At 40.9% G+C, this 72,089-nt stretch overlaps 1 long non-coding RNA gene across 1 annotated transcript; it reads left to right on the plus strand.

Moving 5' to 3' along the window:
* The first annotated feature begins 360 nt into the window (after nucleotides 1-360).
* LOC125412887 (uncharacterized) lies at nucleotides 361-27,800 on the plus strand. Its single transcript, XR_007235740.1, has 3 exons — nucleotides 361-462; nucleotides 6,450-6,545; nucleotides 27,546-27,800. It is a non-coding gene; the product is annotated as an uncharacterized LOC125412887 (long non-coding RNA).
* Nucleotides 27,801-72,089: the final 44,289 nt, after the last annotated feature.

A 72,089-nucleotide genomic window follows, 5' to 3' on the forward strand; every position in this document is an offset into this window, starting at 1 on the left:
ACACATGCATGCATGCCAGCACATGTTCATAAACACAGCCTAATGAACACATACATACAAGATGGCCAAAAGGAGGAATGGCTGAGCACCAGAACATGCCGGATTCCTAAGGGCAAATATATCTGACTCCGATGTTCAAGCTTCAACGTGGTTGCTAGAATTGACAAACATAGCAATAAAAGCTTGCCATGTGGTGTACACTTTCATTCCTGCAGCCATGAGGCAGAGGAAGGTGGGTCTCCATTATATTGCTGTGCTTCACCATTGGTGTGACAAACGCGTGCCACTGAGTTCTTTTGTCAGGCAGGGCACTTCACAATGGCAAAGATTCTAGAACTGCTGGAGTTATCGGATAATAAACATGTTCAGCAGTGCCGACGGTGAGCCGGTCACCAAGCTCACTTCATCTCCCTGAAAATTCTTGCTGCCCATTTGAGGGGTGGCCATTATTATCTTTTTCAGGTAGGAAAAACTAAGCCTTAAATAAATGGAAACCACCTACCAAATGGTGGATCACTGGGAATCTGCTATTCCTAGATTTAATCCCAGACTTTGAAACTTAAACCTTTTTTTTTTTTTTTTTTTAGTTTTTTTTTGTTGTTTTTTTTTTTGGAAGTAATTTTATTAAATTATAAAAAGTTTCCATTTACGCCCCTCCTCCCAACGCCCTCCCACTCCCCCCCTCCCTCTCCTCCTCCCTCTTTGTCCCCAAGGGCAGTCAGGGTCTCCTGCCCTGTGGGAAGTCCATGTTCCTCCCCCCTCCCTCCAGGTCCAGGAAGGTGAGCATCCAAACAGACTGGATCCCAAAAATCCAGTATATGCAGAAGAAACCAGTCCCAGTGTCATTGTCAATGGCTTCTCAGAAAGACTGCAGGCCAGCCACATTCAGAAAATCCGGCCACATTCAGAGAATCTGGTTGGATCACATGCTCGTTCAGTCACGGTCCATCTGGCCTTGGTAAACTCTCATTAGATCCGACCCCTTGTATCAGTGGGTGATAGTATCCCTCGCAGTCCTTCGTCATTTTCTTCCTCCTTCTGCTCCTCATTTGGATCTTGGGGGGCTCAGTTCGGTGCTCCAACGCGGGCCTCCATCTGTATCGCCATCCAACGCCAGATGAAGGATCTCTCTGGGAAGAACTGCTCCGCAGGGCAACAGGGCTAGCTGGTCTTCCCAGGACTCAGGAGACAAAGGGCCCGCAGCAGCCTGAAACTTAAACCTTAACCTCTGAAATTCCATGATAACATTTTATGAAGTGCAGTACACAACTTCCCCCTGAATTAATTGCATTTTCCTACGAGATTTATCAAGTCATCTGTTCTCCCAGGCATCTCAGAGTAACAGAATCAGAATTTTCTGGAGAAGGGCTGTAGGCGTATCTGGCTGGAGGACTTTTCATGTGGAACACCGTGGTCACCATGGTTAGAACCACAACTCTGTCACTTCCCCCTACTAATTCTTCTTTTTTTTCCTTTTTTTTTTTTTTGAGTGGGGCGATGTTAGAGGAAAAATTTGGGCTTCACTTCACACCCCTAAAGTCGACTCACAACATGGAATGAAACTGTTGTTTTGTAAATTGATGCCGGGCATGCCATGTACTTAGACTACAGAATGAGCAACTCGCACCAGGATTTGTACAGAATTGGAATGCAGAGACTTTTGCTGTTTCCATTTTCGTTTCTTAAAATTTTTTATTGATTTTATTGAGCTATATATTCTTCTCTGCTCTCCTCTCTTCTTCTCCCCTCCCCTTCTACCCTCTCCAATGGTCCTCACACTCCCAATTTACTCAGAAGATCTCGTCTTTTTCTACTTCCCATGTAGATTAGATCCATGTATGTTTCTCTTAGGGTCTTTATTACTGTCTAGGTTCTCTGGGATTGTAAATTATAGGCTTATTTTCTTTGCTTTATGTAAAAAAGCCAATTATGAGTGAGTACATGTTGTATTTGTCTTTCTGAGTATGGGGTACCTCACTCAATATGGTGTTTTCTAGATCCATCCATTTGCCTGCAAATTTCAAGATGTCATTATTTTTTTCTGCTGTGTAGTACTCCATTGTGTAAATGTACCACATTTTTCTTATCTATTCTTTGGTCAAGGGGCATTTAGGTTGTTTCCAGGTTCTGGCTATGACAAACAATGCTGTTATGAACATAGTTGAGCACATGTTCTTGTGGTACGATTGAGCATACTTTGGGTATATATCCAAAAGTGGTATTGCTGGGTCTTGATGAAGGCTGTTTCCTAATTTTCTGAGAAATCACCAAACTGATATTCAAAGGGGCTGTACCAGCTTTCATTCCCACCAGCAATGGAGGAGCGTTCCTTTAACCCCACAACCTCTCCAGCATAAGTTGTCAACAGTGTTTTTGATCTTGGCCATTCTTACGGGTGTCAGATGGAATCTCAGAGTTGTTTGATTTGCATTTCTCTGATGACTAAGGATGTTGAGCATTTCCTTAAGTGTCTTTCATTCATTTTAGATTCCTCTATTGAGAGTTCTCTGTTCTTTTAAATATTAGAAAAATTGCTGACAGGGGAAAATAGCAAGACTGAGAACTTTGTCCTGGAGAATCAGCTCAGAGGTAGAGCATTTCCTTTGCCCTGTGTTTGCCCTTCTACTGTTCAGCAACCTAAGTAAGATGAAACCTCCAAAAGCCAGAGTTTGTCGAGAGGCTGAATAGATTGATCAATAGTTCTTCTTTCCCTATTTCAGGACCCCTACTTGTAGTTATTGTTATCTTCTCTAATATTTTTGCTATAATGATCTCTTAGGTAGGGTACAGTCCTGGTCATTCAGGGGTCCCCACTGAAGAAGGGGCTGTCAGAGTGGAAATTATCATTTCTGACCTACAACAAATAGAACACCATGAAGACACCACATATTTTTCAAAAATTTTCCTAAAATGTACAAAAAGTGTTATCTGTAGGAACAGGCACAAGAGGCTAAAAGACCATTGCACTTCCAGTAGGAGTCCTATATCAGGCATGAAGTCTTTCTACTTCAAATGTGAGCCTGAGTTTATGTTGCTCTGTGCTGCCTCACTTGGAGTCTGAGTGTCCCCCTGTAGCTGTTTTGTCTGCCATGTCGTCCTTCGAAGCAGTAATATAATGAAACGAACCCAGTCCATCTCTTTCCTTGTACTGATTCCAAACACGCATCCTTAATTTGGGTGCACTGTTGAATCTCAGTTTTCAAAACTAGAATCACAAGGGATCACTAATCTTTATTTCCATGATTGTCCTATAAAATAGTGCTAGCACAATTAACCCTTTTCCAATTTTTCAATTTATCAAATTTGTGAATGTCTGCTTGGGACTTACATAAATTAGTCACAAGGACTGACTTCTGCAGGCAGTGTTCTTTTCATGATAAAGAAAACAGACTCTGAGAAGTAAAGATAACTACAGAAATTAAAGGTACAGCTAATGGCCAAGTCGGAACCATAATCTAGGTCGCTTCGCACAAAGGGCTTTCCTCTTCAAGAAAACCCTATGTGGCAAAGCCTTCAAAAATAAATGGGAATTGAAATGGACTTTTTTCTGTACCTTTTTTTTCTGTACTTCATGTTGATCTAGCGTCTCTCCTTCTACGATACCCATGTCTGTCCCAAGCACTCCACAGAAGCAAAACAAAAGACTCCCTGACTCTAAAAGCTGAGAAATTTTTAATACAAAACCTGCTGAAGGGGCTCAGTATTAGTTGGATTTCTTGTCTTCGTGTGTGGCCTGCTGTCACTCCCAAGACCTCCACCATTGTAGAGGTGGAGCAAGGGCTGATGGCTCACTGGAGAATTAAAAGCTGTTATTTTGCCTTTCAAAACAACAGCTGAGCAAGCCAAGCCCATCTCACCACACACACACACACACACACACACACACACACACACACACACACCACCTGCTTAGGGATTAGCCTTCAGGCTCAACCCCACCCACTCAATCGCTTCATCTAAAAGTGTTTCTCTTGCTTTTCCAAAACTCCTATCCTCGTTCTGAAGTCCTAGTGTGCAGATCTCAAAATCCAGGAGACCAACTGACTAAAAGGAGTCCCAATTCAGCAGCCTGGATATGGGGTCAGGGGAACTGTGTTTCTTAATTCATGCCTCTTATCTTGCAAATACATCTACCCAATGTCTTGATACTCCTTGTGTTCATGAAAAGCAAAACACAGCTCAGCCTTCCTCTTCCTCCATAACAATAAGATTCTGCCTGGCCACTTGATGTGTGCCAGGTGGGCACAACAAATCAAATTGGCATCTACCCAGTCTTTGAATTCTTCCTTTGATGTTTCAGCTTAGAACCTATGCTGCTCTTTGGAAAGAAAGACTACATGGCAGTAGCTGTAAAACTATCTGAGTGTCACTTTAATTCTGTTTGCACAGAATATTTCATGGTCTTCAGAGTACACACCAGTTTGTAGTGGGGGTGAGCACATCTCAGGCATGAGGTGACTAACCAAAGGCAGACTGAAGGAACTTCAGACTGAATGAGTTTAAAATAAGTTGAATAGAAGAAAAATCAGTTTTATTTTCCCTTCCTTTGTTTGCCCCTGTGAACTTTTGTTCCATCATGACTGTTCTTCCTTTGGAATCTGGCATCTGCTGTTCAAAACACCCCCTCATGCTCAGACATGTTTACGAACTTTTCTCAGCAAGTTTTGACACTAACTTGCTGGAACAATCTATCAGAAGCTTTGCCTTGTGGGCAAATTTGAACAAATTCACAGCCACTGTCCTAGGTGGGAGGACCCCCTCCAGTGATCGCCGTGTTTGCAGCCAATGTGGTCAACCTCAGCTTTAAAAGAAAAGAAAAAAAGAGTAGAGCTAAGCAGAATCTTAAAACTCTGCTTAGTGCTGATTCCTAGATTTCTTCCCACAAAAAGTGTAGGTTGAAGCTTACATAAGCTCATCCCAGACTTTAGAATTCCCTCTGGAAACATCCAGAAGATGGGCCAGGCCTAAGATAGTCATAATGGAGGCCAAAGGGAAAAAACAGTTGGAAATGATTATAGTAAAGAGGAACAGAAGGGAGTGCTTGGAAAAGAAAACAGGGCAGATTGCATCGTACAAAAATAAGAAAGCCCACCCCTGTTGAATGGCTACAAGGTCTTAGGCCCTCTTCAAACACTTAAAGTGTAGTCTTGTCTTCATCTCCATCTGTGAAGACAGTGTTCTGGCTAGCGATGTACTCCTCCAAAACAGATAGGTGAAAGTCATAACCCCAGCAAACTTCTTAAGAAACAGAAATGGAACGTCTGAGGTGAGGGCAGAGTAGGGTAGATCCAGTCAATATGAACCAATAGCCTTATGAATTTGCATAGTGAGAAATACCGCGATGGGGAGAAGATTATTCACACAGTAACACAAGGCCGACTCCCACTAGCCAAGGAGAAAGGCGTTCACCTGGGACACATTATTCTTTCATAGTCCTCAGAGGAACTGTCCCTGCTGACACCTTATGAGACAGTAAATTTCCGTTCCCTTTGCTGCACAGTTTGTATGTCTTTGGTAGTGAGGCTCAAGAAAATTAGGGAACCAAGGTTCAGACACATTACGAAATCCGTTTGTGTCCAATGATCTTGTGCTTGCACACAAAGCTCCAGGAAAACCCGGGCTGGAATTTACCATGATTCCTTTCAAGAGAACATGGTAACATTATGGTCTTCAAATATTTTGCTAGAGACATCCTATTCACAATGTAGTAAAGTCCATCCACTATGTAAGAGCCAGGGAGAGCTTTCCTAGCTGGACTCAGATGAAGCCTATGTCTCCATTCCCCTTTCCCATGTGTCTGCCCCTCCCTACACTCTCATGGTTAGTGGACATATCCTGGAGAACACTGTTGGCTAAACACAATACACACAAAGAGAAGCTAGGTGAAAAGTAACACAGTACGTACACGAAGCATAGCACAAGAAGACAAGGAACTGCTGCCATGAAACGTCATGGAATTCATAGGAAAAGAGCAGAAATCAAAGGGTGCCATGTTGAACCAAGGTCCAGTCGGTAGAGAGCTTGACACACGAGCATAAAGGGCTGAACTAGTGTCTCCAACACCCACATAAAACCTATGTAGTGTGCACATCTGTAACCTTTGCACAACTGGGGAGGGGAAGGCCTTAGAGGCAAGTGGATTCCCAGAGCTAGGTAGCCAGCTAGTCTAGCTGAATAAATAATCTCTGCATTCAATGAGAAACAGTGTCTAAAAAATAAGGCAAGGAGATGATAGAGGAGGACACTTGAAGTCAATCTCTAGCCTCTGCAAGTACACAAGTATGCATGTACTCCATGCAGATGATTACATGCACACAAAGCATGTATTCACATATCACACACACACACACACACACACACACATACACACACACACACCACATACATATTTAAAGGAGAAAGTATGGTGTCGGTTTTTCAAAAGGTCTTATCTACTATCTAACTGGCAGATCATGGTGGGAAGAGCCTTGTATGATGAGAAATGGGGAACCCAGCAACCATGTGATTGACGAAGGACCAGTTTTTCCTTCCTCGCTAATGTCCTGGTAAGCCCTGCCTGTCTCACCACTAAAGGAGAATAGAGAAATATAGAGAAATGGAATCATAGATGTAAAGAGAACTTTGAAATTTCTTGAACAATATGCCACACCAGGATAAGAATTATTTTCGTACTAAACTACCTTGCATTTTAGAATGTAAAGACAATTGTTAAAATAGACAGAGAAATTGGGGGGGGGGTGCGCACTGAAGTGAAGGCTCCTGAATCCCCAGCCAGACTTTCCAGGAGTCAGGCTGACTGCATTTGGAAGAATATGGAAAAATCAGCCTAGCATGAAATTATGAAATGCAATCGCTAACGGGGTCGTTCTGCATAGGCCTTCGCCTCTGCATTCAGCATTCTCTTTGAAGTCCCTGACCTCTCTCTTGTCACTGAACTGTTCAATAACTACTCTGAACTGAATGGAACATCCCAGCCCGCCCTGCTGATGTAATCAGACAAGGCTCACCCTGCACAGCCAGAGTCTCTGATTAGCATTCGTTTCAGCAAATGGAGTGGGGCCCTAGGGAGTCATTAATGTACCCACGGCCTGCGATCAGACATAAGCCACATAAACCTCAAGAATAAGAATGATCGAGTCATGCCTCATTTTTAACATGCTAGTTCTACTGGAGACTCCTGCAGACTCTTTCATTTTCCGTCTGAAATTCAAAATAAATACTGTGCTATTACCAATTGAAAGAGCATATTTTATATTTAACAAGAGATTTCACAGAATTCCAGAATGATAGAGCTATGGAGACCATGGGGTTCAATCATCGTCTCATTTTGTAGATGGATAAAACAAGAGCAAGAGGGACACTGGCCTGTCAGAGTTCATTCCAAATGCCATGTCAGAGCATGGTTAGAGCTCACACAGATTGCCATCCAATACTGGGTACTGTTATTGATGGCCAAGAGCAAAGACATGTTAGCATTACAGGAATGATGTGGAGGGTAAACAAAGGGGGACTAGTTATTACCAATATATTTTGGGGTCCTTCTCAATAATAAGCACACATGGAATGCCTGATTTTGTAATTCTACGGTGGGCACAAGCATTAGCCAGAGAGAGGAACTTGAGAAATGATTTTAGAATGTACATGTCAAATAGGTACATATGCTAATAGTTGAAGAGAATTACTGACTGGTTTGAGTGCCTGCAATTATTTTTTATAGGTTTTCAAACTTGGTGACTTCCTTTACAATTTCCAAAAAAAAAAAAAAAAATCAGATGGGGAGGGTAGAGATAAAAAAGTGATTCAATTGTTAAGAGCACCGGATTTTCTTCCAAAAGGATCCAGGTTCAATTTCCAGCACCCACATGGCAGCTCCCAACTATCTATATGTCTGTTCCAGAGTATTTGACACCCTCACACAGACCTATATGCAGACAAAACATAGAATAAAAATAAATAAATCATTGGGCTAGAGAGATGGCTCAGTGGTTAAGAACACTAGGTAACCATCCAGAGGACCCTGATTTGATTCCCAACGCCCACATGGAGGCTCACAACCAGTTCCAAGGAATCTGATATTCTCCTCTGTCTCCACAGGAACTGTACATACATGATGCAATACACACATGTACGTAAGATACTCATACACAGGGATTTTTTTAAAAAATCAGATGGACACATCTAAATTGTCATAATTTCTTACTGGATTTTGAAAAAAATAGATCCTTTATATGACCATAGCACTTTTGAAAATACAAACAAAGTTGCAGATTTTTACAAGTTCCTTCAGGAAATTCAGAAATGAAATAACTCCTCACAGTTACTAGCTATGTTACTAGGCAGACACTAAACCAGACTAAATCCCTCTGCTGTGAAAGGGGAGAGGAGTACTCGCCTTGTAGGCCTGTTTTCTAAGTGAATGTATGTATGGAAATTACTCAGATACTAATTCCTAACCTCACCATTAGCATGTTTAAAACAAAAAGAATAAATTCTGAATCAGGTATAAGAAATTGTGATTAGTCACTAAATTCTCTGCCCAGAAAGTCTTCTATTTAAAAGCTTTTATTTTATGTCACTCAATTGTCCTGAATTCTCAAGATTTTATTTCTATATTAACTCTTAGACAATTTCTCCATATGTGGTATACATTCCTTTTTAATTTTAATTAGATATATTTTTTAATTAATGAGTACATTTTTAAACACCTAAGTCATTGTATTTAGGAACTTCTAGCTTTCATTGTGTAGTTTTATATTGATAATCCAAGCTTTTGGTTTTGAGAGGGAATGGCATGTACTTTCATAGCAGATCATAATAGAAGAATCAGTGCAATACCTTGGTGTAGGAGTTCCTTCTATATTTGTGTTGCTTTCATTGGTTAAATAAAGATACTGCCTTGGCCTTTGGATAGGGCAGCCCTCAGGTAGGTGGAGAAGACAGAACAGAATGCTGGGAGGAAGAAGGCAGTGTGGCAGATGCTATGCTTCTCCTGCCCAAACAGACACTGGTTAGATTCATGCAGGTAAGCCACGTCCTTGTGGTGAACACAGATTTAATAGAAATGGGTAAATCAAGATGTGAGAGTTAGCCAATAAGAGGCTAGAGCTAATGAGCCAGGCAGTAATTTAATTCATACAGTTTCTGTGTGGTTATTTCGGGGGTTAAGCTAGCTGGGCAGCGGGCCGCAGCCCGCTTCTCCTTACTACAGTACCTCACATGGCTTTCAAAAGAGTCCTGGGAGTTAATTACAATCCACATTTTGTGACTGAGAAGCTGAGAATAAGAAAATCAAAATGGCAAAAAAATCATCAAGAAGTCTTAAGTGGCCAAACGAAGCCCAGAACTGAATCCAAGTTTCCTGAACTAAAATGCTTATAAAAGTCTCAGCAGAGAGTTTGGGGTGGGCGCAGGGGCAATAAAATAGGGATCAGTTAAGTTTCTAGAAAAATAGAGATACAAATGTGAAAATGATAGTTCAAAATTACCTCTTTTGTAAAATGAACTGGAAATACTTTTAGGTGAAACATCTCATTTTTAAAAACATTTTTCAGTCAAAGCAAAGCATATATCCTAGAGACACCTGCCTCAAACTTTGAGTCGACACCAATAAACTTTTAAGCACATATGCTTTGTTTAGTTTCCTAAATTTATTTCGTGAAATGATACTTATCAAAGTGGACTCTCTTAGAAGTCAAGGGTTAAAGGTTTGTTTTTACTATCTTAACTTATGTAGGGATGTCTCTGTGTGACTATGCAGGCATGACTACTGGTGTCCATAGAATCCAGAAGAAATTATCTGACCTGCCCCTGAAACTGGAGTTACAGGTGGTTGTGAGCTGTCTAACATGGGTGCTGAGAATCAGTTCAACTCTTCTGCAAGAACTGTGTCTGCCCTTAGTCTCTGAGCCATCTGCAGCCCAGAAGTCAAAATTTAAAATGGTGTTTATCACAAGCTTGTGAGACTGGTGGATAGACAGATATTAAAACTCTGGTGTGTTTTAATATATAATTGGGTGTCTGTAAATTAAAAAAAATACATTTGGTTTCTGTTGTTTATTTTTTTTGAGCATAGCACAAGGAACCTTGCATTCACAGATCTCCGGATAAACCAGAAATGTTAAACATACACAATTCTTCCATCCAGAAAGCAAAGAATCAAAAGTGATTGGCAGCCTGGTCATCTGTGTTACCTGTTAGGACAGGCCATATCACCAAGTTCTTACAACCAAGACTGGAGGTAGCTAGTAAATTAAATAACTCTTATGGCCATAGGCTCCCCCAAGCTCCTACAACCAGGACAAGGGGTAACTAATAACCCAAATGACCTCTATGCTATCTATATGGAGAGCAGACCAGATCCTTCCTTAGATCCTTAAACTGCTACAGGTAGCCTCTCTCTAGAACCCATCTTCATGGAGGAAAAGACATGTAACCTGAGTTGAGTTTCATTGTACTTATGCTTCCTCGTGGAATGGGGATTGTATTGCACCCGGAGACTTTTTCCAAACTCTACTGGACTTAAAAACATTGGGAATAAACTGCCTGTTATCAGACTCCCCAAAGTCTGATCCAGATTTGGACCCAGTTTTCATTATCTCTTCACAAGACTTGCTTTCCTGTGTGACACCTGTGGAGAACCCCCACAATTTACTTCTTTCTTTCTTTCTTCCTTCCTTCCTTCCTTCCTTCCTTCCTTCCTTCCTTCCTTCCTTTCTTTCTTTCTTAGGTTACAAGACCAGTTGTGGATCTCCATTACTGTAAAAAGAAGTTTCATTGATGAGGAGTGAGAGTTCCTCTTATCTATGGGCATAAGGCGAAGTACTTATGTACATTGGGAAATCAATCAGGAAAATGGCAACAGCAGGTTCTCCCTTGGGTGATTCCCCCTCTAGCTACTGGTAGTTAGCTAGTTTCCCAGTATCAGACACTAATTCTCTCCTACTGATGGTCCTTGGGTCCAACTAGACCGCTATTAGTTACCTTTAATATAAAAGCACCACTACTGCACAGTTGGAGATATCTTACCTGGCCTGTCATTGTTGTGTTTCTTTGGCCCTGCTTTCCACTGGAGCTTGCACAGTTACTGTGATAGTGAGTCCTCAGGGAGGAGGCTTCCGGTCAGCTACACCTCGACTGTCCAAAGTGCCATGTCAGAAATATGTGTTGTCTTCAGCAATATAGTCTTTCCTTTAAATTCTGAGACTCGACCAAGGACAATGGCAAAAAAACTATATTGTTTGGAGAGTCTCTTGAACTCTGTTGACTAACAATTTGAAGGGATATTTCCTGTGCTTGGTACTGGGGATTTTGTCAGATTGTTTATGGTTCCTGGGGAGAGAGAAGGTAACATTATTGATTTATATGACCAAGTTCCATCTCTCTCTCTCTCTCTCTCTCTCTCTCTCTCTCTCTCTCTCCATCTCTCTCTCTCTCTCAAGAGGGATGAATGGATAGATAGATAGATAGATAGATAGATAGATAGATAGATAGATAGATAGATAGATAGGTAGATAGATAGATAGGTAGATAGATAGATAGACTCTAACATACATATTTTGCATATGTATTTTGGGGGTGTGACTTGAGACAGAGTTTCTCTGTCTAACAGCTCTGGCTGTCCTGGAGCTTGCTTTGTAGACCAGGCTAGCACCAAACTCACAGAGATCCACCTGCCTCTGCCTCCCGAGTGCTGGGATTAAAGGTGTGCTCCACTATGCCAGGCGCTTATGTACTTTAAAGAAAACTTCTAAAAGCCATTGATAAAGAACCTTCATCTGGTGATGGATGGAGATAGAGGCAGAGACCCACATGGGAGCACTGCACTGAGCTCCCAAGGCCCAGATGAAGAGCAGCAGGAGGGAGAACATGAGCAAGGAAGTCAGGACCGCAAGGGATGAGTCCACCTGTAAGGAACGGGCCTTCCTTTGCTCCCTGGCATGCAATACAAGGATTGTTTTGGCAACCAGCTCAAGCTTCCTGCTAAGTTCCGTGCTTGCTCTGCGGTAGGGCTCTGTATCACTTTAAAATGGTAATTTCTCAACCTGCCTGGAAGAAGCTCAGGTACCAATGTCCATCTACCCTGTCTGGCACTGCCTTGCACCCTCGACCACCTGCCGGAGGAGGAGCTCTCACAGGCGCCAGTTTCCCCAGCCCCCTCTGAGTGGGAGGAGTTTCTCTTTACTGGGGCCAAAAGTATTTAAACCTGGAATTTTCCTGAATAAAGTTGACATTTACCCTTTGGGCAAATGATCCGATCTCTATGTGTGTGTCTGTTTAACTCCTAGGATATTGATCCAGTCTCGCGGATCGATACGGGAAGCGCGCCCCATATGGGAGAGTGGGACTTCGCAGATTGGGCAGGACATTCACCCACGGAGACAGTGGGACTGATCTAATGGGAGTTCACCAAGGCCAGCTGGAATGAGACTGAACGAGCGTGTGATCAAATCAGACTCTCTGAATGTGGCTGACAATTAGGGGAGACTGAGAAGCCAATGATAATGACACCGGATTTAGATTCTACTGCATGTACTGACTTTTTGGGAGCCTAATCTGTTTGGATGCACACCTTCCTAGACCTGGATGGAGGGGGAAGGGCCTTGAACTTTCCACAGGGCAGGGCAGCCTGACTTCTCTTAGGACTGGAGAGGGAGGGGGAGAGGGGAGGGGGAGGAGTGGGAGGGAAATGGGAGGATGGGAGGAGGTTGAAATTTTTAATTAATTAATTAATAAAGAAAGAAAGAAAGAAAGAAAGAAAGAAAGAAAGAAAGAAAGAAAGAAAGAAAGAAAACTTCTAAAATCATGTTTTCCTACTGCTTGTTAAAACAACCTTGGTATTATATGTCTATTTTTCCTCCATATCTCTCTATTACCCTTATTCTCCTTTGCCCTCCCAGTTTTTCATCTTGGCTTCATGGCAACAACTGATGCATCTACAGGCCACCCGTATATGTAAGACTCAAGACAGATGGTAAGAGCCAAATGTCCAGAACACCTGCTGCTGGACAGTGTCTTTGAGATATAACAGGGAAGGTGCATCATTGTGGTTACCTACGTAAGAGCTGAATAATGACAACACCAGCTGATACGCCACCATGGATGGGGGTATTTCACAAGGTCTTCCACCTACATGAAGAGCTGCAGGCGACAAAGGCTTCTGAGAGAAAGAGAATGGTTTTCTCCAGGACGAGGTCTCTGATGGATTAGCCAACCCTAAGTGGCCAGTCCTAAACACAGCTACAGATGAACAACACTGAATGGTTTCAGTTAGCCATGTGGTGTGTGAGTGTGTGTGTGTGTGTGTGTGTGTGTGTGTGTGTGAAATAATAAAGAAGGTATCATAAATTTGAGAGGAAATGGGGGAACACAAGAAGGGGAAAAGTAGAAGGATCAATAGAAATTGTGTAACTAAAGAATTCATGTATGATTTTTTTTCCAAAGCAAAAAGGCAAGGAGGAATTTTAGTATTTTTATCACAGTGAAATGATAACGTGTTAGTAGAGATAGTCTGAACCTCATTTAAACAATAACATGTAAATTTTTTTATATCTGTTAAACTTTTATAAATTTTTTGCCTTTTCCTATAATAAATCAAGTTAATTTATTGTAAGATCAAAAACCACACTCTAATATCTAACAGGAGATTTAAATTTGCATAGCTGAAAGAGAAATATTAATTCCTCCTTCCCTTCCTCGTCATCAGAAGCTGTCTATTTTCACGACTTCCTGAGCTCAGCAAATGCCGTGTGCACAAATGCTGCACTTAAACAGACTTCCGGGCATTCTACTTGACTCTTCTACCTCATGTCCTATGAGCAGTACAGCCAACAGCTCTTGTGTCTCCTCCTTTAAGATTAAGCCCACAATGTGCTACATGGCACTGCCGTACCCTAACTCAGTTCCTAAACCCACAGCGCTCCACATGTCATGGCTAGGAGTTCTTGTTACTCTTTGATAGTGGCATCCTGAGTAGTTTTCCATACCTCAACTTTACCTTCATAGCCTATCCATCTTTTGTAGCCCAGTCAGCATGATCTTAAAGAGCAAGACCACACACAGCCCAGCAGAATCAACATTCAGGTTGTTTCTCCCTCTACTGCCCTGGAATGACCAGACTCATCTTCCATTGGCCTCTTCAAAGCACCCAGCTCATTTCTTTGCTATGCTTGCTGTGTCTACTCCTTCCTGGAATACTCTACTGCTCTAAATTGTATCACAATCATAAGGCATGAAAGGAAGGCTCTGTCAAATACGGCAATTGAATTCCTGTGTCTGAAGTTGTTTCCTCATTGATAATATAGAGACAAAGAACAGCTGTAACAGTGTAACATGGTAACATGTAGTAACATGGTAACATGGTAACATGACAGTGTAGTGATAACAGCATGGCTCAGCGGAGGACCTGACTGGGGTATGGAGGGAACGAAGAAATCACAAACACATGGACACACAGACACAGCGAAAGCTTAAATCAGGTGCCCTGGGCTCTATATGGAAAAGCTGAGGCGTATGCATTGAACAGGGAGGAAGGGCTATTACATACAGCTAAACAAGGAAGCAGGGTTCTTACACACTGAAAAAACAAACCAAATGTTTGTTTCACTCATTAAAGTAGGGATCACCTTAGCAGAGCGGCTTCAGGCAGTAAACATCTGAGGGGGAAAAGTCAAGGTAGATGTCTTCTGTGCACACTGTCAACATTTGCAGTCGAAACAGAGAAAGACTTTGCGATCCCTCTAAAACTAACCCTGGGGAGAAGTCTTTGCCATTCCCGTGAATGGGTCTGAGGCATTGTGTCTCTGACATGGTTCTGCCAAGGTCAACAATAACACACATCCGTTCAGGACTTCACTCCCTCCCTACACAGTAAGACTTAAACGCACTAATAAAATTAGAAATCCAACTGTAAGGGAAAACCTGATGATAGGGTATTTGCCTAGCATGTGCAAAACACGTTCTCTCTCTCTCTCTCTCCCCATCTCTCTCTCTCTCTGTCTCTCTCTCTTTCTTTCTCTCTCTCTCTCACACACACACACTTACATGAGCACAGCCTTAATACAGAGTAAACATCTACAGAAAGTGTCAACCAAACTCCTTAGTCCACAAAAATATTGCTGTCTTACAGAGGTTTTCAGTGGCCATTCTATAGGAATATTGCCTCTGTCTCTTTCTCCTTTCTCTGTTGTTTTTGAAGAAGAGATCAGCACAGTTGACATGCTTCTGTTTTATTGTTCTGCATGTTGATAGACCATCTCTCCTTCGTACAAGGTCAGCTCTAAGGGACCCGGGGTTTCCATTTTGATCACCAGAAACACAGAACATGCACTGCTCCATATTCTTATAAAAATAGAAAGGGAACAAAAAAGGAGATGGGAGATCTTAAGGAAAGAAGGAACAAGAAAACGAAAAGTCACAGAATGTGTAGGATGAGGGACAGAAAGGAGGGACACTGGAGTTTGGAGGAAGGAGAGCAGCAGGATGGCTGAGGGGAGGTAGAGGAGACAGAAGGGGCAGGGAGGTAGAAGAGACAGGAAACAGGAAGGGAAGGAAGATGGAAGAGACAGACTGGGGTGGGGGTTGGGTAAGAACAAAGAGCAATGACCTGTATGTATGCAGACGCCAGAATGAAACCCATTACTTTGTACGCTAACTTTAAAAATTAACTTAAGCAAAGTGCCTGCTCCACGATGGAAACTCAGCAAATATTTATTTTGCACGAATACAGTGCAGGCGCTCAGAAGGTGCTCAGTGGGAATTTGCTCAAATGCATGGTATTAACATATTTTACAGAGTGCTTATCCACTTGCAGAAGCGGCTTAGACCTTGAGAACTCAGGACAGCCTGTCCCCTGTCCCCTGAGAGAGTACAATGGTGCTATTCTATTCGGATTTTATCCTTCTTCGCATAGGCTTGTCTGGAATAAAAATAATAATAAAAAAATTAGGTTTTACACATTTTAGACATGATTGCCCCTGAATGTTCCCTGCTTTGAAGAAATTCACTTTTTTTTTCCCTCAGGCTTTCTTATGTTTTGGTTTGAAGACTCCAATCCCTTAAAATCCTCAAATGTAACAGCGGAGTAATCATTATGTGAAAAGTCTTGCTCATTCCCGGGCACAACTACTATGACTAAGAAGTGACTCTTGTGCATTCAGAATGGCTAGCTACTGCAGCAGTTTCTCACACAGCTGTAATGAGCACAATCTCCTTGGGACTACAGAGGAACGAACTTGGTGAACTGCTCTTTTGACAGAGGACAAATGGGGCTCACAGAGGGGACTAGTAACAAACAGTCAGGACCAGAGACAGATTTATGATCTCTGTAGAACATTCTCCACTCTCTGTTTCTTCTTTCAAGTCAGCAGTTCTCAACCTTCCTAACACCGCGACCCTTTAATACAGTTCCTCATGATGTGGTGCCCCCAACCATAACATTATTTCATTGCTGCCTCATAATGATAATTTTGGTACTCTTGTGAATCATAATGTAAATATCTGTGTTCTCTGGTCGTCTTAGGCAACCCCTGTGAAAGGGTTGTGTGACCCTGAATGGAGTTGTTGTGAACCACAGGTTGAAAACCATTGCTTTACGTAATTTCTCTCTTTCTATTTTTCCTTTTTATTACTCCAGTTTGTATTATGAAAAGTTTGAAGCAAGAAGAAAAGATAAAAGAGTGTAACAAAGAGTCACATCTACATCTCGATTGAATTCTCATTAATATTTTGCTATATTTGCTTAACCTGTTTCTGACTCGAGTAATTTAAAATAAATTTCAGACAGAATGGTATCGTATTCCCTCCACAAATTTCTATAAACCAAGTATAATTTGCTATGCAATCCCAGTACATCCCCACTGCTCAGATCACTAAGAACAGCTCCTCACTACCATCTAATACTCACAGCATCGTCCAAGTCCCCTTGTTGCCATAAACATGTTACTTATAGTTGGCTTACACACTTTAAATATAAAATTGAGATCTAATTGAAGACCTCATGTTGCTTCTTATTCATGTCTTTTAAAGTTAAGCAAAAATGTCCTTTCTTTCAATGTCATACCATCTTTGTGTCATTTTTTGTTTGTTTTCATGACAGTGATTCATTCCAGAGACAGATCAGTTATGCTATTAAGTGTCTGCCTTCTGGCTTAGTCAAAATTCTTTCCTGTGGATGCTTGATTTTTTTCTTTTGCCTTGCATGCTTCTTATAAATTGAATTTATACCTAAAGGCTTGAGTAACTTACTATCATAGTGCCTCTATATTTGAAAACCAAAATTTGCAACTATTTCTTTCTTATGAAATGCTGGCTTTGAGAGGTTAGCAATGGATTTAAGGAAGACAAAGTTTTTATAGATCATGGGCAGGGAGTTTCAAAATGGAGTGGGCACAATAGGTGGGATTACACGAGCAGAACATACGCATGATAAGTAAGCCCTAATGACCACCTGAAACAAAGATGTGGTTACAAGGTAGGCATAACAACAGATAGTCATAACAAGGAGGTTGTAGGTGGTCATACAACTTTTTTAAAGAAAAGTAGGGCTGCAAGATGGCTATAAACAACTTTATGAAATGAAGACATGATTACCATTCCTAGAACAGGCAGTACAGAATCACTTGTAGTTAAGGTTACAGGTGGGGCATTGCCCAATCCTTGAGAAACAGAGGTTTAATCATAAACAGGAAGGAATCTAATTTGTCATTACTATAGCATGGCTTTTAAGGCTAAGATGGAGGCATGTTGGTTCTTCAGAATAAATCTCTATAAAGTAATTGAAGATTTGAGGGAGGTTCATGAGGCAGCAAGGAAGACAGAGGAAAGTCTATCAGATGGAGCAGGGTGATGGGGCTATCTCAACTAAGCCCCCAGCTCTCTGGGAACTGCTATTGGACCATGGACTTGAGAACTACAGTCTGGACAGGATCCCAAAATGGATTTAAGAAACACAGAAAGTATGAAATATAAGCAAGGATATTAATTTTATAATGTATTATGAGAACAAAACTACTAAAGCAATTGGAATGTTGCCACTGAAAAGACTAACATATTTCCCCCACAGGCTTGTGGTTTCCAAGCCTGTTTGTGGGGAAGAGTCATCTGAGACTCACAAAAATACCACCCTTGGAGATTCTAGCTTAATTGCTCTTGGGTGGGGTTTGGGGATTGGTAGTTTTGAAGAGTTCCCCAGACGGTTCAACTATGCTGCTGGTGCAGAACAACAGTACCAAGATATTTCTACAGCAGAAGCCAATTTGTCATCAGAGATTTGTTTTGTGAAAATGAGACTGGAACATAGGATCTAGACGATATGAATGAGGTACAGTAAAAGAGTTTGTGTCAATCGGTGATGTCAGACACCCGTGTGCATGAGGTCGGTGAGGTGTGTTGGCTTTAAAAATTCTTTTAGTAAATTTCCTGGTTTCCTCTCAGTTCTTGCTTCCTCATTACTATGAAATCCTGATTAAAGTGCTTTTGGCTAAACCTTTTAGCTGCTGCTTTGACACTGAACAACAAAGGCTGCCACTCTGCTGAGCAGTGGGCCTCATACTCAGTAACATCAGCTTCTCTGGGACATGCTGGCTGGGAGACCGGAAAGACCAGTATTCTGAAACCTCAGTTGCCTCAGAAGGCGCTGCATGGCTTGTTAAAAGATTGCTAAATCTTGTCCTATAAAAGGTTTTGATTCTGTAGATTTGGGGTGGAGCCCCACAGCAAGAGGCAAGCCAGCCTACCAAGGGATGGTTGGAAGTATCTCAAGACATCTGCCATTATCAGGCTGGAGGTGGCATCAGTTCCAGTGTCTATGGTCAAAGGTCCAGGATGCTGCTAACCATCCACACTGGTAAAGTTAATGTTATCAGATTCAACAGGAAAAACAACAACAAAATAAAAAATACGATATTCAGCTAAATTTGAATTTCAGATCAATGATGAACAACTTTTCTCTTTAAACAAGTACCAAAGATTTCACGGGACACAATAATATTAAAAAGTTACCTACCAGACATGCAGCAGCTGAGTCATAGAGAAGTTCCCCAGCTCTTCTGAAACTCAAAGTTCAAACTCTTATAGTTTTGGTTGTGAGCCTAGCCTTTAAAGACTGAGACATCCCTCCAGGCCCAAAGTTCAAACACTGCACAACAAATAAAGGGTATATTTTTAAAGAAAAAAGTTATCTTCTGTCTGAATTTAACCTTACCTCCCCACTACTCTTAAATTACTGTGCTCTCTTAATTTATCCAGTTTTTAATTTTTAAAAGATTTATATCTATTATTTTTAAGAATATGTGTTAGGTTACAAAACAAACCCCCAAAATATCAGTGTTGTTGATAATGTTTTAAGATGGCAGCCTCTCTTTTCATTAACTGCTGCTATATAAGCATATATGTATATACATAGATATTTCTAAATATAACATACTTGGTATGCATACTTTTTTCCTTTGTTTTAATTTTATGTGTATATGTATTCGTCTGCATCTATGTCTGTGTATCACATGCTTGCTGTGCTTGCAGAGACTAGTAGAGGGTGTTTGATCCTCTGAGACTGTGAACCGTCATCTGGGTGGTGGGAATCGAACTCAGGTCTTCTGGAAGAATAGCCAGTACTCTGAACACTGAGTCCTTTCTCCAGCTTCCATATAATATGTTTTCACAATATTCATGTCCCACTCCTCCCAAGTTCCTCCCAGATCCCCCTCTACAAACCCTGGTGTAGGAGGTCCTTCTGTATTTGTGTTGCTTTCATTGGTTATTAAAGAAACTGCCTTGGCCTAGTTGATAGGGCAGAACTCAGGTAGTCGGGGAAGACAGAACAGAATTTTGGGAGGAAGAAAGCAGAGATAGGCAGACACCATGGTTATCCTGCCCAAGACAGACGCTGGTTAGACTCATGCCGGTAAGCCACAGTCAAGTGGCGATACATATTAATGGAGATGGGTTAAATTAATATGTAGAGTTAGCCAATAATGGGCTAGAGAAAATGGGCCAGGCAATATTTAAGTGAATACAATTTCTGTGTGATTATTTCAGGTATAAGCTAGCCGGGTGTGACGAAAAGCAGACCCGCTCTCCTTACAACTAAACCCAATCCCTTCCCAAAATCATAGCCTTCTCCCTTTTACTCTGTAGTTCACCTATTTGTGCTGTGCTTAAATTCGTGGTTGTGGGACTCTCCACTGGAGTGGGGTCAATCTTCCACAATCCATGCTGTTAAAGAAAAGCAACTTCCCTTCCTCAAGAAGTATCAACTGCCAATAGCTCTTCATCTAGAGATGGGGTTCTCATGTGCCCCTTCCCCTTCCATGCTGAAATGGTGACAGGTTTGGTCTCATGCAGGTCGTGTGCAGGCAATCAGAGCTACTGTGAGTTCTTGAGAGCAGCAGTCTTGTCATACCCAGAAGATTCTGCTTTCTCTGCTCTTCTCTCACCTCTGGCTTTCTCAATCTTTCTGCCCCTATTTCTACCTATGGTCATTAAACTCTAAAGGTCGGAAGTGTGGTAGTCTTCCCATTTGAGGCTGAACACTTCCACAGACATGTTTTCTCTGCACTATGACCGGTTATGAGTTTCTGCATTCGCTGCAATGGCAATAGTTTGTATTATTTTGGGAATCTTCAAGACTCCTCCAATCAACAACCTGGCATATGAAAGGAACATTATCCACTGTGTAGGGTAACACCAATTGAACTCTTTTACATGAATACCACTCTCTATCTCTCTATATATCTCTCTCTTTCTCTTTCTTACACACACACACACACACACACACACACACAGAGAGAGAGAGAGAGAGAGAGAGAGAGAGAGAGAGAGAGAGAGAGAGAGGAACCTTATTTAATAGTAGGTTTCTATATGGCCAGTACAAATATCCTTGGTATTTGTTATTCTTACTCCTCCACCACCATCTTTCTCCCCATTTAAGCCTTCCGCTGTATTAACTCCACTTTCCCCTTTAAATTGCATATTTTTTTAAAGAAGATACAGATAAAGAGGAAAATAAGCAACCAAAATCCATTATATTATTTTAAAGGCATAAATAAATACCACATTCATAAAAAAGATGTAATGCCATAAAATGTGCCAAAAACAATAATGAAGAATTTTTGGAAATTAAATCAGGACAGATTAGTGTATTTCTCACCTCTCATCAGAGAAGCTTATCTATACAACAGATGAATATTAACACAACTGGTCAAGGTGTGGAGAATATGAAACTTCAGAATATTCATTGTATACTGAGACATCCGCATCACATCTCTCCCTTCCGAGGCTCAGAAATCGTTAAAGAAAAAGTGAGTAGAAGGTTCTAAAAAACAGAGGCAGTGGATGACTGCACGGAATCAGTATTTTCTAGACATAGCAGAAGGCAGCTTTGCAAACGAGCTCACAGCAGCAGCTGCAATATAATTCACAAAACCTGTGCAAGCTCGAGTCAGAACATAATTCCACCATGGAGAGCGAGGAAGGCGTGTGGTACAACTTCTCGATGAGGAGCTATTGACAGCTGATAGATAGATAGTCAGTTTTCATTATGGGTGTGGCCCTCAGTAGGTTGATCACGCTCCAGTACAAAGTCACATAGTCGAGATTACACAGACAACACAAATTGAACTCAATGGGTCTCAGAGGGGAGAAAATAAAACCAGAGTACATTAACTTGCATGAAAAGGGAAGAGGGCATGGATCTGGGAGGAGATGAAGGAGAGGAAGAATATGTAAAAATACATGGTACAAGTTTTTCAAAGAAATGAACAAAATCAACATAAAGATAAAAAGCATTAGAAGATTAAAGTGGGAAACTTTCAAGATTATGGTGAAAAACACAAAGATGTGGAAAGTGTCCTATAGGAATAACATAAAACCTGTGAGTTTCTAAAATCCACAAGAAACTTATATCTGCTCCAGTTGGCAAAGAATACAGAGAAGAAGGTAATGTTCAGAAATAATAGAAGAAAACTTATTCCTAAAAATAAAAGACATAAGATTCCAAATTAAAATACACTCCTGAGTCCCTAGCACTGTGGACCAAAGGCACACATGGAAAACAAAGGGTTTAGCAATACAATTAAGGGTGAAGATGATATTGACTTTCCTGATAGCAATTTTAGAGGAACAGAGAAATATGTCTAATATATATGAGAATTTTCCCAATCCAGAGTTTTAGACCCAGACAAGCTAGTCATTAAGTCGTAGGAAAGAAAAAAAACCTCTTTTCAGAGATGCCAAGACTTAAATTTCTTCACAAACAGGAGTGTATCCTAGAAAGTTAAAGGCTGAAGACAGAAAAACGGGTGTTGCCAGAGAAGAAACCTGTAAGGAACACGAGACTGGCGGTTACAAGAATGTCTCAGTGCAAAAGCAGCTCCTGGAATGCGGACAGTTGCTTACTATAGAGCTCCAGGGTTCCTGCTCAAAGACATGAAAGCAGTACTCTTCCTAGGACATTCGACAAGAGAAAGAAAAATATTCAGTACTTAAACAGTGCTAAATTAGTGACTGGTACATTAAAAACAAATACTATGTCCTTTAAGGAAAAAAAAAACAAATTGTTAAATCCAAGGGAAAGTAGCAAATTGTATCAGAAAGGAGTAAGAAATCATAACATATACTAATGCGTGTGTTGTGGGGAGGCCACTTGGCCATTCCAGATGCTTGGCAGCTCAGACCCAAAATAACGACACAGAAACTGTATTATTTAAATCACTGCTAGGCCCATTAGCTCTAGCTTCTTATTGGCTAGCTCATACATAGTAATTTAACCTATTTCTAGTAATCTGTGTATCGCCACGTGACTATGGCTTACCGTGTACAGTTCTATCTGGCTCCAACGGGGCTACATGGCTTCTCTCCAACTCCTCCTTCCTTCTTCCAGCATTCAGTTTAGCTTTCCCCACCTACCTCTATTTCCTGCACAGGGCCAAGACAGTTTCTTTATTAACCAATGGTATTCACAGCATACAAAGGGGGGAATCCCACATCATGCATGCAGTTGTGGCAGTGTGAAAGCTGAATGCTGGTATAGACATGGCTGTGATGTACTCACTGTAGGTAAGTGGAGAGATGAAGCATATGGAGAGTGTGTGTGTGTGTGTGTGTGTGTGTGTGTGTGTGTGTGTGTTGGGAGGTCAATAAAGATCAGGGCAGTCCTCGTCTTCCTGAGCCCAGGATCACTAAATCTCTATGCTAATGAGATATCCCTAATGTAAAGTTTTATGTATCTCGTAGAAGAATAGGAAGAAAACATGATTAATCAACCTAGAATATCAAATGATTATCCCACCTGACAGTGTGTAATAGGGGAGAGAAAAGAAGGGCCAGTGTTTCCTGATGGGCCAAATCTCACTATTGTAGTCCCCAAACTAGATTCTGCCTCCACATAAAAATATGTATAGTTAAGATTTTAAAGAAAGAAAACGCATTTGAACTCATAGTTAATGGATACTGTGACCAGTGATGTTACTAAGGTGACATGTCAGACAATGGTACGTCCACTTACTGAAGGTCCCAAATATCACTGGATATGTCATAAGGGAAGAATGAGAGTTCTACACTTAAGGAATAGTCATGTTCGAATTCATTTATTCATTTTAACACATTGACAAGTAAGTTAGATTAATAGGGTGTGTGGATTATACTAATCATTTGTGGTTTAAGCAGTTCTCACAAAATTGCCAAGAGACTATAGGAAATGTTTTTTGATGAAAATGCCATAATGATCAGCTCTGGGATGATCTTTTTTATGTTTTCCCCTTCTGGTATAAAGAATAGAATGACAGACTCTGCAGTGGATGGCATCGTACAATTGATTTGAAAGCGTGCCAACATGTTAAAACCATAACACAAGTTCTTTAGCAACCACCTTATGATTAAAGAAGTAGTGACTGTAGATGACCAAAAAATAGATATTCTGATGGGGCAACAGTATACCCTCCACCTTCAAATAAGTCTTCTTAGCATATTGACTATTTATGGCTAATTATTTTAGGAGAGTGGAGTTATGTAACACCTTTGAGAACAGTAGCTAGTGTATGAGATGCTGGTTGAATACACATCTTCATTTGTCAGTGGCCTGTTCACCAGGAAGAGATGACGACTCCAAGTCATGCTTACCTGCAAAGGAGGCACAATGTCCAGTCTAGAGGTGAAGGGAGCAGGTGAAAAACACCTTGGTCCAAGTACTGCCATTGTGACTTCAGACTCCATTTTACCTGCAGGATGAAATAAAGTTCAAGTTTGCAAGTCCTAGGGGAGCTGAAAACTTTCCAAATGGCTGATCAACCTTCTCCCTAAACCATAGAAATAATTGTTATGTATCTTTAGTTTTTCAAAAAAACACTGTGGTTGTGGCTGATCCTAACAACAGAAGGAATAAATGAATCTGATTGATTGGATGAAAGGCTTGCATTGAATATCAATTGCCAACGATGGAACACTCAAGGAAGCCCCTAATCCCTAAACCCTGATTGGTAAATTGTAAGAGAGGAATCACTTTTTGGGGGGTCCAGTGAGATGGCTCAACCAGTGAATGTCCCTACTGTCAAGCACAGAGACCTTAGTTAGATGAGTAGGATCCCCATGGTAGAAAAAAAACTGACTCCTGCAACTTGTCCTCTGATTAGCACGTCCACAATAGATAAATAAGTGTAAACATCTTATTTCTGCTTACTTTTCCTGGATGCTTCTCTTTCAACTGCTCATCTCTGGAACCCTTCTTCATCCATCTGAAGACTTTAATTAAGCCATATAATTTACTCATTTCCTTAGGTGTTTCATATATATATATATATATATATATATATATATATATATATATATAGTTTAACTTCTGTACATCTTTTTCTTATCATCAGGTCATCCAAATAAGAACTATGAATGAGAAGAGAAAGGCATTTTCTTCTCTTATAAGATCTAATCAGAATTAACAAGCAAATGTGCTGAAAAAAAATTGTAATTCTCACTTAGAATTCTGTTTGGTTAATGCTTAAATTGATGTTTAAATCACTCTGTCCCGCTGTTTTCAGCAGGAGATTTTGCCAGATGTGCAGAACACATCTTGCCTTCCGAACTAATAAGAGTAAGGAGTCATTACGTCTTGAAAAAAAATAAACACTGAATGCACAGAAAACAAGCATATTTTGCAGTCTTTCTTTCATGACTGATCAAATGGTGCTATTAACCCTAAGTTTGTACTTACAATGTTTCCTTCTATTCGGTAATAGAGACTGCTGTTTCATTCTCAGCACGGTCATACAGAAGTACTCTAAACATTCTCACTGCACATGCAGCCCATAAAGCTGTAGATTTCTAACATAGTTATCTTGACAACCTGCTCTGGTCTCAAATTTTTCCCATATATGACAATGAATATGTGTCTGTTTCCTGATGCTAAGGATGTATTCCTATGTTTCATCTCAGTGACACCAAATAGAATTAAGGGTGTTGCTCAAACTTTAGGTATCAATTAATGCAAACAGCTTATCACATAGGTGCTTGCTCTTCACTGGAAATATTCTGCCTTTCTGAAAATGGCTTGCATCAAGTGATGTGGAGTTACCACTTAAAGGACCTTCCTCTACTCTCATCCCTGCACAGGCCAACTTTGCCCCTAATGGATACTACTCTGGGGCAAGGAGCTCAGAACTATTCATTAACCCACGTACCCAGAGAAGGTGCCTAAGAGTTATGGTTGATTCCATAGTTGGGGCAGCAATTAGAAGACTGGGGTAGGTGATGAGCCTGAATGAACTTGCCAGGCTTTAAGTGAAGGATGAAAGGAGGCAAAGAGAGAGAGGAGGGAGAAATGCTGAGACATGCTGCTTGTCACAAACATGAAGAGGATTCCAATAGCCAAATATGAGACACCTTTGACCACCAAAACATTTAAATAAAATCATAAACTATAAAACACCTAAATTACTCAAATATTATTAATTAATAGCTTGGAAATAAATTAAAACATCATATACCTAAATTAAACAGACCCCAAATCGGTATGACTTAATGAACTTGTGAACAATTAGAATTGGCATCTGAATTGGAAGCAGTGTAGTTTCGCATCAACTTTGACCCTTTCTGAATCGAATATATCTGTTGTATTTATCCACTGCCAAGGCAAAAATAATCCATGAAAGAATTAGAACTAGAAAATCAATTAGTTTTATGGCCTCCTCCATGACTCATATACATTACCTGTACCCAGTCCTTCCGCATCCCTTTATATTTAGCTTTCTGTGGTTCTCTTTTCCGCATATGGCACAGTAGTCATGTGTACATTTGTTTACATATACTATTGGCTAGATTCCACATCAGAGAGACAACATGTAGTTCACTTCTATATGAGATTGTATGAACTTGATTAAAATTGCACATTCTAAGTCCATTCATTTTCCTCCAAACTCTTTAACTTCATTCTTCTTTAGAGCTAAATAATATTCCATTAAATATATATTTATATGTAAGTGTGTTTATATATACTGAATTTTCAGAACTCTATTAATGGACAGCAAGGTTAGTTTCTACATATAGAAAATATAGAAATTTAAAAGATAAACAAAGGATGTCTAGTCATAAAAATACATATCATATGTTAAATTATATATATTACTAAATTCTCTGTCAAATGTTAACCTTGACTTGTTATTTACAAGAAGAGGTCCAGTTTTTCTTTCACTAAGTCATTCACATTGTTTTTTTTAACTTTATTGCACAGATACTGTTGTTATATCTATGAAGAGTAATAAGTATTCAGAGATTTGAAAGCAAACCCTAATTCTGTAAATGGCAATCTGCATGGTTTAGAAAAGTTTTCTAAACTATTTAAAACTTTGTTTCTTATTATTAAAACACAAACAGACTTCAATGTTTGTGTGGCATTGTCTGTGGCAGAAGGTAATGTTCTCATCTGTTGTTAATTCAAGATTTGCATGCATTCACCTTTTCACAATTCTGGGGCAGGATATACCTTGAAATTGGTGACATTTTGTTTTACTAAAATATGGTTTTGCCTGGTGGTGGTGGTGCATGCCTTTAATCCCAGGACTAAGGAGGCAGAAGCAGGTGAATCTCTGTGAGTTTGAAGCCAGCCTGGTCTACAAGAGCTGGTTCCAGGTCAGACTTCAAAGAAACTCTGTCTCGAAAAACCAATATATATATATATATGTATATATATATATATATATATATATATACAGAGACAGATAGATAGATAGATAGATGTATAAATGTGATTATCTCACAGTGCATTGATGAAACAACATATTAAGCATATTTTCTCTATTCATGAAACAAATTAGAATTACATAAAGCAACGAATGTAAATCTCTGAAAGTAAGACTTTCCATGAACTGTTTTTTTGATATCACTCTAACTGCATTTTTAATGCCTCTAGGTGTATATAAATGAATTGCTGAATTGCACTGAATCTGGAAGATGACAAATGAAGCAGTAGAGAGACAGTTCTCCCTTGCACAGGCACCGTCCTGCCCTCCACATGTGCTAGGACACTCAATCCTTCATGCCTCACTGATCCCAATGTCCTTCTCCAGGTAGGCAGCAGTGGAAGAAGAAGAAGGCTAAAGAAGCTGAGGACTGCCCAAGGTCAGCCAGCAAGTGCAGAGCTGCACTCTCAGAAACTGAGACCGGGGAACACTCCTGCCTAAGATTTACTCCCCCATGTGGTCAAAAATGCTTTTAAGCCTCTCTAGATGGAACCTCCCCAACTCATGATAGCCTGAATCTGTAGCCCACAATGAACTGTTAGAAAAGTCTATCAATTTGTGCTTTCTGTCTTTTAAATTTGTGTGATCACTAAACAAAGTAATATACCCTCTGGACACAAATATATGAAGTCTAACTTTTCATACGTTTCTTGACAATAGAAGAAAGTCCAAAAAAATCCATGGACAGCAAACCCCATAAGCAAGGTCTTTGCCATCTTGAACTTTGGTTTGTTTTTGTTTGGAAGAGGTTTTTGTTTGTTTGTTTTGTTTTTAACTTAATATAGTGCTTCTCTGTATAACTTAGTTGGCCTGAAATTCACAGTTATCCTCCTGCCTCCCAAGTTCTGAATTACAGGAGAGTGCTTTTCCATATCTAGCTTTGGGGTTGTATCTTAAGTGAACTCTCTTAACAAGGTTAGTGTGTGGAACTTTTATCTTGTGGATCACTTGATTCTGTAGCTCTCAAAATATTCTTACTTCTAGTCCCATTAGACTCCTATCATTTCAAGCTTTATTTTTCACTTTTTTGTGTTCCTCACGAGACCTCCACATCAGCAACACTGGAACCCTTTGCAGAATCTGTGTATTTTCATTACCTGCTTTTTTGAGCCATCTTTCTTAAAACAGGCTTCATCATGAAATAATTACTCGTTTTGAAAAAAAAAAGTTATTGAATATCTTTTCATCTTCACAGAATGAGAATGCAAATATAATTATGCAGAAAGCCAATAGGGACGTATAAAAGTATTCTTTTAAGTTTCATTTTTTTTTTACCATATGTGGCACAAATACTAATTGCTTAAAGATTTTCAAAAAGTTCTCCAGTCTTGTGCATTTCTCTGTGCCACAGTCAGGCGAGGCATTGGGTTTGGGGATGAGAGATGCTAGGTGGGACTTTTGCGAAATGGGAAACTCTCTTTAGGAAGGCTGGAGAACAAGAACTACCAGTTTGGCTATAGCCCTGGGCAGCAGGAGCAACCTCAAAGGACCACAGTGTTCGAGGGTGTAATCAGGCCTTACCCACTCACTGCACACTTCAAGAGCAAGACCTGACATTTCCTAATGTGTGAGAGAGATCTCTGTTCCAACAGTGAGCTATTATTGCACCCACGTTTCAAGGTGAGCAAATCATTAGTATTATGGGAGCCTGTAAGCTCACACAAACAACTAAATCATAATCTCGCAAACTAGATGGACAATAAGTCCAATGAGAGGCACTAAAGATTATACAGTTGACAAAACAGGAAGAACACCTAAACCCTGGACACCTAAACAGGACACACACAGACTGTGAGCTGTGATTAGCACGTTGTATTTACTGGGGAAGAGTTCAGAAATTGGTTTTATGAATGATGCCTGGGATTTAGAAGGGCAACCTTGCTAAAGACTATTTCAGGATGGAAGTATTCTAGAAGCACGGATGTTCGAGGGCACATGTGGATAGGAAGGACCACAGAGGTTAGACACACTCTGTGAAGCAGTTGAGGATCTATTGGTGGACAGAAAAGTCCTTGGGGAGCAGAGACCCACTTCTTATTGAACTTTCCTAAACAGAAGCATCCACCTCTGGGTTTATTCTCATTTTGGGAATAGCCTTGAGAATAGCTACTTGCTGAAGTGTGCACAAGTTTCTGGCCTCGCAGCTCTGGGGCTTGTTGTCCTCTATGCCACAATGAAGGTCAAGACGAGTGAGTGAGAGACTGTAGGGCAGATGTCTCCACCTAGAAATCCAGCTAAACTCACTCAGGATGTCATGGACTTAATGAAAGCCAGGCAGTGGCAGAGCACGGACTTACTGTCCTCAGTGTGTCTTAGACTTGTCGCTCTTCCCTTTCTAACACACCGTATTTGCATTTTGCATACAGGCTTGATCTCACAGCTGAGGCTCAATAAAGCACTGGTCAGAGCACATCCCCAACCCCTGCCTGTTTACTGCTATCTCAAACATCTTTTTTTGTGTGTTATGAGCTTGGGAATACTGAAGGGAGAAGGCTGGGGGAATTTCTGCCTACATCTCCCAAGCACTTCTAGTAAGCAGCTGAATCAGGCCCTGACTTAATGATGCATGTGGTCACCTGAGGCACCTTAGAGAAGGCCAGTCAGCCACCAAGGTTGGGCAATTTGAGGAGTGGCAGCCTCTATAATAGTAGCATTCTGATGATGGGATCAGCCAGAAATGAATGCACAGAAAGACTTCCAGAGGGCTGATGTCATTTAAGACGTCAGCTGCCCAAGTATTTAAAATAAGGAAGAAAAAAAAAAGAATGAAGTGAGAACTGCCTTGGTCTTCTCCTGGCACGGAACCAAAATGTCTACGTGGCCCACAAAAGGAAATAGTGCTTCCTCAACTGCAGTGATGCTCCCTCTGTCAGGAGGCAGGGCTGCTGGAGTCAGGTGTCTTTGTTCCCTGTTTTAAAGCTGGCAAGGGCTGCCAGGTCTAGTTTCAGGACAGCTTCTTATAGATGACAGAGAACACACATGGGCAGACCCGAAGAGGGCTGTCTAGGAGGAATTCGACAACCTGCGGTCCCATTGCTCAGCTACCAATTCAGCCATTTCTGTCTGACTTTGCTTCTAATTTCTCAAATATCTCTGGGGAAAAGGAGGTTTGCTGGTGAGAAACTATAAGCAACACCGCTTGTAGTGAAACAGAAAAATGCTGAGAATCAAATAGAGTCATGTGCCTGAGAGTGATTCATGGTCTAGTCTCAAACCTTCTCATGGTGTTAACCAAGAGCCTTGTCATAGCACAGGTTCAGGTTCAGTTCATCTGGATGGGGCCTGGGACTCTGCATTTCCACCAGGTCCCCCCCAGATGTTGTGTTGCTTCATGAAACAGGTCAGTGCGGCACAGTTTGAACATTTTGATGTTAGAGTGTAAAGCGTCATATATTAAGTGGTTGGCAGTAACTTATTTAAGCAAGCTTTCAAGGGTGAATATCTTTAAGCTTTTTCATGAAACTCTGCCCTTCATGATTCTATTTCCAACTCCCCACATTAATTATCATATCTAGTAATCATACGAATGCCCACGAAGCATCCTGAACCCTACTTCAAACTATAGCAACCATTTCATTGCTTAGAAAGCGTAAGTGGGGGGGGGGGTGACTTTCTTCATTTTAGGTTTTACATAAAATATTTACACGATTTTCTCTGTGCATGGACGACTCAAGGACTGTGATAAAACAAAAAGCACTTGAAAAGAGGTAGCTTGCAAAGATATAAGAAATAGTGGAGTCTTCTATAAAAAACATCCCATGGAGGTCATCATATATTATTTATATTCTATTTATTTTATTAATTTAGACATGTGCCTAGCACCCCACCTATATTTTTATTATTTCCAGGCCACTTTCATATATGATTATTAACTTACTGTTTTAAAATCATGCAGCCTGAGTAAGTATTATTTGTACTGTTATGTAGCTGACCAAATTGGAACGAAGGTGTTTGTAGTGAGTTGCTCAAAGTCACGCCAGTGTTGCCCTAAGATGAAATGGTCTGAACCCTAAGTCAGGAGTCTCTTATGTCTCCCGTCCACTGTGCTTAGAGCACAGAAGTTGCGCTGCGCTCTCCTGAGCCCTGGTTCTGAATAAAGGTCCCCAGGAGCAGGATTCAAAAGGCAGTGGAGATTACAGATCTGGCTGCTGCCAGGTGAAGGGAGAGGACGCTGCCCTCAGAAGTCTGCTCTTCAAATCAGATTAAAATCTACGCCAGCCCTGGGTTTTCTGATGACTCATTTGCTTGTTTCTCTTCTAGCTGAGAATACAATGTTCCATTCCTTCTGGAATGTTTACAGAAGAGAGCACCTGGGGAGTGGAGGACAACTTGACGGCTAGGATCATCAAACATGGGTGCTGGTGCTGGGATCATCAAACATGGGTGCTGGTTTTCTCCTTCCAGCCCCTTCTTACCTCCTCTGCCCTGTTCATGTTCACCCCTGCTCATGATCTCAGTCTCACTCCTTGTTCACGTTTTATTCACGTATGGGTAGTCTATGACAGGTAAAATCACAAGGGTCTGTATTATTCACTCTGCCTGTTTTGGCAGCGCTGCAGATGGAACCCAGGTCCGTTTATATCCCCGACGAGTCCCCTGTCACCAAGCTGCGAGCCCAGCCCTTAGACTTTGACCTCCTTTCGTAGCTCAGACTGTGCAGCCTTTCCATACGTCCCCAGGCTTGGTGTTACTCAACTAGAACCGAAATTAGGAATTGTCTGTGGGCAGACACAAACAGGTTTCATTTGCACAGAATGGCTGGGAATGGAGGTATGGTGGAGACAGAGCAAATGCTATGTTCAGCTGGGTATGGTGCGATGATCAGAAGGAATTGCCCTTTGGTCATGTGACCCTCAACCAGTCCACTGGACTTTAGCTCTCCCGTTGAAAAAACAAATATTTTGCCCAATTCGTAGCCCTGTTATGAGAAATGAAAGAAGCAGCGTGTGTGAAAATGCTTTTAGGCTCAAAAGAACTGCTCCAGTGTCTTTGTCTTTACTTCACAAATATTTAACTTTCAGCGGGACTAGGCTACTGGAAATCCAAAGCATTTTACATTGACCTACTAATCCATAGAAAAGGTGGAAAAGATAAAAGATTTATGATGCCATCCAAGTTCGATATAACCCAGATGATAAAAACATTCACTCAGAGCTGTCAGCACGGTGGTTTCACAGATTCCAGACTTCAGAACCCAAGTTGGAACCTGGGGAAATTCCCTTCCGAGCATCCAGTACATCTGCAGCACTGCTAAAGGAAAGAGCACAGCTCTCAAAACCTCTAAGGGGAAGAGAATGAGCCATTCTCCAGAATGAGGATATGGGCACAGACACACCTGCCAGGGCCTCTGGAAGTGATTCCAAAACCCCAACCTGCCCTGCCCTTCCTGCTAATCCGCGTTCTGTTGGTGAGCACAGCAAATGCTTCCTGTTTCTGGCCTTGAACCTACACCTCAGCCTTCCTATTTGTTCTCTCATCTAAGCCCTAGCTCGCTGGCAACTGCAGTAGCCACATGGTTAAGAACATCTAGGAAGATGTCGGGACCTGTGGTCAGCTCCATCATCTGGAATTTTCCATTATGTCTTCTAATGTGATGTCTGTTCCCAAGTTAGAGGAGCAAAGAACCCAAGATCCAAGTAAATTACCTAATAAGTGTCCTTAGGGGACCAGAGAACCCAAGACTCTTGGTAACTACAGTAATGTACCCCAATAAGAATCAGAAAACATCATTTTTCTCTTGCAGTCTCATCCACATTTTTTTTTGAAAAATATTTTACTTTGGAAATAGAGACAGAGACCCACATTGGAACACTGGTCTTAACTCCCTGGTCTAAACGAGAAGCAGAAGGAAAGAGAATGTGAGCAAAGAAGGCAAGACCAGAGGGAACCTTCATCCGACGATGGATGGCAATACAGACGGAGACCCACACTGGAGCACCAGACTGAGCCCCCCAAGGTCCAAATGAGGAGCAGAAGGAGGAAGAAAATGAAAAAGGAAATCAGGACTGCGAGGGATGCGATCACCCACTGATACAAGGGGACGGATCTAATGAGAGTTCACCAAGGCCAGTTGGACTGGGACTGAACGAGGACGTGATCCAACCAGATTCTCTGAATGTGGCCAGATTCTCTGAATGTGGCTGGCCCGGAGTCTTTCTGAAAAGCCATTGACAATGACACTGGGACTTGTTTCCTCTGCATATACTGGATTTTGGGGATCCAGTCTGTTTGGATACTCACCTTCCTGGACCTGGAGGGAGGGGGGAGGAACTTGAACTTCCCACAGGGCAGGAAACCCTGACTGCTCTTAGGGATGGAGAGGGAGGAGGAGAGGGAGTGGGGGGAGTGGGAGGGTGTTGGGAGGAGGGGCGGAAATGGAAACTTTTATAATTTAATAAAATTACTTTCTCATAAAAAAAGAAAAAATATTTTACCTTAATTACATGAGCCATTTAAAATGTCTTCAACTATTTAGATCTATCCTCATAACAGTTTCAGAATAAGTAATGAAAATATTAAATATGGCATGGATAAAAAGCTTTTTAATTAACCTGAAAGGAAAAGATTACACATGTAGAGCTATGACTACATATGTACATGTGTACATATGAAATAAAAGCACACAGTAAGATAACACGCTTTATGTAATTGTTCAACACAAAGTTCACTTGCTTTTGAGGCAGGATCTTGTTGCATAGATCAGGCTGGACTGGAACTCACGGAGATCTTCTTTAGTGCCGTCACTGGGATTAAAGACAAACGCCATCATGCCCAACTCCTCACATCATATCTAAATGTTTTCTTCACGTTTTCTAATTTATGAAACTCTACCTTTCCTTCTACTAAGGAAACTATGAATTTACAATAGTGGAGGAGAAATATTTTCCTAAAACATGTGAAACTTAGTGGAACAATTCTCAAAGTGTGTATTCATGCCTATCTAAATGTATATATGATCAGCTACGCATATGATTATATTTTCAGATACCCAGTAACCATAAATTAATATTTATAATATTAATAACCTACAAAGAAGTCATCTTCATAAGAAACAACAGAAAAAGAGGGAAAATTTTCAAGGCTGGCACCACCATCTTAGCGCTCTTGTTCTCCTCCTTTAATGGCCAAGCAGTTCACTGGCTGGCCCATCTTTAAAGGGCTTTCACACTGCACAGCCCCAGCTGTCTGAGCCTTGGTGCATTGTGAACTATGTGGGGACATTTTCCCTTTATCCTGGTCCCTATTAGAAAACTCATGGACAATAAAAATGAAGCAGCCAAAAGTATACTCTATAGTGACTGGAAACACCACAGAGCTCCCGTTCCCTATCAGGGACCCTCTTTCTTATCTCAGTTACATGCTTATCTTCTGAAAACCAGAATAGACCATTTCGTCACCCCCAGAGGTCATCCTGGCTGTGGGCAACCCTGGGAAGGATAATATGAACAAACTCTGTTTCTGTTTTGTTTTGTTTTGTTTGAACTGCTTGGTTGATAGAGAAATCAATGCACTTGAGAATCAGACTAAACTCGGATCAGGTGTAATCTGAGACCTACCACTTACTATCCAAGCACCAGAAATAAGCCAATTAACATCAAAGACATGTATGAAAGGGGAAACCACAGCTTCCTTCAATGGGGCTCATGAGACAAGGGAAATAACATGGGTGCACTATCCATTGCGCACCTGTCAGAGATTCTAACAGGGGTTAAATGCATTTGAGCATCTAAAACACAGTTATGAAATGGTATTTCTTGCCAGGAGCATTAGCTTATTTAGTTTTAATTAAACTGCACTCATTTTTGCACTCCAAGTGAGGGACGGCCTATGTTATGTTTCCCACCTCGAGTTAGCTTCTTTAGCAAAACACTTGCAGTAGAAACCCAGTCCTCCTCATTTTGTTCCTGTTTCTGCACCATGGGGAGGTGATTGGAAAGCAGAAGTAGACTCTCTGTTTAATCCCTCCGGACTTAAAAGTGCTCCTCTCCTAAGACTTCTCTCTGATATCAGTTCAAACATATGCTGCCACCAACAGATGCTAAGTGCCGCACAGGTCAGGGCCATGAAATCTATTTAAATAGTACAGTGGCAACATTTATCAGAATATAAGCAATAAAGGCATGGAGAGTCATTCTACTCTTATTATAGACTAAATTTAAATGCTCCCACGGTGAAATTTTTTATTTTATAGATTTCCGAATTATTCCTCAATTATCATAAGAGTGATGTGGGATTCTCCTCTGTATGTTGTGAATACCATCGGTTAATAAAGAAGCTGGTTTGACCTGTGATAGGGCAGAGTAGAGCTCGGCAGAGAAAACTAAACTGAATGCTGGGAGAAAGAAGGCGGAGTCACAAGCCATGGAGCTGCCAAAGGGGAAAGATGCGAGTTGCCAGCTGGAACCTTGCCAGTAGGCCACCAGCCTCGTGGTAAAATATAAAATAATAGAAATGGGTTCATTTAAGATATAAGCATGAGCCAGAAATATGCATAAGCTAATAGGCCAAGCAGTGTTATAATTAATTCAGTGTCTGTGTGGTTATTTTGGGTCTGGGCAGCTGGGAATGAACAAGTGGCCTCTCACAACATAAGACTGCAATAGTTTTGCTAAATTCCTTTACTATTTTCTTATTTTTGACCTGTTTTTTTTCCTTTGCTCTTACAGAAAATAAATTTTTTTCTCATATAATAAATAGATCCTGATTACAGTTTCCCCTGCCTCGGAAACTTCTCCCAGTTCCTCCCTGCTTCCCCTCCCATCTTGACACACCCCATTTCCATCTCTCATTAGAGAATAAACAGGCTTCTAAAGGATAGTGATAAAATAAATTAGATAGAACAAAAACTCAAACTTCAGAATAGGACAGAAGAAACAAACTAAAGGAAAAGAGTCCAAGAAAAGACACACACACAAAACAGCAAATATAGAAGTGGAGACACTCATCCACACACTCAGAAATCCCACAAAAACACATAAAAATGTAAGCCATAACATATATGCACAAATGTATATATGTATTAGACATGCCCTTTTTTAAAGAAAGAGTGATGCAACATTATGAGATGGGGAACCTCCAAAGATGCCACTGAGCTCATTGTCTGGTGACCGTCTATTGCTGGGCATGCTGTCTACCCTGAAGAGCAGTTTGGCTGGGTGGTGGTGGCACACGTTTAATCCCAGCACAGGAGGCAGAGGCGGGTGGATCTCTGTGAGTTCATTTGCAGATGCTTCCGAGGGTCATGTGTCCTCCTCTCCTTCCAGCATTAGGACCCCACATGGTGCAGACCCCTGAAGGCCTCATGCGTGCTGCCTCTCTGTGAGTTCACATGTGCTTCCATCTAGATATAGAGAGTCTTGTCTCTGTGGTGTCCTCCATCCCCTCTGGATCTTAGACTCTTTCTGCCTCCTTCCTGAGCCCCAAGGGGAGGGATTTGGTAGAGACATCCCATTGAGGGCTGAGTGATCTGAGGTCTCACACTCTATACATATTGTCTGGCTATAGTTTTCTATATGTGTTCCCATTGGCTACAGAAGGAAGCTTCTCTAATGATGGCTGAATGAGGCACTGATGTATGAGTACAGCAGAATGTGACTGGGAGTCATTTTATTGTGACTTTTTTATTTATAACAATAGTAATTGGTTTCCATCCTAAATCCCTGGGCTATCTAGTCTCAGGTTCTTGGTCAACAAAGCAGTGTCAAATATGGGTTCCATCTTGGGGAGCGGCCTTGAGTCAAGTCAGACATTAGTTTGTCACTCCCCCAAGCTTTGTGCCACCACTGCCCTAGCATAGCTTGCATGCAGGACACTATATTAGATCAAAGGGTTTGTAGCTACGTTGGTGTTTGCCTTTCTCCTTTGGTGGTCTGCAGAGGACCTTCCTATACCAAAAATGCTAATCTCATAGGGGTAAAGGTTCTTTACCATAAGCCACAAGCCCAACTTCTCCATGTTCAGTGAGCTGCGCAGGTGTTGTCTTCAGCAATGATTCCATCAGTTTAGGGAGAGCAACTTATAGTCTTCGAAGCAGCCTGAGTTGTTTGTAGTTTCCCATGGGACCCATTTGGCCAAAAACTCAACTAAATGTAACCCATTCCCAGTACTGGAAGGCAAAAGATGTCCTAATGGGCTCTGTCTCCACACTTTTGAGGGATTTATTTAGATCACCTTCATATATTTATATATTTTAGGAAGCTGCTACTGTATTAGGTTTCCATGCTACCGTTCAATTTGGCCCTTAATTTTAGTGGTCTTTCCTGTATTTCCTCTCTCATCACCTTCTTCCCTCCCCTCCCAACTTGATCATCTCGTTCTAGTTGCCTCCCGAATCCATCTGTGTCTATCTATCCTATTTCCCTTTTCTAGGGAGAGCCAGGCTTGCCCCTTCTCATTAGTCACTTATTCTATACCTAACCTTGTGATTCTACAGTCTGTAGCTTGGTGATTGTTGACTTAACAGATAATACCTACAAATAAGCAAATATAATTAATACCATATTTGTCCTTCTGGGTCTGGCTTACCTCACTCAGAAAGTTTTTAGTCCTATCTGCTTACCTGCAAGTTTCATTTTTTTTAACTGTTGAGTAATATTCCACCACGTAAATGTACCACATTTTCTTTATCCATTCATCTGTTGAGTAAAATCTAGATTATTTCCAATTCCTGGCTGTTGTGAATACAGTGGAGCAAGTATCTCTGTGGTAGAATGAGATGCTTTAGGTGTATGCCAAAGAATGGTACAGCTGAATATCTAGGTGAATAGATTCCCATCTTTCTGAGGAACTGCCACACCAAAAGTCACACCAGCAGATGAAGGATGAGTATTCCTTTTACTCCACATCCTAGCCAAATAAACTGTCATTTATTTTTATTAATCTTAACATTCTGACAGGTGTGAGATGAAATCTCAAAGTTGTTTGATTTGCGTTTTTCTGATGACTAAGGATGCTGAACATTTCATTAAATATTTCTCATCCATTTGAGATTCCACTACTGAGACTTTTCTGTTTAGATCTGCTCCCCATTTTTAATGGATTATTTGTTTTCTTGACATCTAATTTTTTGAGTTCTTTATATATTTCAGATATTAGTTCTCTATCAGATGTTGATTTAGTAAAAATATTTTCCCATTCTCTAGCTTGTCATTTTGATGATTGACAGTATCCTTTGCCATGCAGAAACTTCTCAGTTGTGTGAGGTCCCATTTATTTACTGATGATCTTAGTACCTGGAGTAGCAGTGTTCTGTTCAGAAAGTCTTCTCCTGTGCCAATAAACACAATGCTTTTCCCCATTTCCCTTCTATCAGGTTCAGTGTATCAGGTTTTATGTTGAGGTTTTTGATCCACCTGGATTTGAGTTTTGTAGAAGGTGCTAAGTATGGATCTATTTGGATTCTTCTACACGAAGCCATCCATTTTGGCCAGCACCATTTGTTGAAGGTGCTGTCTTTTTCTGGTATTTACTTCTGGCTTCTTTATCAAAAATAAAGAGTCCATAGATATGTGGATTTATATCTGGGTCTTAAATTCAATTCCATTGACCAATGTGTGTGCTTCTGTGTCGATACTATGCTGTTTTTATTACGATAGCTCTGTAGCACAACTTTCAAGATCTGTGGGGAATTGTGTTGGAATTTTGGTGGGGACTGCATTGATTGTGTATTAGTTTTGATGGGATGGCCATTATTATTATATTAATTCTGCCCATCCAGGAGAATTGAAGAGCTTTACATCTTCTGATATCTTCCTTAATTTTTTATTCATTGTCTTAAAGTTTTTATTATACATATCTTTCACTTGCTCGGTTAAATATACCCCAAGATATTTTATATTATTTGAAGCTAGGGTGAAATATTTTTGTTTCCCTGATTTCTTTCTCAGTTTGTCATTTGTATGCCAGAAGGCTATACTTTTTGTAAGTTAATTTTGTTTCTATCCACTTACTCTGTCCAACTAGAGAACTTTGACTAATGCAACAGGCATCCCCTACTTCAGGTTAGGAAATTTGCTTCTATGATTTTGTTGAAAATATTCAACCTTTTCCTTGGGTTTCTTTTCTATCCTTATTCTTATTATTCTCACATTTGGTCTTTTCATATTGTTGCAGATTTCCTGAAGATTTTTGTGCCAAGATTATTTTATATTTGACATTGTCTTTGCCTGAAGTATCCATTTGTTCTATCGCATCTTCAATGCCTGAGATTCTCTTATCTATCTCTTGCATTCTATTGGTGATGCTTACCTCAGAGGTTCTTATTTAAATTCCCAAAATAATTTTTCAGGTTCCCCTCAGTTTCAGTTTTTTTTATCGATTCTATTTCCACTTTCAGGTCTTAAAATAATGTATTCATTTTCTTCCACTCTTTTAATAGATTTCTTTAAGGGTTTATTCATTTCGTCTTTAATATTTTCTCTATCATATATTCATAAAGGCTGTTTTGAGGTCTTTGTCTTGTGTTTCAGCTATATTGCAATATATAAAGCCTACTGTCATAGGATTACTGAACTCTAGTGGAAACATTGCCTTGGCTGCTATTGATTGTGTTTTTAGGCTAGTGCCTGGGCATCTGAAATTTGGCATAATCATAATTCTATGTACAAATATCTGGTCTTATCTTTGTCGGGTGGTTGTCTTGTTACTTTGTTTCTGTTGCCCTCTCTGGTTCTTACAAGGGTGTGGTGGCTTGTGTTGCCTGGTAGGAAACACTACTCAGATTCTGATAAGTGTGACTACTATGGTTAGCTGGTAAAATATGTTTCTAGATCTTGAAATTTGACAGTCAGAAATAGGGATGGGTTGGGGTAGGGTGTGTTGAGGAGGGTCTGTAGGAAGGAGGAAAGCAGGGTGTTTCACCAAGATCTGCTTAGTTTCCTGGGGGATAAAGATAAGCCCCCACATCATAAAAAGACTTTTGTTTTCACTATATACATATTTCTTTTTGCTTATTTGTTTGTTTTACTTTCTTTTTATTTATTCTTTGTATCTTTCACATCATGAATATCAATCCCATTCATTTCCTGCCCCTTAGTATCTGCCCTTAGGTTGACTTTGCAACCTCCCCCACCCAAAATAAAATAAAATAGAATTTAAGAACAAATAGGAAAACTAGAAAAAAATCTCATCATGGAAGCTGTAGTGTGACATAGTAAGTCACACAGTAAACCCTTTTATCCATGTATATTTACATGTAAGTGTTTATTGTAAAGAGTCATTGGTCTGGTTCGAGGTCTCTGATTTCCACTACACTATCGATGCTGGCTCCTCACTGGAACACCTCTTGGATATCCTATTGTTGCCCTATGTCATGGAGATCCCGTAGCTTTGGGTCTATAGGAACAACCCCTTCATGTGCTCTTGTAGATCATAGATAGTGTGGGCCAGCTCATAATCCCGGTACTTGGCCTGGGTAGTTACAGGATTGATCAGCCCACCAGTTCTCCCCTGTTTTCAGTACCAGGGTGAGTTCTCCATCATTGCCCTGGCTAGCTCACCCACTTGTAGCAATGGTCAAAGGGCAGGGCTGGCTCTCCTCCTTTCACATCTTCAATGTCAGCTCTCCCACACCTACCCCTTTAGGATGAGTTCTGTTGTGTTGTCTAGGCAAGGTTGTAGAGGCCACTCTCCCAAATGTTGCAGCTGGTGAGAGGCAGGCACAGCTTCCCCACTTTTATGACCTTAGGGCCAGCTCTCCTACCTGCCACAGGCAGTGGAGGGGCATCTCTTCCCCCACCCACACCGACATATGTCAGATGAGGGGCAGGACCAGATCTCCCATGCTCACATTCTCAGGGAAGTTTACCTGCAACCCTGTCAATAGGGTCCGCTCTACTGTGCTGCCCAGGAGAGGTGCAGGGCCTGCTCCCCCAAGTGCTGCAGTTGGAGGGGGTTGGCAAGTGCAACTCTCCCACTTCAGGACCTCAGGACCAGCTCTCTCATCCTCCTCAGGAGTTGAGGAAGTAAGGACATCTCTCCCCCATCCATGTCACTTTATGGTAAATGAGGGCAAGGCCAAGTCTCCCATGCTAGAGTTCTCAATGTCAGCTCGCATGTGCTCCTGTAAACGGGGTTAGCTCCACTGTGCTGACCAGGTGAGGCCTGGGGCCCATTCTCCAGAGTGTTGCTGTTGGTGAGGGTTTGGTTCAGGTTCCCCACTTGCAGAGGTGTTGCGGGGAGGAGGGCATCTTTCCCTCACTCACATCACCACATGGCAAATGAGAGGGGCATGACCTGTTCTCCCATTTTTCATCCCCTCAGAGCCAGCTCTCCCATGGCCCTCCAAATAGAATCAGCTCTGTTGTGTTGCCCAGATGAGGTGTAGGACCTTCTCTCCTGAGTATTTTTGCCAGTGATGGACAGAGTCAATTCTCCCTAGTGTTGCAGCCAGTGAGGGGTGGGTCCAACTCTGTACAGTCCCATCCTCTGGTCTTCAGTGGGATCAAGGGCCTCAGTCATCAACATAGAAGCGGCTACATCGGAGTTATGATCCCAGCCACATCCCCCACCCCCAGCAACAGACCAGGCCCAGATAAAACCATGGCCCTGGATAGACATAGAATCATCCACCTCAGCTGGCTCCTTACCATTTTCACCTCATCAGAGATGCCTCTGTCCACAGAAAATAAGCCAAGCGCTCTCTCTCTCTCTCTCTCTCTCTCTCTCTCTCTCTCTCTCCCTCTCTCTCTCTCTCTCTCTCTCTCTCTCTCTCTCTCTCTTTCCCTTCCTCCCTCTTCCTTTTTCCCATTCCACACATTCCATTGCTCACCATAATAGTGACCTGTATGCTAGGCACCAAAAGGCAGAAGGTGGGGCCATGTTTTCTCCTCATAGTCTGGGACAGTCTACCCTCTGCTTTCTTTGCCCCATTCAGTCTGTTATAACACAAGGCATTAATATGTTAGATTTTATATTGTTTTTATTGCACTCTACATTTTTTCTCAGCTCCTCTCCCTCCCAACCCTCTCCCATGACCCCCACTCTCCCAAATTATTCAGGAGATCTTGTCTTTTTCTCTTTCCTATGTAGATTCATGTATGTCTCTCTTAGGATCCTCTTTGTTGTCTTGGTTCTCTGGGTTGTGGACTGTAGTCTGCTTTTTATTTTGTTGTTATTGTTGTCTTTGCTTTATTCTAAAAGCCATTTATAAGTGGGTACATAATATATTTTTCTTTCTAGGTCTGGGTTACCTCACCCAATATGATTGTTTCTAGATCCATCCTTTGCTTGCAAATTTCAAGATATCATTATGTTTTACCTCTGAGGATTACTCCATTGTGCTAATGTACCACAGTTTTCTTTCTCCATTCTTTGGCTGAGAGACATCTAGGCAATTTCCAGGTTCTGGATATTACAAATAATGCTGCTATATGAATCCTTGTGGTATGATTAAACATCCTTTGGGTATATACCCAAAAGTGGTATCGCTGGGTCTTGAGGTAGATTGTTTCCTAATTCTCTGAGAAATCGCCATACTGATATCCAAAATGACTGTACCAGTTTGCACTCCCACAAGCAATGGAGGAGTGTTCACCTTACCCCACATCCTCTCCAGCATAAACTGTCATTAATGTTTTTGATCTTGGCCATTTTGACAGGTGTAAGATGGAATCTCAGAGTTGTTTACAGTTGCATTTCTCTGATGGTTAAGGGTGAGTCTTAAGCAGTTCTTGTATTGGTAACCAAGATGCTGTGAGTTCATGTGTGTGTGGGGGGAGGGTCATATCCAGAAGGCAGCATTTTACAGCACCGCTCCCCCATCCCCTGACTCTTGCATTTTTTCCTGCTTCTTCTTCCACAATCTTCCCGGAGCCTTGCTTGGTGGAGTATTGATGGAGACGCTGCAGTTAAGAGGGAACACTGAGAGCCATTTATTCTCAGCACATCGACCAGTGATCTTTCTCTGTAGTAAACACTGTCCACTATAATAAGAAACTTTTCTGACCAAAGTCAGGAAAGCCCAAAAACTTCTACATAAACATAGTATTTAGGAGGCATATTGACAACATGACCCTTTAGCAAAACAGCATTCATAGGTTCTCCTCTAGAGCTTATGACTAGCCATGGCATTGGACTATGTTTCTGGTGTAAGGCACGAATCCCTTTTTATGGAACTTGTTGTCTTTTTAAAAACGCTGTTTCAGGAGCCTACATCTAGTAACTGATGGAAGCAGATGCAGAGATCCACAGTCGAGCACTGGGCTGGGCTCCTGCTGAAGAACCTTGAAGCAAGAGGGAGGGGCTTGATCCTGCCTCAAGTTGGTGTACCAGGCTTTGTTGATTCCCCAAGGGAGGTCTTACCCCCTCTGAGGAGTGGATGGGGGGAGGGAGGGGGACGGAAAAAGGGGAGAGAGGAAGAATTGGGGCTAGTATGTAAATGTTTTAAAAGTTTAAATAAAAGATGCTAAAACACGGGTGTTTCAACAGATTTTCCTTCTAATAAAGAAAAAAGAGTACAACAAATGGAGAAAGAAAGAAAGAACAAAAGAATAAAAGTGTTCAAATGGGGGAAGAGAAGAAGGAAAGAGATGGGGGGAGGGAGGGAACGAGGGAAGGAGGGAACGAGGGAGGGAAGGAGGGACGGAGAGAGGGAGGGAGGGAGGGAGGGAGAGAGGGAGGCAGGGAGAGAGGGACTCCGCCTTCTGGGGATTTAAGGTTGAAGAAGCACTGCAACTGCAGCTTCATCTTGTGTTCCCATGGCGCCACCTGCTGGCAACAACTTTCCAAACCTCTGTCACAAGTATTTCCCACTGTAGCTGGATTTAGCAGTGCAGATGCAGGATGAGGAGCGGGCCTGAAGAGAGTCATCCAAGCAGACTTACTCTAAATAAGAGGATGAACTGGACTGAGCCTCCAAGGTCCAAATGAGGAGCAGAAGGAGGGAGAACATGAAAAAGGAAATCAGGACCGCGAGGGGTGCGTTCACCCTCTGATACAAGGGGACTGATCGAATGAGAGCTCACCAAGGCCAGCTGGACTGGGACTGAACGAGCATGTGATCAAACCAGATTCTCTGAATGTGGCTGACATGGGGGCTGACTGAGAAGTCATTGATAATGGCACTGGGTCTTGTTTTGTCTGCATGTACTGGCCTTTTGGGATCCTAGTCTGTTTAGATGTTCACCTTCCTAGACCTGGAGGGACAGGGGAGGAACTTGAACTTCCCACAGAGCCACAGAGTCAGAAACCCTGACTGCTCTTAGGACTGGAGAGGGAGGAGGAGAGGGAGTAGGGGGGAGGAGAGGGAGTTGGGGGAATGGGAGAATATGGGGAGGAGGGGAGGAAGCGGAAATTTTTATAAACAAATAAATAATAAATAAATAAATAAATAAATAAATAAAATAAGGGGATGAACTATGAGATGTGGAAATTTACAAAGTTCCATTGTTTTTTTATTTGTGATAACTACACTAAACACTTTTATTGTTGATATATGATCATTTCTTTAATTTAATAAGACAACACACACGAGAGACCATATAAAAATATATTTTATGATTTCTTTGGGATCTATTACCAGTAACTACAAATATTTATAGCAGCATAATACCTTTATAGAATATGGACTTTATAAAAGCATCTTTATTAATCACCTAATTTAGTCATTTTCATCCTCTCGGATGAAACATTGTGCTAATTTGAATATTTTATAATTTCTCAGGATAAGGTATCACTTTGACATTGGGCTGAAGAATTTGTGATTCAAGAGCCAGCATGCCAAGTATTATGCAGGATGAGGTAGAATGATGATATTGTGGTCATTCTAGGCTACAGTGTGGGGCCCTATCAAAGACAGGTTAAGAGAGGGGGGGAAAGGAGTAGGGAGAGAGGGAGGGAGAAGAGAAGACTGGGGGAGAAGAGGACTGAGGAGCAGCGGAGATAGGAGAGGAAGGAGGGGAGAGAGAAGAGGGGAGGGAAGGATAGGGAAGTAGAGAAAAGGAATTCTCTTCCCACAAGAGCGTACCTCACATGTCTTCCTGCTGTTTCTGGCTCTGAGAAGTAGATAATGCAGTAGGACTCATATGTGACCTCTCTTGCTTTGTGTTTCCATGATTTCCCACCCCTAACATAACTATTATATAACAGTTTACTTAGACCTCTTTGTGATTCTCTTACTATTTACATTTGACAATTACTGAGTTCATATCTAGATCACAGAGGACATGACCCATTCATTATTTATCGACTCATTTCTTTGGGTTCTTCCCCACATGGAGTTTCTAAAGTAGGAAGCAAAGGATGTGGAACAGCCTGCCTGCACTAGGTGGTGTGCCCTGAGTTTAGCAAACAACCTGGGACAGCCTGCCTGCTCCATCACTCAGGTACTGTGTGCTGTGTCCCGAGTTTAACAAAGGATCTGAGACAGCCTGTCTGCTCCATCACTCAGGCACGGTGTGGTGTGTCCTGGGTTTACATGAACGGTTGTGCATCATAGTCAGGGCTGCAGTAGTTCACACCTAACCCAGCAGATCAATACATACGATACTGTCAATCTCAAAGGTCTCTTGTATTTAGGAACCCAAACATGCCTCTTTTCTAAACCAGAATTTATGGGGATACAAAATCAATTTTGTAGACAAGGCAGGGCATGTTTGCAGCTCTATTACACCAGGTATTGAAGATATTGAAACCACCAAAAGGGAAACATTGGGTTTGAAAAACACCACAAGTAGCCAAGGACTGTACTTTGGTAAATAAAAACAAAATGTTTTAGATGAACAAACTCTGTAGAAAATTAGCTTAGGGAAAGCACCAGCAGACGGTGGTCAGTTTCTCACCACCAAGGTCCATAACTTAGGCAGATTTGCTAGGTCTGTGGATCCTGATGCCCTGGAAGTCATACGTGCCTTGGACTGATGCTAGAGCAAATACAGTTGGTTAGAGAAAAGGAGAGTGCCCCTCCTAGGCAATGCATAGCCTTCTTTCTGGAAGAACATGTACACCAACAAAGTGACATCAGGAAGGGATGCACACGGTCCTTAGATGAAAATTTGGAAATGCAGAGATGAGAGACTATAGAATGGAATTGCTAGTGTAACTTATAGAAAGTAGAGAAATTGGTGTGTACTAATAATTTAAGACATGCTTGTCATCAATTAGTGCTCATCAGATAGAATTTAGGTTTTTTGCAGTTGTGTTTATTACTTGTATATTTATGTGTCTGACAATCTAATAGTTTACAACACAGAAATGAACAACAAGCAAAAGCATATTTACTTTACAGTGTGGTTGAGGAAGATAAATATTCCATACAAAACAACGATAGGCAAAAGCCTTGACAGAAGTGCATACAGGGACAATATGAAAATCCAGGGGAGGGCACCATTGTGAGAAAATGACCAGGAATCGTTGTGGCAAGGATGTAAAAGTAATTAGAGACTGGCAGAGACAAAGGAAGAGAGAAAGCTAAATGGTGCGGAGACACTCCAGGTATGCAAATGGTCCCAAAGCGAGATAGAGATAGAGCTTGTCACCCTCATGAGGCCATTGAGCGTGTAGGGAACCTGGGATGGCTGAGTTTTGGTGTGGGAAGTAGGAAGAACCCAAATTCTGTGGCGGGGGATTCCAGCTCCGGCTCAGCACATTCTGATTTTCTGATAGCATCGGTGGAAATGGTTTGGAGAGGAAAAGGCAGTTAGGACTTATTTTTCAAAGAGTAGTTGATTTACTGAAACTCCAATAGATTGGAAATTCAAGAACTAATGAGAAGATTTTTTTCTGCAGGTCAAAGATGGGCAGCTTGGATTAAGATGGCGGTGGTGGGCTCAGGGGCAGATGGACTTGCAGACTGAAGCTACGGAAGTCAATGACTAACTGAGAGGTTGAAAGGAGGGAGCAAAGATGTACAGAACTTAGGTGAAGTTGGGTTTGTGGGAATACTCCCCCACTGCGACAGGAAAACAGAGGAGTGGGTTGGGGGGCATCAGAGCTAATGACTGATTTCAACTGAGTCCTTATTTGTAAGGATTCAACTTCCAGTCTGGCCTGGTGCTTTCTGGTTTAAAAGTGATCCATACCCGGCTGATGTTGCACTTTACATTCTGGTGGTGTCTTTGCCCTTGGTAAGCTATACCCTGCATGCTGCTGCTGCCGTGAGAGGCTGAGAAACAGTAGCAACCCATGGCTCCAGGTCAGACACACAGTCAAGGGGATGAACAACGGACGTAATACAGTGTACTTTGCTTCTAAGATTTGTCTGTACATGTGGCATTTTCATGTTATAACAAGGACGTTTGGGCTGCAACCCCGTTGTAAGATCCAGCTATCCTTCCTGACTACCCCACAGGGAATGTTATGACCACATGATGCAAGGCCTCATGAACTGTGGCACGCTGACTCAATGGGGGACACTGGCTCTTTTCATTGTCCAAACTTATGAACTGCCCAGCTGTTCATAAACTGCCTACAATAAATATTTCCATGAGGAAAACTAAAGATCTGTTGAAAAAAATCAATAGTCCTAGGTCAGATTTTCATCTACAAAGAAGCAGCTAGGGGAAGCAACCATCAGTGTCAGCTGCACATGCTGGTCAATGGTGGCTGTGAGGAAGGTGTTTTGCCTACTGAGATATAGACACCTCAACAACAAGGATCTAGAGAGACACTGGTCATCTGGGGACTTGAGTAGGGGTTAGATGCATTGTGGGTAGTGTAAGGGTGTCAGCAGCACAGACTGAGGAGACGGAGGCCAAAGCACAACAGTATACTGAGGAGATTCTTCATGTCCTGGAGTGAACAGCCAGAGTGGGCACCAACCACAGGAGAGCCACACTGGAACGGCAGGATTCTGCTGCTGAAAGCTGAGCAGGTCCTCAGCGTTCAAAGTATTTCATTATTAAGTATTAAATGATACTTTTAAAAAGATCAATAAACTCATAGGGGCATAAACAAATATAAGAAGTAAGGAAATCAATTTGGGAAAGTTAGAAAAGTTGGAGAAATCATCAGCACTTTGGAAACTAGAAACCACAGAGGGTGATTTCAGCAAGGAAATGGAATCTCTGACGGATATTCAAACAGAAGAGAGTCAAAATGGAAGAATCAATAATGATAATAATAAAAACAATACTGAGGCCCAAACTAAAAATCCATGGGGTAGAATAAAGAGCTAAGATAAATTCTAAAGGCACAGACAACTAATTTATTGAAATTACAGCAGAAAATTTCTCAAACCTACAGATAGAAATAAATATACAAACAAGAGCTTTTCGAAGCTTTTTCACAGCATAAAACAGTGAAAAAAAAGCAAAGCAAGCAAACTACATCAAAATCCTGATGGAAGAGGGTTATCTGTCTATTGTGTTATTTTCATTGGTCAATAAAGAGACTGCCTTGGCTCCTTGATAGGACAGAAAATTAGGTAGGTGGAGTAAATAGAACACAATGCTGGGAAGAGGGCTATGAGGCAGAAGCCATGGAGCCAGCCACCAGGTCAGACATGCTGAATCTTTTCCGGTAAGCCACCACCTCGTGGTGCTATCCAGATTATTAGAAATGGGTTAATATCAAGATATGAGAGTTAGTCAGTAACTAACTCTCTAGAGATAATGGGCCAGGCAGTGCTTAAATGAATACAATTTGTTTGTTGTTATTTCTGGGACTAAGCTAGCCATGCGGGAGCCGGGTGAGGCAAAAAGCAGGCCTGCCCGCAGCCCCTCACTACAAAATCCTAATGGAAAAAGAAAGTGAAGCTAAACTTAAGGTAAGCACATGAGAATAAAATGAAATGTCTCATCACCAACCCAAAGCTCCAGGGCAGCCTGGAGTGAGAGGTTTCACATCATGGAAGTAAAAACTGCAAACCAAGATTCTGTCCCCAGAAAAACTGTCTTTTAAAATGATGAATAACTTAAGGACCTTAAAAAGCAAGCTTAAACTAAGACAACCCACAACAACCAAGCCAACACTGCAGAAAATACTTAAAAGAATACTATACACAGAAGCAAAAACACTGGCTTACGAGAGCACAGGAGAGACTAGATTTATGAGATGAGAAGATGAAAAAAGGAAGGCTAAGACATAATCATCATTCCGCATCCCACAAGCCAGCAAACTTCTAAAACTCACAGATAAGAAAGCAAATAATCACAGCTTTAACCAGAGAAACTACCGAAAAGCTATGGGATTTATCAAATGCCTTCGATAATCACCTTAAAAGCAATTACCCCAACTCACCATTTCAAACACCAAGACAGGCTGATTGGATAAAAAGAAAATCCAACTGTCTGTTGCCTCCAAATAAAACGCATCTCACTAGCAAAGACACCAACAGACTGATCATCAAAGGATAGCTGTCGACCTGGGAAACAAAAGAAATGAAAGCAAGCTGGGTTCATGTTCCAGTTTTCTTTCTTTAGCTGGGATAAAACACTTGGACAGAAAGAGACTTGAGAAGAAAAAGAATTGTTTAGCTTATTCTTGCAAGTCACTTCCTGTAACATGAAGGGCTGCTCATGGGGTTTCAGTCCCGCCCAGTCCCCCAGCCATTTAGTCCCAGAGAAAATTACACAGAGATCTCCATAACATTATAAACTGATTGGCCCAGGGCTGGAGAGATGGCTCAGAGGTTAAGAGCACTGCCTGCTCTTCCAAATGTCCTGAATTCAATTCTCAGCAACCATATTACTCACAACCATCTGTAATGGGGTCTGGTGCCCTCTTCTGGCCTGCAGGCATACACACAGACAGAATAGTGTACACATAATAAATAAATATTAAAAAAATAAAGTAAACTGATTGGCCCATTAGCTCAGGCTTCTTATTAGCTCTTAAACTTATGTTAACCCATTATTTTTATCTATGTTAGTCACATAGCCCAGTACCTTTTTCAGCGGGGCAGGTCACATGTTGCTTCTTCAGTGGTCTGGGCTGAACTGGTGAGGAATGGGCTTCCTCTTTCCTAGAATTCTCCTGTTCTCATCACCCCACCTCTACTTCCTGTCTGGTTGACCTGCCTATACTTCCTGCCTGGCCAATCAGTGTTTATTTAAAATATGATTGACAGAATACAGACAATTCTCCTGCACCAACTTCCATCCTTGAGACAAAAACTGAAGGGAGAACTAAAGCAAAAACCATGGAGAAATACTGCTTGCTGGCTCAGTCTCAGATTCATGCTTAGCTAGCCTGTATCAGGACCAAGTTTCCAGGAAATGGTACAGCCCACAGTGCTGTCCATTAGCATCATGTAACAATCAAAACAATTCCGAGCAGATCAGTCTGATGAGAATAATGACCCAAGTGAGACTTTTTTTTCCCCAGGTGATTCTAGGCTGTCCAGTCAACAGCTAATGCTAAATAGGACAAGTAACTATTCTGTGTCTTAGAGACTTCAAACCAAACTAGGAAAGGATAGATATGGCTATATAATAATAAAAGTAAATATTCATTCAGGAGATCTAATCACTTTAATACTGTATACATCAGATGTGGGGGGGTTCTAAATTATAAAATAAATATTAAGAATCATGAAAGGTTGTGTTTGATCCTGACACAATAGTGATCAACAGCATCCAAATGAATTTCAGAGATAAATGTCAGCAAAGATTGATTGGACTAAACAGATATCTACAGGACATTCCGTCTAATATGTGTACAATACACACACTTCTAGGAAACTAGGAAATCATCTCTAAAATTGATCACATTTATAGATCATAAAGCAAGCCTTAATAAATCAAAAGAATCTAAATTATTATGGGAACACTAGTAGCATATAGTGAAACAAAACCAAACATCAGCAAAGAGAGAAATTCCAGAAAAAAAAGTTAAATTCTGGGACACTTAACAGTATGCTCTTGAATTAACCATGAGTTATTTTATAAGTTAAGAGTATCACTAAAATTAAATGGAAACAACGGCACAGCCTCACAGAACCTAGGATAAAATGAAGGCAGCTCTCAGGGCAAAGCTTGAGAGTTTACATTTAAAATGTCAAAGAGATTCAAAACAAACCAATAATCCATCCCAAAGCTCTAGGAAAAGAACATGAAGACTGAACTCAAATGCAATATACAACGAGAAATCATAAAAGTTAGGACACATATGAATGAAAAGGAAGTTGGAAAAAGCGGGTGTGGGATTCAAGATGGCAGTGGGTAGTAGTCACCAGTGCCCATGGGGCCTAGGGCAGCTTCGAGGAGCCTGAGGGACCCACAGAGGCTTCATGGGGAGGAGCGGTGGTGGTAGAGGATGAGCCTGCAGAGTGCACAGATAGTTCCAGCGAGAAAAAGGTAGATCTTAAAAGAAGATGCCACTAAAAGGTGGTTTCATAGAGCTGGAAACAAGATGGCCAAACAAAGGACTGGCCTTACTCTAGGGTGATATGCTCCTTTGTTCGCTGTGACCACGCCCCCACATTGGTGGCTAGTTCTGCTTCTCTCTGCCATGGGTGCCCCCCAGTTCCTGGAAAATTCTAGAAGAAATTAAATATATCAAAATTAAATCAAGGAGGGGTTCTATCCAGAGAGAACCTTCATCTGGCATTGGATGGAGATAGAGACAGAGACACATATTGGAACACTGGACTTAACTCCCTAGATCCAAATGAGAAGCAGAAGGAGGGAAAACGTGAACAAGATAGGCAGGACCAGAGGGAACCTTCATCCGATGATGGATGGCGATACAGACGGAGACCCACATTGGAGGACCGGACTGAGCCCCCCAAGGTCCAAACAAGGAGCAGAAGGAGGGAGAACATGAAAAAGGAAATCAGGACAGCGAGGGGTGCGTTCACCCATTGATACAAGGGGACTGATCAAATGAGAACTCACCAAGGTCAGCTGGACTGGGACTGAACGAGCATGTGATCAAACCGGAGTCTCTGAATGTGGCTGACATGGGGGCTGACTGAGAAGCCATTGACAATGGCACTGGGTCTTGTTTTGTCTGCATGTACTGGCTGTTTGGGATCCTAGTCTGTTTGGATGCTCACCTTCCTAGGCCTGGAGGGAGCAGGGAGGAACTTGAACTTCCCACAGGGCAGAAAACCCTGACTGCTCTTTGGACTGGAGAGGGATGAGGAGAGGGAGTGGGGGGAATGGGAGGGTTTGAGGAGAAGGGGAGGAAGTGGAAATTTTTATAAACAAACAAATAAAAAATAATAAAAAAATTAAATCAAAACAGTGTAAGCAGCTTAAACAGAAGTATAACAGGTCATAGTACTGCTGCAATAAATACAAATATGCCCAAAGAAAAACCCAGAACTTGACAAATTCTACCAAACTTTAAAGGATCATTTACTACCAACACCTCTCAAACCGCTCCAACAGAAACAGAAAGTGAGGCTATACTGCCAAAATACTACATGAAGCCAACATTATTCTGATATCAAAACTAGATAAAAATACATAGACAAAAGTTCTCAACAAAATATTTTCAAATTGAATTCAACAACACATTAAACGTACTGTGCATTAGGAATATAAGTGTTGGTTACATTCTAGGAGTGAAAGGTTGATTCAATATCAACAAATTAATAAGTGGTGCAGCTCATAATTAGGCTTAAAGTCAGAAATCACGTGGTCATCTCTGAATCATCAGTTGTGAAAAAGCACTTGACAGAGTTCAATAACAGTATATGACAAAAATCCTGAAACACTGGGATAGCAAGAACATATCTCAACATAATAAAAACTATACATGACTAATCTAGAGCCTACATCATATAAATGAAGAAAAACAAAACTTTTCCTCTAAAATCAGAAATGAGACTAGGGTATCCATTTTCTCCATTGTATTTAATATAGCATTTAAAATCTTGGCTAGAGAAATAAGACAAGATACAGAAATGAAAGAGGCACAAGTAGAAGAATATTTCAAGCTATTCTTATTGTCAGATGAAAGGGTTCTATATTTAAGATGCACTAAAGACCCCACCTGAAAGCTATTAGATGTAATAAATATAAAATCAATATACAAAATCAGACACTTTTCTGTAGATCATTCACAAAGGTGATGAGAAATAAATTAGAAGAAGCTTCCCATTCACAAGTCCTAAGAATAAACCTAACCAAGGAGAAGAAAAGGCTCATAAACTTTAAAACCCTGAAGAAGAAATTGAAGAAGATACTAGAAGAAGGAGAAAGGAAAACTCAGTCTAGTAACTTAATGCAGTCTTCCCAAAAGCCTCAATCATATTCATCACAGAATTTTAAGAGGCAATCCCCAAATACATGTTAACACATGAAAGACTTCAAATAGCCAAAGCAACTTTAAGCAGAAAGAATAATGTTAGTGGTAACATGATACCCAATCTCAATTGGCCATAATAACAAAGACAGTATGATATTAGCACAAACAGACATGCATATCAGTGGGATAGAATGGAACACCCAAAAGAAACCTATACAGCTATCACAATCAAAGTTTGCATTTCTATTACGGTTTTTTTTTTCCATGTATGTGTTTTGGGACACAGCATGTGCATGTGAATGCAGAAGCCTGTGACTATCAGAGGTTCATCTGGTGCTATAATTATAGGCAACTGCAAACTACCCAACTGGACACATTGGGGGACAATTTGCCTAGCTGGACTAAAAAGAATTGGTATATTCCAGGTTCCATGGAGAGAGGCTTCCTCAATCAATAAAATGGGAATCCATAAGGAAGACACTCAATGTCAACTTTGGGCTTCTATGTATACAAGCAAATATGCATGTGTGTATTCACATTATATATGTGTTATGTGCGCGTGTGTGACCATACATAGACAATACATTCATGCATACAAAAAGAGAGAGAAAGGAAGGAAGAAAGGAAGGCAGGAAGAAAGGAAAGAAGGAGGGAGGGAGGGAGAGAAGGAGGGAGGGAGGGAAAGAAGGAAGGAGAGAGGGAGAGAGGGAGAGAGGAAGAGAGGGAGGGACAGAGATATGGAGGGATGGAGGGACAAAAGAAAGAAGAAAGAAAAATTCCGTTACTGGAAACTAATTCTACTGGACTCAGCTATGTTTTCCGAAAGTGTGAAGAAACACATTGCTGACTTGAGCCATATTTGTTGTTTCTGCAAAGGTTAATACAGGGATCTTCCAAAACCAACAGTAGTTCACAAAACACTTACAAGTGAAACTTATGTCTGTCCCAGGGTCTTATTTCTCGGTAAATGAGTTGCGCAGTAGACACCGAGCCCAGGTATCCATCCATCTTTCCATAAACTGTGCCACTGGGAAGCATCTGGCCTGGCAGAATGATGGAGTGACCTATTAAATGTTCATCTAGGACACTGGCTGTGAACTCACATCCTGCTGAATTAAAGCATTTTCTCCCAGGATGTTGTATGTATTCTCTGAACCAAAAAAAAAAAAAAATCAATGTATGGTGTCATATTTTCAAGAGTTACAGTGAACAGGCCTAGGAAACAAAATAAAAGGAAGCCTGATTGACCTCACCTACTATCATGATCACAGTTACCCAATGGCAGAATTTGTACTTTCACAACTACAATTTGGGGTTTTGTTAGTCCTTAGTTGTATGTGCAAAAAAAGTTGCTTCTACTGTTAAAAGTTCCCACTAAACCGGAAAGCATGATTGACATCCTAGCTTAGCCTGCTTGTTCTGGTATAACAGAATACCTAAAGTGGAGTAATTTAGAAAGAAGATAAATTTCTATCTTGTAGTACTGGGACTGGAGATTCAAAGATGCAGGCAACTGTGATATGGTGTGGAGAGAACCTATCTGCTGCACATCACATGGGAGATGGTACAGCCACAAGTGAGCAAGTTAGCTAGATGTTGTATGTGTGATAATTCGATGCAGCAGGACCTCCTGCTAAGAGCAAATCAGCTCTCTTAGCGGAAGTTGGTGGCATTGCTACTGACTACTCTGAGGACAGAGAGGGAGTGCAGAAAAGGGAAGCTTTCAATGAGCAATGCCCAGGAGAAAAGTCACAAGCATCGGGTGTCTGTGGGTTTTTGATGAGCAGTGCCGTGGGATAATAGTCACATGCAGTAGCCTAGGAGGATGAGGTACTTCTCAAGGAGAGATGGCTTTGAAGTGTCACCGGGAGATAAGAAGAAACACTTCCTCTGAGTAAGGTTGCAGGAAGCAGACCCTAAGACAACCTTCCAGTGCCGAGATAAACAGCAATGAGATGTGGCTGTTTGAATAAGAATGGCCCCCATGGGCTCATAGATTTGAATGTGTGGTCATCAGGGTGGGGCACTATTTGAAAGGATTAGGAGTACGGTCTTATTAGAGGGAGTGTGTCACTGTGGGTGGCCTTTGAGGTTGTAAGAATGCAAGCCAGGCCCAGAGTCTCTCTTCCTGCTGCCTTTGGATACTGATGTAGACCTCTCTGTTACTTCTCCAGCACCATGTCTACTTGCATGCCACCATGATAACAAGGGACTAAACCTCTGAAACTATAAACAAGTCCCATTTTTAATTGTTTTTCTTCATAGGAGTTATTATAGTTGTGGTGTCTCTTCACAACAGTGAACACTGACTAAGAGAAAAGGCATGTAGAGATTTGCTCAGATTCAGTTTTAGAATGAGGGATGCTTCTTCAAAAATAAGAGCACAAAAAACCAAAGACCAAAGTTCCTTCCTAAAGCTTTGTGTGTGGCAAGAGTGATGAAACCATATTCTTTTGGAATAAAAAAGAAAATAGGAAAATCAATGGAGAAAAAGAGAGAGGAGAGACAGACAGACAGACAGACAGAAACAGAGACAGAGAAACTCATATGAACACAAGCATAAGGAAATGGTGTTCCTCACTTGTGCCAGGTTATTCTTTGTGTTGTTATTGGTAACTGACATTTTGCTTGAAAACAAAGTTGAATTTCACTTTATTCTTTCAACTAATTTTTAATAATTTATGGTACGACAGCATTTTTTTCTGTTTTATCACTTTATTAGAACACAATGCTATAGTGTGCCAACATTTCATAATAACTTTAAGCTACTGATACTTCACAATTTTAAATATAGCTAGTGACCAACAAAGTTATTTATCATCCTGACTATGCCTTCAGTAGTTTAGATTGTGTCCAGTTTTTCAGGTTAAAAATATTTATTTTTTATTATGTATCTGTGATTTTTTTTAAGTAGTATTCCTCATGTTTTCTATTTTCTTTTTCATATTTTGTTTCTCTTTGGAAGGTATTACCATTCATTTCTTATGCTCCATTTTGCTCTTTTTGCTTACGAGTCCTTGTTCTTCTGTGTGCTTTTCAACCTCCCTTGGTAACAAAAAAGATCCCAGTGCTGAAAGTCGGGTTCGGGTTTTCACTTTTGAAAAATAACTCTTATCTTTTATTTTTTCTCATGCAACCCCACTGTCACACTTGTATCTGCTTCCTGTGCTGTTGGCGTGCTCCTGAGAACACTCTTGCCCACACTGTCTCTTGAGCTCTGTCCTAGCGGCTTTAGAGCGCCCGTCTTTACATAAGGGCCTCTGAGCTATTTGAAATGGGCTTTGTGGAGGACAAAAGTTAAGTATCAGATTTCCTTCCTTTTTGGTCTACAGACTTTTACTAGGGTTTGTTGGGGTTGTGGTTTCTCTATATTTTTACTAATTAATTTAGTCATAGTTATTTGACAAGTTCATACATGTATACCATGTTTTCTGGTCATTCAGTCCTGACTACGTTCATATCTCTTCTCCCTTCACATCAATGTCCCCCACTCCCACCCCATCGCTCCTAGTTCCTTTTCCAGATCCATCACATCGGGTTCAATTTTCTGGCCCATTTGATTTAATCAGGGCTGACAATTTGATTGAAACTATTGAAACCTGGTGGGTAATCAGTTTTCCCCTCCTTTCAGAATCTATCAGCAGCAAAGAGTCCAACAGTGATGGGCAGGGTCCCTGGGCTCCTCCTGCATCCATGCTGACTGTTGACAAAGTTCATTTCTATGTAGACATAGATCAGGCCTTCACAGTGCCCGTGAGCCTGTGCTTACAGTAGCTGTGTTGTCTAGGAGATGACATTTCACAACTGTTCCTCCCTGTCTTCTAGGTCTTGGGTTCTTTCAGCTCTCTCTCCTGCAACATTGCCTGTGCCTTTAAATAAGTGGGTATAAATGTTTTTGTTTTTGTTTTTTTTAGGATTGATCAAGGACCTATTACTTATTCTCATCACCACACAAAACCATGAGTCTCTGTACCACCATTCACTGCGAATATAAGGGGGGGGAGGACTTATCTGATTAATGCTGAGAATATCATGTATCTATGGATATAAATATAAGTACTTAAAAAACAGCTATAGATTATTTACATTTGTCAAAATTAATATTAACTTCCTTGCTAGGCTTATGATCCCTTAAAACATGGGATTTTGAGCATGTTTAACAATGCCAGCTGTGGATTCTCCCATTCCCTAAGGAGCACACCTAAAATCCAATCTGAGAGCAATTGGTTACCTCCATGAAAGAAATGCCACTATCACACAAGTGAACATACCTTGTCTGACAGGTTGGTCTCATAGATTGTAGAATTCACAATTAGATAAGACATTTGAAACCATCCCTCTTCAAGCCACTTCCATAGCACCTTCTGGAATTATGAGAGCTACCTGGCTGAGAGGTGTACTCCATCTCAGTTCCAGCTTGATTTATTTTTTTAACTTTTTTTTTAAAAAAAAATCTTTTCTCATTTTACATGCCAAATCCATTTGTCACTCCCTCCCTTCCTGATGCTCCTGCCACCTTCCCCCCTCCCACTTTCCATTCCACCTATCCACATCCACTCCTCAGAGACAATGAGGCTTCCCATGGGGAGTCAACAAAGTCTAGCACATTGCTTTGAGACAGGACCAAGGCCCTCCCCCCTATATCTAGGCTGAGCCAGTTATCACTCTAGATAAAATGGGTTCCAAAAAACCAGAACAAGCAGTAGAGATAAATCCTGATCTTACTGCCAGTAGCCCCACAGTCTGCCCAGTCATACAACTGTCACCCACATTCAGAGGGCCTAGTTTGGTCCTATGTGGATTCCTTCACTGGAGTTGGAAGGCTTCCATTAGCTCAAGTAAGCTATTTCAGTGGGTATCTCCCATGGCCCTGTCCTCTCTGCTCGTATTCTCACTCCCCCTCTCTTCAACAAGACTTTGAAAGCTCAGCCCAATGCTTTGCTGTGGGTCTCTGCATCTGCTTCCATCCGTTCCTGTAGGTTCCATGGTGACATTTAAGATGTTCATCGATCTGACCATAGGGCAAGGTCAGCTCAGGCACCCTCACCACTGTTGCTTAGGGTCTTAGTTGGGGTCATCCCAGCTTGATTTCTTATACAGAGAAATGCTTGACACACATGCATCCAAGATGTGTGGTGTCTTCAGCATTAGTGTCTCATAATGCTTTGTCAGGCACCCAAGAGGAATGACAAAAACAGGGGAGCTTGGGTTTTATATATGAAAAAGCTGTCTATCTGGGCATGATGCCACAAACCTTTAATCCTGACACTCATGAGCAGAGGTCTGTGGGTTCAGTGCCAACCTGGTCCACATAGTGAGTTAGGACACTCAGGTTACAAAGTGAGACCCTAGCTCAGAAAAGGGGGGGTCCTAAAAAAGCCAGAGGAAACAAGTCAGTAAGCACCCTCCCTCAGTCATCTTGCTTCAGTTGCTGACTCTGGTTTCCTGCCTTGGTTTCTCTTGATTGTGTGATAGATGATAGGCTGTAAGCTAGGATGACCCTTTCCTCCCCAAGGTGCTTCTTGTCATGGTGTATATCACTACAACAGAAAAAAAAGCAAAAACAATATATATTCTACAGACAAGGCAGGACACAAGACGCTTTTGCTTTTCGACTTTCCTTACTTTGTTGCAGTTTTCATTTGGTTGGCTTTGGTTTGCTTTGGGTTTGTTTGAAGAGAGAGTTTCACTATATAGCCTAGGCTGACCTCAAATCTGTCAATTTGTTTTGGCTTCCAGAGTGCTGGAACTGTACACACGCACAACCCACACGGCTTTTGGTGGTTGAGATGCTATTTTTATGCAAGAAACAAAGCTTTGTCTCAGTTTTACTTTTAAATACAATCTTCAATACCTTACTAGGAGAGCTAATCAAATAGCTTTTGGCTGGGAGGGGACACTAGATTGGGAAGAGAAGAGAAAGTTTGTTTTTCAAAGTAAGACTGAAATACTTTAGAAGAATAGATATAAAGGTAGACAGGAAGGGAGGGAGGGAGGGAGGAAAGGAGGGAGGGAGAGAGAGAGGGAGGGATAGAGAGAGGGAGGGAGGGAGGGAGGAAAGGAGGGAGGGAGAGAGAGAGGGAGGGATAGAGGGAGGGAGAAAAAGAGAGGAGAACTCAGAAATCAACATGTAGTCATAAAGTCAGTAGCAAGTGTAAGGTCCGGAACCGCTGAAGAAGACCTGAGACGCTAACAGCAGTAAAAGCAAAGAGCGTTCATTCTGCAGAAGCAGTCAGCATACGCAGGGTCAGCCACTTGTACAAAATGGCGACCCTGAACAAAGGCATGCAGGTCCTCTTAAGCATAGTCGGGGGTTCAGGAACAGCTCGATCATCTCAAACATATTGGTTAAGCAAGCAGCAGTTGCATTCATATACTTTTAATTGGCTGAGGCTTAGTCTTATAAGTTTTTGGACATACTTGGGCGAGTTCGGATGTGACTCAGAAAAGGACCGCAGAATTTGTCCTTGAGACATTGTTAGACTGATTAAAACCTTGTATGTCCTCTCTCTCTCATCCCTGAATGCAAGGATGTTGTGGATAAATAGCCCTTTGTCATGAGAGACACCTGTTTTGCCCCTCTCAGAGAACTGAAACCTAAATTCAGTTGTCACAACGAGAGAATTTAACCCCTTCAGTGAGCACCTTGCAGAAGCCAGAGCCAACAGAGTCGCAAATGAGAAATGTGGTTGTTCCACTTTGTCATTGGCCTAGTTTTAGAGTCCACTCACAGAAGCACCTCCTGAGCTGTTGGGTGGGCTGTTTCCAGAAAGGTTCCACTAAGCAGTGAAACGTCACCCTGATAAAAGTGGCCCATTGCATGTGCTAGGGTCCTAGACTCAATTCTGGAGAACAAGAGAAAGACTGTGGGTGTGTAACTAATCACCTCACATCCCGCTGCCAACAGCTATAACTGCTGGCCCAAGATGTCACCAAGACATGGCGGACTACACTCTAAACTGTCAGCCAAAGCAAACCCTTCATTCCTTCAGGTTCTTTTTGATGAGCTATTGGATCACAGTAATGAGAAAATGATAAGGGGTACTTGGCAGATGAGGAAAAACCAAAAACAGAGGCAGTCTTGTTGCCATTACAGAATTATGTGGAGAGTGTATGTGTGATGTGTATGTATGTGCGTGGTATTATGTGGTGTGTGTATGTATGTGGGGTGTGTGTGTGTGTGGTGTCTATGTGTGCATGTGTGGTGTGTATGTGTGCTTGTGGTGTATGTATGAGGTGTGTGTGTGTGTATGTGTGTGTGAGAAAGAGAGAGAGAGAGAGAGAGAGAGAGAGAGAGAGAGAGAGAGAGAGAGAGGTGATGAGTCTATGGGAATATGAACGGCATTCCCAGAGGAGCTCTATGGAGTCAGTTCTCGGTGTCCTGCCTGTTGGATCTGCCTGTTGCTTGTGTCCTCGACTTGCACCATCAAGCAGAAAACATCTTTGCACTTCAAGCCATCTCACCGGTCCCACACTTCTTATGTGTTCTTGCTTTTCAGTTTGGTAGTTATCTCATTCGCTTTCTTTTTCATCTGAACTCTGGAGAAAACTTTTGTTGGTCAAATAGACAAGAAAACATTTTGGGAGGATTTTGTTGACTGGGATTTGGGTACATGGGAACAGTATACATATTTACATTAATGAACCTTCGTTGCTTTGCTTTTTCTGTTGTTGTTTGGTTGCTTTGTTTTGTTTTCCTCTGTTGTTTTGAGACAGTGTAGTCCAGACTAGCATTGAACCCTCAGTCTTCCAACCACAAACTTAGTACAGGAGCTACAATCAGAGGCTTCGATGCCTGGCGAATTGTGAGTCTTCATTTAAGTGTCATGGGGCATAATTTCATTCTTGTGTGTTTTTGTAGAGCTATATTATTTTCTTCGCAAATATATAGCTTATTTCATGTTAAGCCTATTTCTACTCATTTTATGGTTTTTACTTCGAATTTCATAGGTGGGAATATTTTGGAAAAAAAAGGTGACCTATCTCAGTCTACAGAGGAGGATAAATATCATCTTTTGATTTTCCTAATAGCATCATTTAGTTCCCAATGTATTTAAAGGATACAGTATTGTTAAAATGTTCCTTTCTAATTAGTTATCTTTTCCCTAGCTTGCTAATTTGCAATGGATAATAACAAAAAGACCACTAGATGGCAGAGTAAGATATCTTTCTTAGATTTTCACAAACTTCTGTAGACAAGAAATTGATTCACAAACCTGTGTTGTTTTGTAGTTTCCAGTCCTTCATGATATACTAGTGCTGATCTTAAGATCAATAGAAAATAGAAAAATACATGTCTGAAGCGACCATTATGAATTATTACACTCTATTAACTTAACATCGTATAAACACATGACGGTTGGTTCTCTAATTCTCTCTCTTACTTCACTCAGAGCAGTAGAGTGTTTATTTTCCTTGTTTACTTTTTCCTCTCTAAACCAAGTATCTTCTCCAGATATCAAAACTGCACTTGTTGCCTTGAATGTGCTTTGATCCTTAAGTCTAGCATTTTTCGTAACTGATCAAGGCGTTTCGGGACTGCCTGTGTTCTTCTCTTCCTCCTGAGCGCACAGCTAACAGGCACTCACACACCCCTCCTAAGGACCTTTCAGACAGACCTTTTCAGGCAGCCCACTGTGCTTCTTCACTGGCCTATTAAATAAAGCCGGTCAAAGCCGTCCATCCATCCATCTATCTATCTATCCATCCATCCATCTTTCCATTTATCTATCTATCCATCCATCGTCTATCAAATACAGTAGAAAAGTGTCAGAGAGCAAGGCTTAGGAAAAGGCAATTTTTTTGGTAAATTATTTGTGTATATTAAATATGTACATCTATATGATCCATGTATATTATTAGGCTGTGACTTTTAAATGTATTTTTTACTGTGCGTCATGTCCCTAAAGTGTGCAAAAATGAAAAACAAGCTGGTGAATTTCTCAGGCTGTGTCTCCTAGTGTATTGCAGATCCTAAATCTTCACTTTCTGAACCATTCCCTAAAACCCCTCGTCATCTCTTGAGGAGCTTTGGCAGTCTCTCCTGCTCTGTATACTTCCAGGATCTGCACCCAAAGTTCTGAAGAAGTCTGAGAAACCCCAGGCACCCCAAAGATGCTGAGCTGTCTCAAGTCTTTCTACTTCTACCAAAATAGTGCTTCCACTTTTCACATGACATCCCCCAAGATCCACGTCTGATGCTCTGAAAGTGTGGGTGTGAAGTCTTTCTCTCTCACTGATGTCTTCATAGATGACTCAGTCTCACTTGAGAGTGAGCACTGCTAACCTTAACTCATCCATCTTCTTTGTCCCAAATCAATCCATATCTCAAATGTCACTGTAGCAACATCATTATCTTTCTATTACCTGGAGTGCAGTTCTCAAAATGAGTCTTTAGATTTGAGGATACTACATTTACCTTAAGGAGAGCCTGACTTTGGAGGTCAGCATTACCATGTTTCTCCTGTACGTCTGTGTGAGCATCTAATTCTCAGACTTCCTTGTTTGTAAAATGGGAATTATTATAGTAGAGGTTTATTAAATCAATGCTGGAAGACCATCTCAGGCTAATAGCAAAAGTATACCAAAATTAATGATTGATTCCAATAGTAGTTGCAGACTTATAGAAATCAAGAGACTGCCTAGTTACCACTAATTTTCCGTTTCTAGTGTTCTCTAATTAAATATTTTAGGTGTTTTATCATTCTTCTAGTATTCTTAAGTATGAATATTTGAATTTTATATGAAATTATTTCTTTTTTCTTAAAGTGATGTTTCTCCTGCAGTCTCCTGTGGTACACACTGTAAGGGATAAGTGTTAATTGAGCAGTGTGTGTCTTTTTTCTCCATCTCTCTTTTTACTAAAGAATAGTTTAGTTAAATACACTTCTACCAAGTAGTTCATGGCTATTATAAAATGGGCGGACGCAAAGTTTGAATTTTTTGAAAACTACTCAGGAAGTGAATTCAAAACATATTTTCCAATACTTGATGGACTTTGGAAAACTTATGTGATCTACTTCTCTTGCAGTTCTGGCAGGTGAACTAGAAAATGAGCCAAGAACTCGAGACACTCTGTCCCCACTGTAGAACTGCACTTTGGTAAGTGTCCGATATGACTTGAACAATATTGGTTGGGAAAAAAAAAGAATAAAATTGAAAAGATCAAGTCTAAAATTTTTCAATGAATATTCCTACCTCAGTCAAGTTGACTCTGAAATTTAACTTTACTGTTCTCTAAATTGTGTGTCGAATGCCTTATATATTTATCATAATATAAAATGTGAACTGCATAAAATACAGGGCAGCTAGGAAGCCTGTTATTGGTTTGTTCTTCCACATGCTGATGGTCTAAGAAGATGTCAATACACACTTAGTCTGGTGGATGCACTCTGTTTACTATGGGGTTGGTTATGGTTGCTTTACATTTAGTACTTCATACCTCTAACTCACTCCAGAAAGAGATTTTAGGCCACGACTAACACTGTTATATTTTGTGGATGCTCCAAATCAAAGCAAAAAAAAGAAGTAAGATGCCCAAGTTCCCTCAGAAAGATAGCAGCAGGGTGGAAGTGAATCCCAAATTTCTTCACTCTCAGAATGAGCCACTTGCCCTACTTATCCTTTGCTTCTGCTTTCCTTCTCTTCTTCTTTCCTCTCTCCCCCTTCCTTCCTTTCTCCTACTTTCTTTCTCTTATTGTGTGGTGTCCTCTTTCCTCCTTCTTTTATTCTACCAGGCAACTTTCCAAAGTTAGAGTCAAATGATCCTTGGCCAAGGGGATCCCAGTAGAGAAGACAGTAATACAGCAGTCAGTGAGAACTCAGCATCTGTTATTGCTTTATTCTTATGTTCAACATCAACTAGAGACTTAGGATAAGCTCTCTAAGGTGGCCTGAATTCTACTCAACACAGACAATATATGCTATCCACTCTGGCTTTTCCAATGCTGGGGCTTTACTGAGCAGCTGGGCAAAAATCAATACTTGCCAATGAATCATAGGGCAAAACTACAGTGTCCATTAGAAATTGAGTATTTCTTCTGAACCATCATCCTCCTGGCCCTGGTTTTCTTTGTCTCACCATCGCTGAGTTTAAGCAGGGTTAAGGACTTATATTCATCTTGTACTTGTAGAGTTAAGTAGCTTTTTATTTTTATTTTACCCTTACTTCTGTTATGAGTTCATGTATCCTTAGCACGTTAAAGGTATGAATTTGATGAATAAAATAGAGACTAAGAAGATGTGTAATTGTTTCTATTCACTCAAAAAATTTCTTTTCTCTTTGTAGATATATTTTAAAAGAACTAAGTTTTGTTCATTTAAACAAATCATCTTTTAAATTATTTCAGAACAAACTTTGACATCTTTATAGAAAATGGTTTTCCCTCTTTACAAGTTGCTTGTCAGTAGGGTTTCTTAGATGACTCCAAAAAAGCTTATAGGTGTGACAGTTTGAATGAGATGTGCCCCATAGTCTCAGTCATTTGAATACTTTGTTCCCAATTGATGGTGTTATTTGATGATGCTTGAGAAGTGTGACCCTCCTGGGGGTAGGTGTGTTATTGGAGGCGGGATTTGAGAGTTTAAAAATTCATGCTATTCTCAGTGTGCTCTGTTTGCCTCCTGCCTATAGATTAGAATGTGGCTCTCAGCCTTCTGCTCCAGCTGCCATGACTGCTGGTTGCCATATTTCCACACAGTGAGGGTGATGGACTCTTACTCACCTAAAACTGTAAGTTCAAACAAATCATTCTTTCTTTAAGTAGCTTTGCCATAGTACTTTAGCACAGCAATAGAAATGTTAATTAATACACTAAGGTATGCTCATTGCTCTTGGTTATAACCAGAACATGATAATAAGACCCTATTGCTGAAAACACCACATACTTGAATCATAGGATGTAGAGAAATCAAAGTGATATCTACCTGGAAATTTCAACCCTACTTAACTGGATTTCTTGGTGCAAAAGGATACTAAGTGTGCTGCTGATGGTAAAAATCATCAAAAAATCTTACTTAGCTGTGAACTTTGCAATCTTCAAACATGATCAGCCTGGCACAATAGTGGCATGGATATTATGTGAGTAATCAACTACTTTGAGACTTTTAAAGGCTTGTAAGTTTAAGAAAGATTTTTGAAGTTTATAGACTTGAGGATTTTAGAGAGGCTGGAATACTTGAAGAGACCTTCTTAGCTATTTTAGAGAGACTTGAACTTTGAAAGAGACTTTTGGATACTTTAGAGAGACTGGATCTTTTAGAGTATCTGAATTTCTAATGACCGTGGAAACTTATAGCTTGGAATATATTTTATATGTTGTGGCTTTGATATTAATATTATATCTTATAAATTACAGAAAGAAAACTATTAGAATTAACACTATGTGTCTGTGTGTCAGGTTAATGAAAATCAGTGATGCTGGTTAGTTTTTCACCAACTTGGTACAAACATGAGTCTTTTTGAAAGAGAGAACCTCAGTTGAGAAAATAATAAATGAGCCTGTGAGCAAGATTATAGTGTATTTTCCTGATGGATAATGCCTATTGGAGGGTACAATTTACTGTGGGCAGTGTCACTCCTGGACTGGTGGTTCCGGGTGCTATAAGAAAGAAGGCTGAGCAAGGCACAAGGGAAAAACCAGTAAGCAGCACCCTTCTATAGCTTCTGTTTCAGTTTCTGACTTCCCTGAATGATGGACTAAAACTATATGATGAAATAAACCCTTTCCTTTCCAAGTTGCTTTTGGTCATAGTGTTTATCACAGAAATACTAAAACATTAAAGTAATGAGAAAAAAAGAAGGAAACAATAGTATTGTCAGAGTTTCTGTCCCACCCAATCCTTGTGCTGCCTGGTTCTCGTAACTGTTAAGTCCCAAAGAAATCACACAGAGGTCTACATTAGTTATAAACTGATTGACCTATTAGCTTAGGCTTCTTATTAACTTTTATAACTATATTAGCCCATTATTCTTATCTGTGTTGGTACCACATGGCTTGGTACCTTTTTCAGCTGGGCGGGTCACATCTTGCTTATTCTATGGCTGGGCCAGAACTGCAGAGGAATGGGCTTCCTCCTTCCCAGAATTCTCCTGTTCTCTTGACCTGCCTCTACTTCCTGTCTGGTTGTCCTGCCTATACTTCCTGCCTGGCTAATGGCCAATCAGCTTTTATTTAAAATATAATTGACAGAATACAGACCACTCTCCCACACCACAAAAGAGATACAAACAAGAAAGAAAATCAATGTACCCTGTTTGTAAATAATATGATACTATATATGAGGCACTAAAAATTTCAGCACTTAACTATGAGAATGGATAAATAGGTTCAGCAAAGTGGCAGGATACAAAATTAATATACAAAAATCAGTACTTTTCCTGTTTATCAGTTACACACATAAAAAAGAATCAATAACCCTGCTGCAAACAAGAATGCTTGGAATAACTTAACAAAGGGTATGGAAGACATCAACAACAAACCTTAAAGCAAGCACTGAAGAAGCAAATTGACCTCTCATGCTCACAGATCAGAAGATTAACATTGTAAAAATGACCATCTACCAAAAGTAATCTATAGATCAAATACCACCCCAATATAGATACCAGCAATATTCTTCATAGGCAATACAAAAATCTTTAAAAAATTATATGGAAGTATTACTTTGACTTTTACTATAGTCAAAGTAATCTTAATAAAAGTAATACGATGAGAGGCATTATCATATTAGATCCCACGTTATAGTATAGAGATATAGTAATAAAAACAGCACAGTACTGGCATAAAAAAACTGACACATAGATCAATGGAACTGAAAGAAGACCAAATAGAAGTCCATTCATGCACAACTGCCTGGTTTGTGAAAAAAACAATAAACTGGATAAAGCTCAGCATCTTCAACAAATGGTGCTAGAAAGCCTGGATATTGACATGTAGAAGATCAAATCTAGATTCACATCATAGATCTCATCTCATTATACAAGACTTTAAGTGGATTAAAGACCTTGGTGAAAGCCCTGGTGCCCTGAAACTACTAGAGCACAGTGCACACTTCATCCCATACGCTCACATGAGGATTTTCTGATCACAACTCTGGTAGTACAGACAATATGACCAACAATCAAAAACGAGTATTGCATGGAATAAAAGCTTCTGTCTAACAAGAAAACTTGTCAGTCAGTAAAATGAGAGCCCACAGAATGCAGAAAATATTCGTCAAATACCATCTGATAGTAAAATTAACAGCTAGAATATATCAAGAATTAAAAAAAAACTCCAAGAAAACAAACAACTGAATTTCAAAAGCAGACAATGTCACTAGGCAGATAGTTTTGAAAAGAAGAGATGGGCATGATTGAATAGGCCTTAAAAAGTGTTCAATATCTATAGCTTTCAGAGAAATGCATTAAAACTCTTAAGCTTCTATTTCAACCCAGTCAAGGTGGTACATAAGACAACAAACAATGGCATAGATGTGGGGAAAGGAAAAACTTTCTACAGAGTCATTGGGAGTTAAATGGATGCAGCCACTTTGAAAATCAGTCTAGTGTTTATAAAAATATATATATATAAGTAAACCTAGAAATAAAACTACCAGGTGAACTAGTCATAAACTTCATGAGCCTGTACTTAAAAGAATTTATGTGTTACTATAGACACATTTGTATGTCCTTGTTCACTGCAGTTTCGTTTGCAGTAACAAAGAATTATTACCAGCCTAGATATCTAGCAGGAATATATCTCAGTTGCAAAGAAAAATGAACTCATCAAACTTTCAGGTAAATGGATAGAGCTAAAGAAAAGTTATAGAGTAGTGTATGTGAGGCTCAGAAAGACTAATGGCACATGACTCTTTTAGTATCAATGCTCTGAACCCAGAAACCAGAAAGGGGACAAAGGGGAGGAGCTTGTTAGCAGGTGGAAAGCAAGAGTGCCTAAGTAAAATGAAGGCGGGGAGAGAATAATAGTGGTGGAAAGATAATGGGGATGTGTGGGAGATGGGGCAGAAGAGAGAACGGGGAGGGGGTGATCAAAACAATAGGAGTGTGAGAAGGCCACATGGAAACTTAATATCTGGTAATCCAATTGAAAAACAAAAATGAGAGTTGGGAGGCAGACACCCTACAGGGCTAGATAATTTGGGTCCTAAAAGAAATGAGTCACTAAACAAAGACACAGTTCCAGGTGAGTGATAGTTCTCTAGAAGTGGAGGGACAAAGAAAACCTGGAAGTGCCCACAAACAAAATAGGATCTTTCCATTCCTCTTGTTTGCTCACCAGAAGTAGTTGACACTGATGCTGAACCACCCCTCAAAGACATACACCTTAGGGGTAAACAAGAGAAGTCAAGTCAGAGCTGTGCTAGAAGCTCCCTCTCCACTAACTAGCTTTCATGGTATCTGATGGTGCTTTGCAGCTCACTGGAGCAAAGTCATCAACAGTTATATTCTGCTGTGAACTCTATAAACCCACCTGCCAGACAGGATGGGTCCACTAGGGCAATAATGGCACAGCTGTTACAGGCATAACCAGTCATTCACTGGTGAAATTTGAGGCACACTCCACATGTTCCATAATTATTAATTAGTAACATGAATAAAAATTCTCATTAATCTGAACCAGAAAAAAAGTTGTTATTTTTCTACTAACCCTTAACTAAATTTTAACTTTTAACTATAAGTAGTTACCAAAATATACAGTTATACTAAAAAATAAGGAGAGGAGTATATAAGAAAATTAAGTTGAAAAACCTACTTTTTTTTACTGGCTTACGCCATGAATTAAATTTCTAACAAATGTTTTACAACAGGTTGACCATAAGTCATCAGAAAGAACTATTAGTAGTGAACTGAGAGACATAGAAAAGAGGCAAAGGCATGAATGTCAACTATAGATAAAACGTTTAAATGCTTTAAATGGTGCAAAAAATGAGAAGAGACGGAAGAGGGAGTTGCTACCACTCCCCAAGAAAACCATCGGGGATGGGAGTAAGTCAATAAGAGATATTTGAACCCCCACCCCAAGTAAGAGAAAATCACCTTACAAACAGTTCAGGGATAAGTGAGAAAACTTGGCGGGATCCACTTTGCACAAAAGTACTACAAAATGAACTGCAAGACACATTTGACGCTCTCCAAAGAGAAGTAGAGGACAAGTGGGCTGCCAGGGAGCAAAGTCGGAGGCCTATTAGGCAAAGTAAGGCTTGACCAATAATGGGAAGTTTTTCTGCCTTCTTTTTTCCCTCCCGCCCTCTGCTATCCTTCCTCCACCTCCCTCCCTCATCCCTCCCTCAATTCCTTTCTTTTCTTCATTTTTTAAATTTTGATTTTGATTTTATGTTTTTGAAACAGGGTCTCTCTCCCTTTCCCCGTCCCTACCTTCCCTGCCCCAGCCCAGGGTAGCCTGGAAAACACCAGATTAACCTCAGTGTTTGACAATAATACCCCTACCTGCACCTCCCAAAGGCTGGGGTTACAGACCCTAGCCATTATTTCAGGATTTATAGAAATCTCGGAGCTAAAAGGGCTTACAGGGTGTTGGCGAGGGCGGGGAGGGGGAGGGGGGAGGGAAAGTGAAACTTAATTGTACCTTTCTCCTCAGGGGACTAGCAAGTGCTGGTTGAGTGTTAGGAACTGAAAAGTACTCTCTTTAGAATGCCCTGATTGTAAGGACTAAGTTGGGATTAATTATGAGGTGGCTGATTTCTTGGAGGACCAGCTGTGACAGCTGGGGTTGACTGAGATGTCCCAGGTCCCAACCAGCAGAGCCTCTCAGTGTGGGGTCCTAATCTCTGAAATTCCAGCCATATGCTCTGACAGAGAGCATTTGTTTTCCTTCTAAACTGGTTCTCACTGTGTCCAGTGATAAAGACCCATCCTATGCGTCACTGAGCCCTACAGCTGAGCACAGACAGATCTGGAAGCCAGAGTATTGGCTGGCCCTGGGGAACACAAAAGGAAAGAGATGAAGCCCTCACCACTTCACAGCTTTGCTTTGTTCCAAAGATGACTGCAGATCGGAGCTGCTCCAGGAAGAGCACGTGATTCCTACAGAACACAAATGGTGTTAATAAGGAGCAAAGATCAAGTTTAGCTCAGCTATAGTAATTGGACCCTCTTTGTGTCAAGCACCATGTTCCACATTTTAAAAACATTAGCTCATGCTTTCCTCAAAGCAATCCTGGAGGTAAAAATTGCTTTTCCCCTTTTACAACTTAGAAAGCTGTGGTAGCCAGACGAGGGGTCTTCTCAGACTCAACCCACAGCCCACCTCTGAGGGAGCCAAGTTGTGCAGCTGGGCATGACTAACACCAAAGTCAATGGTCTGAAGAGAGGAAGTATCGCACACGGACAGAGCGCTGTATAAGGAGCCAGGCAGACCCTACACCTCATTACAATGTACATGCTGTGAAGTTTGTGGTGTCAGTGTCTTTTGGCTTCCGTAACCCAAAGGTGAGACACTATAAATGTATTTTTAACCAATATTTCTTGTGGAAATAAATTAACTAATCCATGTATATGAAAGTCTGTCATGTTAGATTCTGTGTACAATTTGATGACTGTTTGATTTTTTTTTGAACCTTTAATTTTCTCACCAGCATAAGACAGCTTTCTATCAGAATTCCCAATAATCTTGGGGTGGGGGTTTAGATCATCTAGGGAAGCATTTTATAAACTGCAAAGCACTGTACAAATGAGGTAATGTGTAAGCAATCCCCTTATAATTCTAAGACACTGTAAGGGATTACAGCAGCTTCAGCCGGCTCCTGTGAGACTAGTAACCTGTATCACTATTTAATATCGTTTAACTTTTATTAGCTTCCTGCAACAGCTATGGCATATATTTTCCAAGTAACTTGGCACAGGCTTTCTCCTAGGCAGCACTCCCCTCACACCCTGTTGCCACTATAGAAAGAGATGATGTCATTCTGAAAGCAGCAGCCTCAGCAGCAGCACCCTCTGTGAATGAGCTGCTGAAGCCAGCGCCTCGTGCATTCTGTATCTTCAGTTCTACACATGCATTGAAACTCTGCGAGCCTTCTGGGAGAAAGACAAATAAAAACACATGAGGTCACTTCTTCCAGCATGTAACAGGATGTAGACTCTTGGAAGAAAAGAGCCGAAATGTCTTCTTGGAAAATTTTGTCTCTGAGCACAGAGCACATTATAAATTTTTCCAAATCTCTCCAACATACATCAGGAGTGTGCCTTTTTGTTTGACTTTCTCTCGGTCCCTCTCTCCTGAAGCTGATTTTTGAGGGTAAAGAAGAAAAGGCTGGGGAACATGTTCTGGTCACTAATAGTTGCTTCTCTTAAGGTCAGCATCTCTTCAGAGAGATGTGCATAATATGGCTTGAAAGTTGAGTCCCAAGGCTACTTCCTCAGCCAGGTCAATAGTTCAGTTTTTATTTGTCTTCGTCTGAAAAGAGAACGGTATGACACTCAGTTAAAACACACCAAAATCAGGAGACCAGACACAGTTAAATAATTCTACAAGTAACTGTTACATCCCAAAAGAACTACATCTACAAATGTCAAACATACGCAAACTAAGCAAAGTATATGTTTATGTATGTGAATATGTGTATATATATGATGCACATGCGCACAAATGCGTGTGAGTGTGTGCGCGCACGCACACACACACACACACACACACACACTTGCTCCTGTAGTTCTGGCCCTGAATTGCCATACATAACAACTGAAGAACTCTGCACAGGGAAAGAATTTTTTATTCTCAA

The sequence above is a fragment of the Myodes glareolus genome, chromosome 2 (assembly GCF_982192425.1).
Source record: "Myodes glareolus chromosome 2, mMyoGla1.1, whole genome shotgun sequence".
NCBI classification, from domain to species: domain Eukaryota; kingdom Metazoa; phylum Chordata; class Mammalia; order Rodentia; family Cricetidae; genus Myodes; species Myodes glareolus.